A 72,089-nucleotide genomic window follows, 5' to 3' on the forward strand; every position below is an offset into this window, starting at 1 on the left:
GGTGCCCCTTTGTATCTCTTGTCCGTTTATTGGAAATCATTTACTCTTATTGCATGTTTCATCGCATTTACATATAGCTTGAGTATAGAACTCTCTACTGAGCTAGTTTAGCTCAACCCATCATCAATTTCAGGTACACCCCAAGGATCTTGACGCGGAGTGCATGGTGTGCATGCTTGACTTCATATCTTTCGAAAGCAGTCATTGAGAAGTGGTTCTATCATCTTTTGTATGATCTCTGAAGAGATGTAATTATAAATTCATTTGAATTCTTTTAACTTTAGATATCATGCAACCTCTAAATTTACTGTCTTTGTCTAACTATGGAATTTGGGCCGTAGTGCCAATGTTGTAAATCTCTAAACTTGGGGACTTGGTTTGTAAGTGATCATTTTCGGACTCTTTTTTGGGTATTATCTATATTATGCAATGATCGTTTATTGAAATGAATTATTTATTTATGTTGAAAATCGAGGGCATGACAGCTCGCGGTGGTCCTCGCTGCTACGATTTTGAAACCATGCTAGCGTTAAGGCCAGGACTGGTATTGATTACCAGCCTTAACTCTGCTAGCCCCCCTTAGGGATCAAAACAGAAAGTAGTACAAATGTGTTATACCTTTGATTTTTGGGTTTGAGAGAGTGATTGAGCTTGAGGTTTGAGGCTTGAATGGAGGAGTTTTGAAAGGTAGTTGGTATGTTGGTAGATGAAGAACAAATGGTGTAGTGCTTGAACTAGGAGTTGCTTCAGCCTTTGGGTGGCAAAATGATCAACTTAGTTTTGCAACAAAGTGATCCAAAGGTTGTAACCCTTTGGTTGTATGAGAGAAAAGGTATATATAGAGGGAGAGAGTGAGAGAAAGGATTTCAATCAGCCATAAATGGCTGGTTAGCTTTGCGCCAAAGCTTTCCCTCTCAATGAGAGGGAAAAGGTGATTGGATGGGTATAAGGGATGTCCCCTGGCGATGACTGCTTTTTCAACAGATTGGAAGGTTCTAAAGTGCTGTAGACCCATATTCATAGTGACTGCATGCTGAATAAAGCAAGTTTGACCAAAGCTCTGATCAACGCGCGCGAGTTTTAAACTAGCGCGCACAGGTCAACGAGAAGGGTTGACTAGCATGTGCCAGTCAAAGCTACCTTGCCCTGGTCAATGGTCAAACCTAACATTTTGACCAACACCTGGCACTTTGACTAGCGCACGCTAGGTCTGAACCAACGTTTGACAGTAGGGTAAAGGTTAGGTTTGGTTAGGGTTAAAAGGGTATCAAATATTCAAAACTCAACCACTCGACATTCTTGGAGTGTTCTTGATCCATTTATTCATCGGAGAATCAAAAAATCGAAAGTAAGTTAATCTGGAAACCCAGATTGGGGTGTCTACATTATTGAAATTCTAAGAGTAATCGTATATAAGCTTGCTTTTGATTAAATTTAAGCGTGCTTGTATTCAATTATCTTTTTTGGTTTCTCTGTTTGAAGTGTGTCGATTCAGTTTGATTGATACCTTTTAGAAAAATCCTCTTCGTTGAGGTAATTGAACGGATAATCACAATTGCCTGATTAAGTTAGCTATTTCTGAGTTAATCTAAAAAGGATAGATTTATATTATTTTCTAGCATGCCCGCACATAATTATTTATCAAAGATTGAGTTGATTTAGCCCAAACAGTTGTAGAGTACAAGTGATTTGGTATGGAGGGAGTATATTTATGTATATGTGCATTTGTCTATTCCATCTGTTGCCCAATATTTTTTTATTTCCAATTCACCAAAAATATTGGTAAATATGCAAAGATATGGTTATTCACTCTTTTCTTATACACTCCTGGGCATGTTGAATGTAGGAGTATTTATCTTCTCCATAGTAGCTAAGGGCATTGTTGGCATTTTAGGTAGTCAGATTATGATCTCAGCCACTTTCCTTGGGTACTTTGATGACAATACGTTAATGGAGGGGGTTTAGTGCATACTGCCAGGGAAAAAAGTGAGAGAGGTCAATGTTATTTCAGAAATTTCATGGCAGATTTTTGTATATATAGAAACATTAGGGGATGTCGATGAAATTTACCATTTTTTATGCAGTTCGGTCCAAGTTACCCTCAAATTTAGGCTATGTTTGGAATCTACAGAAAATGAAAGAAAAAAAAAGAAAAAGAAAATTCTTTAGGGGGTGTTTGGTTCCTATGTCAGGGAAATGAAATGAAAATATAGAAAGGAAAAGAAAGGGTAAAGCTCTGGAATGTTGGGAAAAATGAAAAAAAAGGAGAAAGCTCTTAGGCGTGATTAAAGGTAGTTAAAAAAAATTTCATTTCCTTTCTATTTTCCTCTTGAAACTAAACAAGAGAAATTTATTTTTCTCATAGTTTCTTTTCAATTTCTTTCTACAACTAAATAAGAGAAAAGAATCCATTTTCTTTACATTTTCTCGCTTTTCTTTTCTTATCCTTTCCTTTTCTTTCTTTTCCTTTCCACAAGTAACAAACAGATTAAGGCTTTGTTTGGAACTTGCGGAAGGAAATGAAAGAGGAAAAAAAATAACTAAAAGAGAAACTGTAAAGAAAGTGGGCTTCTTTCCTTTATTTGATTCTCGAAATAAAATGAGAGAAAATAAGGGAGAAAAAAATTCCCCCTTCTTTGGTTTCAAAAGGAAAATGGATACCAATTGAGGAAAGAAAGAGTATTGCTTCACAGATTTTTCTCTCTAACTTACTTCCTCGCTTTCTCCCTTTCTAGAATTTTCTTTTTAGGATTCCTTAATAATTTTTTCCTTCTCTCCCCAAATCAAGAATCAAACAACAAAGAGGGAGAAATTCTTATTTTCCTTTCCTTTCTCCCACTTTCTATTCAGTAAAGATTGGGGTACAGCAGCGGCTGTACAGTAGCCCAATATAGATGGTTTTTGCGCCCGTCTTGGATCCCGCAAAGATGATCGGAGCCACTCATTTTGTTCAAAACATATTGTTTACGGTCCTTGTAAAAAATCATCTCAATCCGATATCGGTAAAGGCGTTTACGAATCATCCAACTTTGCTTTAGAATTTAGCCGGTCCGATCATTTTTGCGGGACCCGAGACGGGCGTAAAAACCATCTGTACTAGGTTGCTGTACATCCACTGCTAGGGATGGCAATCTTACCCGCCCCGCCCCGAACCCGCCCCGCTCTGAATGGGGCGGGTTTTCTACCCCATTTTCGGGTATCGGGTCGGGGTAAAATTTCCCAAACCCGCCCGGGTTCAGGGCAGTTCGGGGCAAAAGTGCCCCGTCCCTAAACCCGTCCCGAACCGGACCCGAAATTACCCGCGCCCGACCCCGACCCGGCGTATTTATATATATTTTTATTTATATATGTATATATACTTATATACACGTTCTTTCATTTTTTTAGCATTAATTCAAAAAAACAATGTCTCTTCACTGTCAAGTAGGCTAATTAAATTTAAAAAAGAAATAAAAATTGATATTTATTGGTATTTAGTGGATTTTTTTAATAAGTTTTCTTAAAATATTTATAATAAATTTTACACATAAAGAAATGGATTGAAGTATCTAAAATGTTGATTGCAATTAAAAGTTAAGATAAAACCACGATACCAAAAGACACAAAAATAATTTCAAAAGTTTTATTTTTTGGATAATTTTTATTCTTATTTAGCATTTTTTTTTTTACTTTTTTACTTATACTTTACTTTTTTTAATTTTTATGGGGCGGGGTGGGTAAACCCGTTCCCCGATCGGGGCAGGAACGGGATACCCAAAAAAACCCGGTCGGGGTGGGACCGGGATCGGGAAATGATTTTCGGGTTTGGGTATGCAAAAACCCGCCCCGCTCCGTTGCCATTCCCAGCCGCTCCTGTACCATTAGCGGCTCTCCTTTCTACAAGTTCCAAACAGAGCCTAAGTTCTAATCGGAATCAGAACCAGCCCAAAATCTGAAATCGAAACAAAGCTCCGCCGGCAACGAGGACAGGTACCACTCTCTCTCTCTCTCTCTCTCTCTCTCTCTCTCTCTCAGTTCGTCTCTTTTGTTCTCTGCGCGCTCTCTCTCTCTCTGGTCGTCTCTGTTGTGTGTGTGTGTCGGTAATTTAGATGCTTTAACATAAAATGTCTGGGGTCTAGTAAATGAACACACCTTCTGTAGTAAGGGATTGCGTAATCCACGCACCACCAGTGAATCCATTCGGAGTATCGTACATTTCGCCGGCCATTCTGTTTATTTTCTTTTTTCTTTTTGAGGTCTGAAGCGGTGGCTTTCTAGGTTAGGTTTCTGCCCAAGGGTTTTTGTTAATATATCTGCGAAAAAAAGAACTAAATTTTTAGCCATGGTTTGATTGTAGCTTCTATCCACACCACCAACAACGATATGAGTGCTACTCCCAATAAGAGGTTGCATGAGGAGGCCGCAGCCAGCGGCAGCAGCAGCGGTACCTCTGGTGGAGTTGGTGCTGAAAACTCAAAATACCCAAATGACGATTCTGCAGTTGTGCACCCATTAGTTGGCCCTAAACTGGGACCATCTGTGGCACTGAGTGACTACCACCACCACCACCACCCCCAACCGTTTGATCACGCGGGACAACAGGATTCCCAGATTCCCGTTAAGATTCGGTCCCCGTTGCTTCCAATGTATCATAATCGGGTGTCCCCGTCTTCCAATGTTTCACATTTTGATCACCCTGTAGCTGCTTCAGAAAACAGGTCAGAGTCGAGGGACAATGCCAGGGATCTCAAGGCTGAGAACCGTGATGCTAGGGATTCGTATCAGAGTGGGAAAGAGAAAGAGAGCAAAGAAGCCAAACATGACAGGGATAGGGATGATAATCATCCGGAGTATAAAGATGACAGTGTGAAGACAGAAAAGGAAGGATATGGACCGGGGAACAGTCACTTGAGTTGGAAAGAATCGAAAGAACACCACAGGGGGGGGAAGAGGTATCCTGATATCCTGGGTGGAATTGTGGATCCATTGCATGCTTCACGGGCTAATTTGCAGGGCCCAGTTGAGAGGGAGGCCGGGAAGGAATTCTCAACTACTGAAGAGAGGGATTACTGTGAAGCACATGAGGCTGTTGGGGAGAATAAATTCGATTTAAAAGGTGAAGATAAATTCAAAGAGAGAGACAGGAAACGAAAAGACTTGAAGCACAGGGATTGGTTGGACAAAGACAAGAATGAGCGTCGGAACAACTTGCATCTAGGAAGTAGCAGTGGTGATGGAAAAGAGCCAGTGACGGAAGAAAGAGAAGCTGAGAAGTGGGAGCGAGAGAGAAAGGATCTTTCCAGAGATAAGGAAAAACCAAAGGAGAGGGAAAAGGATCATGTTAAGAGAGAAGCATGGAATGGAGCTGAGAAGGATGGTTTGCAGAATGATAAAGAACCAGTGGATGCATATGCCAGAACGTCTGAGCTGGAAAATTCAACATTAGAGCAGAAGAAGCTGAGAGACCACGATGGCTGGAAAAACAATGATGGGGAAGCTAGAGAGAGGAGAAAGGGAAGAGATGCTGACGTAGATGAAGAGAGACCCGAAAAGCGCAGTAGGTGGTATGACAAAGACTCAGATGATGGATGTGCAGACACTGACTTGGGTGCAGAAAAAGAAAGGGAAGTTTTCAGTTATGGTGTTCAGCAACGTAAGCGGATGCTTCGGCCAAGGGGCAGTCCTCAAGTAGCAAACCGGGAGCCTCGTTTTCGTTCTCGTACACAAGACAATGAAGGGTAAAGTTTTCAATATTTCTTATATCTAATTCAATTCTAAGAACAGCTAGGGAAAGAGTAATAACTCATCATTATTTCACCCTTCTTCCTTCTAGACTTGGTGTATTTAATTTTGCATGCCACAGTCAATACTATTGCAGAAAAATATGGTTGACTGTGTTTTAACGTGTCAAGTTCTGAATTTTTTTTTTGTGGCGTTTGCTACAAATAAAGTTTTGTGGGTAAGGGACTAAGACTTCATCTACTATTTTGATAAGTAGAGATATCATTGACTACCCTTCTTAGACTAGCAGTTTTGTGGGTAAGATTTTTGAACACTATGGTTTTTGGGTCCTTTGGGCTGTTTAAGATATAGAACACTTGGCGCTATATGATGAATAATGTATTGTAGCTTTTTTGGGATCTGAGGATTAAGTGGTGCTTTTGATGAGGCATCTCATCTAGCTAGAGCCGTTGTTGTGCAGTTAACTTGCCCTATATATATGTATACACTTATTCATTGCCTTACTAATTAGATTTTTTCTTGGATTAGAAAGTCGATAGGTTAAAATGGCGAATACAAAATTGTTCGAATTGTGTAAGAAGTTGAGTAGATTCTGAGCGAGCGCCTTCTTTAAATATTGGTTTGGAAAATTTATGATGTTCGGAGAGATTGTAAACTAATTATGTTACTTATTTGGCATATCATTGTTAAATATCTAGTTTGGTGTCTGTCAAACATGTATTATTGGAGGAAGCAGTTAAATCTTTTTAGAGAAATCTTCTATGACCACACCATTTATGCTAAGTATGTAGGGAAATCTCTGAGGACTAAATGAATGGACCACTTAATATAGATCTGTTTAGAAATTAATTAATGGTAGCTAGGATTACTACATTGCTCATAATAACTAGAAAAATCATGAAGCAGAAAAAAAAAGATTAGAAAAGCTATGAAGCACGGACACACCTACGCGGCCATTGTACTCGTGTTGGACATGCTGGGGACACTCCAAAATACACAATGTTGACTCTTAAGGTAGGACATGGTGGGGACATGTTTGAAAGCAGGGAGACATAGGCGAGACACTGGGGGGTGGGTGGGTGGGCACTGATGGGACACGACGGAGTTATACATGTAAATTCTCAACTTTTGATGGGTAAATATGTAATACTCCCTTCGTCCCATTTCATTGGCCCTAATTTGGAAACCAACTATTTAGGTGAACATAATTTTTATTTATTTTTGATAATGTAATTATATATTGTACTTTTGTTGACTTCCCATTGTTGCCCCTTCATGGAATGTTTCTTGAAATCCTTCATTATTTAAAGTAAAAGAAAAGGAAGGGCAAAATGGGAGCATTGCTGGAAACTTTTCAAAATGGACAATCTTTCTAGGACATCCTCAAATGGAAGGCCACGTTTGTGGGACGGAGGGAGTACTTCAATTGTTTTGGGTTAATATATATATATAGTCTTCTTCAGGTCAGGGATCCCGCATTTTTCTTACGGTCTAGACCTCGTGCGGAAGTCCACTTTTTCGTTCAAATTTCGATGATCCGAACCGTTCAATGTGTTTAAAACGTGTTTTTAAGGGTACCCGCGTGAAATCGGCAAAAATATGATTGGAAAGGGCTTTGATCTGTGTAGTTTTTCATAAAAACGCATAAAAATGCATTTTATGAAAACTGTTCAGATCAAGCCCTTCCCGGTCATATTTTTTGCTTATCTCTTGCGGGTGATCTTAAAAACACATTTTAAACACATTGAATGGTTCGGATCATCGAAATTCGATCGGGAACAATGAGGTCCGGACCGTAAGAAAATCCAGGATCATTGACTTGAAAATTTCTGTAATATTACTATAATACAGTTTTACGCAAACATAAGAAGTGGAGTTATGCTCATTCGTGTTCTTAACAATGTTTTCGTTTGTTTTTGTTCTTTGGTTGTGTTTGTAGTTAACATGGTAATAATATTTTTGCTGTTTCCGTGCTGTGTCAGTGCTCCCATTTTTATAGAATTGCTCAGTCCCATGTGCATATCCCAGAGCCCATTTTTTTAGATGTGTCCCGTGCCGTGTCCGTATCTGTTCTAACAGCCAAAAATTCAATTTATCAAATCTACATCTTTTGCAATATGAGCAAGGGTATTCCCTATTAGACCATGTGAAGCTTCTTATTGATTTAAGCCTAAATCTGATACTTTGACAATATATATTTCTTATCCAAAGATATGTATATATTTCAAAGTATTCTATAAATCATTTCCGAATCATAGTGATACACAATTTTCGATTCTTTATTGGATCACGGTTTGACAACTATGGGATTGAGTTCAGACAAATTATTTTTCAACTAGTTTGGAGTCAATTTGATCAAACAAACCAATAATATGCAAGTTAGGAATTAGTCCCTCCATCCCAAAGTTCATTACGAAATGTCGTTCGTATTTTAGATTAGACAATGAAGTACTTCTACGTATAACTTTTCAACTTTTTGCACCAATTTAAAGGACTGATTTAGATCTTGAATTTGATGCGAAAAGTTCAAAAAATTATGCTCAAAAGTACTTAATTATTTTATCTGAAAAATGATAAGACTTTTCATACTGGACTAATTATGAGACAAGGGAGATTATTATTATTATTTTTGAATTGAAGGTGCCATAAAAATTAAATATTGATAATTTCACTGTACGGTTTTGTTCATTGGCGGTGGGATTGATTTTGTAGGTCTAGGGGAGAAATTGGATTTTGAACGTAGCGGAGCTATTACCTTTTCCATAATTCTCTTTTGATTTTACTTTGTTCCTTTTAATTTAATCGGTTAGATTACAGTGGTATCCTTTGAGGTTTCTATAAACATCAGGAAACCATCTATCTAGTTGCCTAAAAAGCTCGAGCAGTGCTAGTGTAATTTACCCTTGTTATTATGGTTATGTTCATGAATTGTCCATGTCTGTGTAATTCGTATGTGAGATTTGTGTTTGTTTTGATAGTTAATCAATTCTTGAAAAGTCATCAAAAGGATGCCACCCATGAATAAAAGAAAGCAAGGTATGTAAAAGAAGGCCAAACAAGAAAATGACATATACACCACTCTGAACTCCAAAAATTTTAACTTGTCAAAGAATTGGTCTACAGTGTAGGGTTGCACTCCCTCGACCCCCCACTCAACAAAGTAGAAGGAAATAGACTCTTAGTTTTGAAGAAAGGTCTATCCTCCCCGTCCAAATATCTTCGATTCCTCTCTCTAAATTAAGCATATCAAGCACAGCGAGATCAAAATCCATAGCTTCCATCTTGTTCTACACACTCTAACCCCATACCATTGTTGAATAAGCTCCACCACCATTCAAGAGAAAAACCTACCATATGTCTCGAACAATGATTAAACAAAGCGCCACTAACTCTCCATTTGTCCTGCACATGCAACAATGATTCCCAATGACTATCCTTCGTGTATAAGATTATCTATAGTGAGAATCTTATCCTTAGCTGCACACCAAGGAAAAAAAGAAACCTCGTTTGGGACACAAGTGCCCCGAATGGCTCTCCAGGGAAAGGTAAAGTTTGCTTCTCCACCAAAAATTTGGTACTATCTTCCACCTGGAAAAGACCCATTAGTTGCCGGGATCCACCTCAAATAACCTCTCCTCTCCCCACGTCCCTCATCACATACAGTTTTCCCCTGAGTTTTCCAACAATTCCTTGAGCTCCCAATCTTGTACCTCCCTGTGAAGCAAAAATATCCCACTGCACCGTCTCCTCTTCCACCCTGGGAGTCCACCACCAGTGCATCGCCTACTGCCGGCAATTGATTAAAAGGGTAAACATCGCTCAACCTAACATCCCCACCCCAAACATGCTCTCATCCCCGCCCTCACCTTCATATTAGTATGGCTGGAAACTCACCCATCATATCCTTATTCCATTGCAAAGACTCACCCCATATCTCAATCGTGTTTTCAGCGAGGACCGCTCACCCCAACCTGACTCATGCCTAGCGCACACTTCCCCAATAAACTTTGATTGAAAATAGCAAGCCTCCTCACTCCTAAACCCCCTTCTTGAACTGGTGTACTACTTTTATCCCAATCCATAAAATCGTATTTAAACTCCTCCCCAAAACCACCCCAAAGTAAATCTCTTTGCAGCTTTTCTAACCTGCTGGCCACCATTGAAATGAGGATAGTGAATGCTGACATGAAGTATATACCCAAGCTCGACAAAGTGCTTTTTGATAAGGGTCATTCTTCCTGCTACCTCTTCTAGCCCGCAAGCCTTTTCTGAAATCCCTTGGGCAAAGGAAAGCCGAAATAAGATGAGGGAAAAGAACTAACCTTGCAGCCCAAGACTTCTGCCAACGAGTGAGCTTCATCAAGCTCGCTGGCAGGAACGATTCAGTTTCCCCACATTCACCTTGGGACCAGACATGCATCAAAACATATCAAAATCCTTCTAATGCAAAATGAGATTGCCCTTTTATGAGGGACTGGGAGGGGTAGTTTGGCTTTCGGCAAAGCAAAACAACCAAGATGCTTGGACTCTCCTATACCAAAATGGTAAAATGTGAAATATGTGGTAATCATAAACCGAACTGAACCAAACCAAACCATGTCTTGTGTCCCAATCAATTGGGGTTGGCTACATTAAATCTGTTTTCTCCATTGAGTTCTGTCAAGGGCATTTTGTTCCGGAATATCTGACAAGTCTAGATCATTTCTATTGGCATATCATGAATCCGATTTGGAATATGTGGTACTCATTATGTTGCCTAAATTTAGTTAACTGTGCTTTCCTTGTTGATGTGGCATAAATTGTTTCATTGTCATTACGGTATTTTGATATGATTTTTAGAAGGATATGACTTAAAATTAATCTTAATTGTTCATCCACGTGAGACACATGAAACTTGTTGCAAAAGGAAATAAAATGCTAATCGGACTCATTTTTGTAACTTTGCTTAGAATACATAATTCATCCCACTAATCTTTTCCTATTATGGGTATTTTGTTTAGACAACAATATTATGTGCGTAATGTATTTATCTTTTTTGATTATCATAATGCTGACATTAACATCTTTCAAGAAGTTTTTTAACGCTCCGTAACTTGTAAAATAAGGGGTGTCCTGGCAGTATAGTCATCTTAAAGAAACTGCTGGTTGTGATTTTTTTTTTTACTTTTTGTTGATAATAGGAGAGGTTGTCCTTGCATTTTTTCAGAACCCACGGGGGGTGTCTCCATCTAGCTAATTCCTCTAAAGAAAGTTAAAGAAAAACCTGCTTGCCAACTAGCCTTATATAAAAACCTGCTTTCTCCACATGCTCTATTAATCTTCTCTTTCACTATGGAACTTGGTTGGTAAAGGGTGATTGACGGATCCCTAATGTTGAGCCGCCGCCTGACGTTGCTGGAAGCAACTGATAAAGAAGAGGAACATAAATGCCGGTGCAATCCCATAGAGGGAGATAATTACTTTATTTACACTAATGAACATGATGAAAGGTTTGATGCTTTATATTTGTGATCCTCCTCTCTTCCTCTCATTCTTGTAGTTATTCTTGTGAACTAGAAATCTAGGGCTTGAGTATCTTTTAGAAGGTGCGATGTCTGTTACAAGTTTCTGTAGCTGAACCCTGGGAGATCAATAATTTTTGATTTTGAGAAAAAAAGTTTGATCCTTGCAAAGTCATTATGCCCAGTTCACTTTAGAGTGGAGCTAACAATTTATGTTAGTTTGGGAAATTCTGGCCTCCATTAAACATTTAAGTTGCATTGATTCTATTGTTTCCTTTTATAGTCATGGCCCCAATTTATACAATGACATTGTTTGGATTCTTTAGAACCCTTATTTAGTGTGAGAAGCTTCTTATAGTTATATATTGGGTTTGTGGAAGTGTTGGCGATCCTCTTAGCTCATCACTTGTTAGACATGGTTCTTATCTCCTCTTGTTGCCTGGTGAAGGTTTTGTTGAAAGTAGTAACCAGCAAAAGTTGGTGTCTCAAATAGGAATAGTGCAAGGTTTAATGATGATGGCATATGAGGATGAACTCGATCACCTTTTTGACAGACTGTAGAAGATGATGGAGATATAATTGTAAGATATTAGGTGAATTTTTTTTGATGGATTGTTGATTGGGGTTTTTTATACCTCACTTTTAATTTAATTAATTGTTTCTAGCTATATAGGGTAATTTTTGTAAATAAATTGATTTAATGGTTGTGGTGTTTCATGTAAAAGTTGTGTATTTGGTCATCATGTGATAATGTCGCGACCTGACGCAACTCGCCTTGTGAGCATGCTAGGCTAGGAGAACATGTAGATAGGAAGTTCTTTTCTACACAATACTTGAAGTCTCGTCTACGATAGTCTCAGTTTGTGAAATTAATGAAATTATAGAAGACATCGCATGTAGGTGAAGGGAGGGAAGGTAGGCTCCCCAACACCCAACCTGGAAAGGAAAAATAAAAACTCAGCCTTATTTCAAAGTTTCCAGTAAGAAGTTTAGAAACTACACTCTCTTTTTGTCTTTAGTAGCTAACCGTACGGAATGGGAGGGTTCATCTGATGTGTACACCTTTATAATGTTTTAAAAACAGCTCTTGATCCACCCAGAGGGGGGAAGGTCAAGCTATGAAGCATGATTGTTTGGATCTGCTACCACTGCTAAAGCGACTGGCAAGTTGTAGGATAGTCCCCTTGCGGACTTATGCCTCTCTCCACCATATTTAGCTGCGAGCAATCTACGTTTTTGATCTTTTATGTAACATGTACTGCATTTATGTACATGTAGAAATTCTATTCGATGATCATTCTGTTACAGAATTGACCAACCTGTGCCCGTTCAATTAATTGCCACGTTTACCTTTTATCTGTCTGCATTAATGATTCATGGATATGGATAAATATACATATGTTTATGAATGGGTGTATACCTATGCACAATTTACCTTTTATGAATGTATAGAAGCAAACCTACCCATGATGCCCCTCAATGGAGAAATCCAAGCTCTGCCACTGATTGCACACTTCAATTATAAGATGAAGTATTGGCAGCACATAGGATTCCTACACATAGTTACTAATGTTCTTGTTCTGGTACTTTTGTTTGTTTGTTTTGGATAAGTTCCTGTTCCTTTGGTTTCACTGAACATTTTTTTATTGATATCACAACATAGCCAGTTCAGGAAAGTAGGTTAAAAATCAATTTACAGTCAATTTTATTACTTTCCTAACTGTTTGACAGTCAATTTCAATCTCAAAAGGAATACTTTTTCGTATATTTGTGTCTACATATTTTGTGATACTCAGATTCCTGAGAAATTGACATTGTCAAGATGGTTTGTTGAGCCTCAAGGACAATTTATTTGGTAGTGTCATGATTAACATAACTGCAGGTACTGCATTACTATGCCGTAATATAATATAATATAATAATATAGTATAATATAATATAATATACTTACTCCTGTCCAAATAGAAGAATTGCATTTCATATTTCTGATCTTGTAGAGTTCTAGCATCAGGAGCCGCGTTGTGGTTAAAGAGATTCTTACTATCTCTCTCTCTTTTTTGTTTTTTTTTAATTTTCTTTGCAGATCTCAAGGTAAGCTGCAGTAAAGCTGTTAAGCAGGAGTGTTATGCTTGCCGTAATAAGGAGCCTGTTCCTTGGTGTAAATCTGTCTTTATTAGGGCATTGCTATTTACACAACAAAGGGAAACTTTTACCAAAGGAACAAGTGCTTTGAGCGGTTGTACTTTTCAACTTAATAAAGCATGAGTGCTTTGGCAAGTGCATCCCTTGCTTTGACAATCGTTGCTCCCCTTTTGTTATTGTTTCCTAAGGGAAGTTGCTTTAGTTCATAATCATATAGCTTCATTTTGTAGTAGATGTCAGTAGAAGTTGTTAGAGCTTGTCCCCCATTGGTTAATTATAACCTCCAAAGCTAGTATATGAGCCTGGCGGTCTCTCCACTCATTGCCAACTGATTTTGAGTTGGATGTTTTAACATGGTATCAAAGCTTGACTTTTGGAGGCTTTTTGACAAGACTCTCTTTATTGATTGGCCCGTTGTTTGTACCTTAAGTGCACCTTGTTTTGTTGATCCCTATGATATGGATCCTTTGTTTAACTCTCCACATGTGGGTCAGAGGTCTCATGTGCAAGGGAGTGTTAGAGCTTGTCCCACATTGGTTTATTATAACCTTCAAAACTAGTACATGAACCTGTGCGGCCTCTCCACTCATTGCCAATTGGTTTTGAGTTGGATGCTTTAACATAAGTTAATATGGCTTACAGTCATGTGCTTGTTTTTGTTCTTCGACCTCTATTCTCCCTAACAAAGACAAATTGGAACTCATTGCTGTTGGTTAAGTCGTTAATTGTGCCAAATTAGGTCGTCATGTCATAGCTTTCATTGAAAGGGGCGTTCAGTTCTGTTGAAATTGATAGGGACACTGGGATACTTTTTGAAGAAATTTTAGCTATGCCCTCCTTCAAATTCAAATGTGAAGTCGTAAAACATCTATTAGGAATCCTTCTGGAAAAAAGAATGACGTTTTGTTGTGTGTTTATATAAGTTGATTATCCGCCAGCGTTGTTTGCCTTTGTGCATTTCTAATAGTCTCATGTATTTCTGTTCGGAGAAGCCCACACAGTGATTTTGGATACTTTTTAAGCATTTGGCACCAAATAATCTTTTACATTTTGGGGAGAAGCAACACGAGTAATTCTAGGATATGAAACCTTTCTTTGGTCTTGAATGAAAGATAGCATTGTAGGCTAAACCAAAGCAAACCAAGCCTTGTGTCTCATCTGCTAGGGCCTAGGGGCGGTCAGATGAGTTTTGATATTTGAGTGGGAGTTGATGATCTAGCAGTTGAGTTCTTAATTTGAGACTTAACTAAGAGAGAGATGGGAACCTTATCGGCATTCCTGGCTTTTGTCAGTTTAGATTGCTGTGAGATAAATGTACTGTTGAATGTAAGAGGATAGTTTCACGAATACATTGTAAAATGGTATTTTGCTTCTCAAAATTGGTTGCTACAATAGTTCACTTATCTATATAATGAGTCTACAATGTCATTACAAAATTTAGCTCTTCATCTCGGACATTCAGTTTGTTTGCGGGCATTTAATTTCATTTAACTATTTTAACCTAAAGTCCTTCCTTTCTGGTCGGACCGTCATTTTAGATCTAATTACTCTGTGGTGCGTGGGGGTTAAATTCAAGATTGCTTATCACAGAAGTTTGGTTTGATATGATATTCCCAGTGGTTAGTTTATGGGTTCTTCGCATTGTGCTATGTGAGCCTCTGATGTTTTTGTTGCAGGTAAGCATGAAGCATCTACTGTTGTTTATCGGGTCGGAGAATGCATGGAAGAGCTAATGAAGCTGTGGAAAGAATACGAGGCATCTCAAAGCGATAGAAAATCTGAAAACTCTCAAAATGGTCCTACTCTCGAAATCCGGATATCGGCTGAGCATGTTACTGCTACAAATCGGCAGGTAAGGTCAAATATATAACCTGCTTTTTCAAGCTTCTACAGAAGTGCGAGGTTCTATTCTGGTGCTTTACATGTTTGTTTAGGTGAGTTGTTTCATGGCATGATAATTTATACCGGTTGGCCTCCGAGTGAGTTAGTAACACCTAGCACTTGTATTGTCATGTTTTCAGTCTATACAGTTTAATATGCAAAGTCTTGCAAGTATCCAGTTCATGGTTACTTATGTCCCGTACAGACAACAAGTTCAAACGGGTGACTGGTTTTCTGTCTCCACTTTTGTCCTGCAGGAATGGCTGTACAAAACTGTAGTATGTTGTTCATACGTTTGAATTTGTTGTCTGTTGGGTTGTCCACTAACTATTGTAAATATGAGCACATGGCATAAAAGCTTTTGAAATTGAAGCTGGTATCACATTTATTGCTACAATCCAGTATACTTCTGTTACTCTGGGTTATTTGTTATATCTGCTGCCTCCCTGTCCAGGTTTATCTGTACCTCTGCTACCTGCATTGGTATCACCTCTACATTTTATAAGTTTCTTATTCCCTATCCATTTTCTCTTTCTGTTAGCTTTGGTTCTGTTCAATTTTAGGTGATTGCATTTGTTGGTGAACGGCTTGATGGAAATGTTAAGGGGTTGTTTGCAGAAGCTTTTGTACACTGGGTTCTTTTTGTTTCCAGAATTTTTGGAAACAGTTCTGAAAAACTTGTTTGGCATGTTTTTTTTTTAATATATAATTTTTATGAATATAGAAAACGGTTTCAGAAATTTTGGAAATTCGGGAAACCAAAAAAATCGTGGTTTCGTTTTGGGAAAAGGAACCCGCAGCTCTATAAAGGCTACAGTGAATATAAGACTTAGCACAGCCACGGGCTGAATCTGAATACTTAAGAAGGCAAAAGACTTTGATGCAGCCTATACAGAGTTCATAACAAGTAAATATACTGGGGTGGAAGTTGGTTTATGTATGTTATGAAGTTAAAAGAGTTGGATATTTTGGGTAATTTTTTTTTACTTTTCTGGACATGGGCTGTAGGGGTTGCTCTTGGGTCCTGGTGTGGGTCAAGTTATTTTTCTGCTCTTCAAATCTGTTTTATTTGAGTTTAAGATTGATTTTCAAAGTGAAAGGGTAAGTAGTATCCTTATTAGTTAGGAAACATAGTCCTTGGGTTATAGATAGTCTATTAGGTCTCAATAAAGCAATGTAATGCTTCTTAGTTGATGGAGTTTGATTTTCAGAAAACTTTACCAACTTTTGGACCTCTTTTATGGGTTGTGAGATGCAATCGAACCCCAGGTGTGATGCCTTAGGCTCCTAGCAGTGATTCCTTGACTTTTTTTCCTCTTCTTTCTGTTCCTCTTTCTTATTTTCTGCTTGCAATCAGCTTCGTTACTGTTTCCGGATCACTGTTTTCAGTGCAGGACAGCCCTGCAACAACCCCTAAACTCGTGTATTTTCATCCTCAAACCCTACCCATTCGGTGCAGCATGTGAAAGCCTATAACCCCTCCTTGGTATTTGTCCTTTTCCTTCATGAAAGCCAACCTCTCCACTGCTATCTTCTCTGGACAATTTCAGTACACAACCTTTCGCCTCTCTCCCTAATTGCTCAGCTTAGGGTCTCCTATTGGGTTTTCCCTTATATTGAAGATTTGAAACTCTTGCCTTAGACTGTATTGAATACATTGCTTTCAGAGCCAACTGCCAAGTGGTGTCATGTAGAAAATCCTGGATGATGGCATTAATGCATGTTGTGTTGATTTCGTTTGAATTCATGAAACAGTTTTTATATTTTATGGATGAGGTTTTTGGTACTCTTATTTGCTAAGGTAGCCAAGTTATTTTTTGTTTACATTACTTGCTGTCTGCGTTGTGTGAGTGCTTCATGTGCAGGTTAGAGGTGGCCAGCTATGGGGTACGGATGTATACACCTATGACTCAGATCTTGTTGCCAGTATGTGGTGTTATGGTTAAGAACCTCTAAATTATTCTCGAGTCCATGCATTATGAAACTTTGTGGCATGACATGACCAAGCCTTGCTGTTTTCCAGTTCTCATGCACACGGGTTATTGTCGTCCAACTGCTTCTCCTCCTCCACCGGCTATCCAGGAATTACGAGCAACTGTTAGAGTGCTACCTCCGCAAGATTGTAAGTCTGTTTGAAAATCTTTCTTTCTTGCTGAAGGTAATGCTTCATTACCGTTCATTGAAATATTTGCAACTACTGTGTACTAATTCATACATACATACAAGTAATAGCAAACCTTTGTTTCTGTATGATTTTGAACTGGGAAACAAAGTTTAGACAAGGGACAAGCAGTTAACTGAATGTGCACTTTGTTCTTTCAACTCTTCAGATCTTATTCATGAAAAGAATAACACTCTTTACATGTTAACTCATTGCCCCCACAAAGTATATGATACTTGCATGGGGAATATGGTTCATCAATTTTATGATACAAGACTGCTGCCATGACGGTATAGATGGAGTCTACATTTCATTTTTATTTCTGCGGTTAAATACATTTTACCTCCTTTTGGTTTGGTCAAAGGCACATTTTTTTTCTTCCATTAAATGTATCCTTTTATTGTCTGTCTTCCTCTACTCCACTATGTACTCCACCTCTTCCATATCACCACTACCTTTGTCATCATGGTGCCACCACCACCATCCCCTTCTCTGTCTCATTTTTTCCCCAGTCTCTCTCACTGTCTTAGTTCTACGCTAAACCTTCCGAACCCCTGCATACCGCGACCATTCAAATTTCCAATTATAGTATGCCGTGTATGGTTCATAGGGTTCTTAACTTTAACTTTTTAGCCATTTTAGAAAATGGTTAAAATAAATAAATTGTACCTTCACTATGCTGCTCGTGTCCCTTTGGTCCGTAAACTTCCAATTTGTCCGATTTTGTCCCAAGTCTTTTCGATTTGTCAATGTTGTTCTTACAAATTACAATTCTACATTCTACGCTTGCTTAATTACGGAAAGGTTCCTTAAGCATATGCGTATATAGTTCCTCCTAACCTCTGCTTAAGATTTCTAATGTTGTTTAAAATTTTTTAATTTGAGTTTCTAATTTGCTTGTTCTCTATTAAATTGCGCTACTTTTTCGAAAGTAAATGGAATATTATCTACTTGTTCTTTTTCTTGCTCTCGCTTTTCAATTTTATTTATTACCAGCTATGTGGTATTGAGACTTATATAGTACCGGTCGAGGGGCTGACTCGATGGCATTCTTTAGATCTTGTTAGTTATAAATGTTTAATTGTTCTAGGTGTGCATTTTTACAGTTTATGGTTCTTTTAGTTTATAAATTTCAATCAATATTTGAACATTTACTATTATTTAAATTATTTGATTCTGGTTCTGTAAATGCTTAATACTCATATCATCGGTTTACTTAGTATGAGGCAAAGAACGGGCTCTAATACTGTAAAGCACAGACCTAGTTTCTTAGTTCAAAAGGTGGTGGAGTTATCAAGAACTTTAGTGGGTATTGATACTATTCACTAAACTTTTGCTCTAATAATTGTATTTTACAATCACACAGAGGACCTTTACGTTAAATTTCAATGCTTTAAGGACTAAATTGGCCGAATTGAAACTTTGAGGATTAAAGTGACACTTGGACTATACACTTGAAGATTAAGATGAAGTACACTTGAATGCTTTAAGGGCTAAATTGGCCGAATTGAAACTTTAAGGATTAAATTGACACTTGGACTATACTCTTGAAGATTAAATGCAATTGTATTTTTTGCTTGGAATGGTTGGGATAGCCCTCACATTTTTTCTGTTTTAACCGGCTGGTCTTGTCATGCTGTCTTCTTGCTTGTTTGTGGGTTGTCAGGGGTGGTACAGCGAGGGTGCGATAAACAAAGCCATTAGAGGGAGGGAAATTGAGACTTTTTATTGAACTTTAGTCTATACTTTTTATTACACTTTAGTATATGTGTTTTGATCCTAACTTGGCACACTTTGGGAACCTTGGATGGTTATACTAACAAGAATTGAAAGAGTGTGTTTTGGCCTTATATTACAGTGGACCAGGACCACTCATCTGCGTATTGCTTTCATTATTTCCCCTTATTGCATCTATATTATTTTTGTCTTACTCGACGTACATTGTTTGTATACGATTCTGCCATTTTCTCTAGGTTACATATCTACGCTGAGAAATAATGTCAGGTCCCGTGCCTGGGGCGCTGCCATTGGCTGCAGTTATCGTGTTGAGCGCTGTTGCATTGTGAAGGTGAGAGCATTTCTTTATATTCCTTCTTTTCTCAGAATTAGACGGATTCTAATTTTTTTAATGTACAGCACTGATCCAAGGATTCTTTTCCTTATTATCAATAAGATCACTGTTCATGATCTGTTGTTATTTCACAGAGAGTACCAGAGATATCTTGATTTTAATCACTTTGAGCTTTTTTATTTTTATTTTTGGTGTGTGTACCTATAACGCTTGGAAATGGTTGATTGCATACCGTTAATCTCCCAAAAGTTCCATAACTTCCATTCGCTTTTGATCCATTTTGCGGTCTTGGACGGTCAAAGTCGATTCATGAAATTCACTTCTAGTTTGCCCATTTTTTTTGATTGGTTGTATATTGATGGTTCTGCTCTCTTTGTCATTGTCACTTCTCTTGCAGAAAGGAGGTGGGACAATTGCTCTTGAACCGTGTCTAACACATACATCAACCTTGGAGCCAACTCTTGCTCCAGTGGTGGTGGAGCGCACTATGACTACAAGGGCTGCAGCTTCAGTAAACACCTTACAAATTTTTATCTTTCTTGTGCATGCATATGCATGTTTGATTTAATTTAATTTAAATTTTTTTTATCTTTCTTGTGCATGCATATGCATGTTTGATTTACATTAGCTGTCTAACTTCTCTGTTTTGGGCTCATTATAGTACTTTCGTGAAGTCCGTCAATCTCTAAAATTGATGGATCCATTTTGCTTTATAATTTCCAACTTTTTGTCAAGGGTTCTCAAAGAGAATATTTCTGTGTATAGTTGCATGTGATCAAAACTATCGCAGTTCCTTGGTTCTCGTGTGTGATAAATCCTTTCTCTTGAGATTGGTGATGTATTACAATAAAAAAGTTATAGGTCTTGTTAATTCAATCTTAATTTGATCCTTCAACATAAATACATGTTAATCTGTTGCTGATTAATGAAGAAGTAAGAACCATGTTTTCATTTTGTTTGTGTATCCGGACAATAATGTGCCTTTCTCCTATTGCCAATGCATTATGATATGGATGGCATTAGTAGTTTTGATGCAGGATGATAAAGAAATAGATTAAATAAGAATGGTGGTTGGAGAGGTGGTAGGATAGGGAGGCGTAGGAGGAAGCCATCAGTGGTTGCTCCGTTAAGTCTTATGCGACTAATTTGGAGGGAGTGTAATAGAAGATCTTATCAAGGGTTGAGGAATCCATTGTGGATCAAGAGCGCCATTTTTGGAGCATATTATACAACTAGTTGTTGGGATTGGTGCCGATATTCTTTTATGGATTTTGTAGAATTGCTTTGCTTGTAGTATTGAGGGTTTTTGAGTAGTGTTTTTTTTACGTACTATCGTTTGTCGTATGGATCCCATTGATGTGCTTTTTGTGCACTTCTTACTGTAAAGATATGTAGGTCAAACATCATATTGACTATCAATTTATTAAGTAATTCAACAAATAAAAAAATGGCCTATCCACATTCTTATTTCACAATGTGGCCCTGTTAATCGAAGTGATGGGAGAGGTAAGATTGGAGATATTTTGATTTTTGGCACCTAAAGATAACTTGATCAGATCGGTCAGCACTAAGCTGGGGAGGAAGCTAAAAAGGAATACTCATACTAGGCTGCATTATGGCACTACGAAGGAGAGTTTGCACAAAGATCGGAGAGAGTTCTAAATACTCGTTAATGGCTGCACCTTTGTCCCTTCTTTTAGTCTAGGAGTTCCATCTATTTAAGGGACATCCATTTGATGCACTTAAAATCAAGTAAATGTATTGATTTCCAGCATCTCTACTTGATCCCCGCTTTTAGGAGTATTAATAACAACGGAAATGATACTCACACAACCGTTGTGTGTGTTGTGTAATCAATTCTGACCGTTCAGATGTGTTTGGATGCTCTAGATTTTAAAAAAACTCTTCCAATGAAAAGTTGAACTCTTCCAAGCAAAAGTTTGAACGAATCTTGACCATTTATTACAATAATGGACGGATGAAGATTGGTTGTGCTTGATGTTTTACACAACCGTTGTGCATGTAGCATCTTTGTAATAACAATTTAGAATGATTAGTTTTGGTAAAATCATAGTTTTAGGCTTTGACTTATCTAAGTGGACATGCATTTTGGGAATCCCATATTGTATACATGGACTAATAAATTGGAATAGAGGGAGTTTTTATGTTCTTAGGCTTGGAGCCTGAGAACCTTTGCACCTAGTAATATCCTTAACAGAGTTGAATAGGTCAGAACGTAAAAGGCAAGTCTTGTATAGATGTTGAGTGTCGAGAAAGGTAAGCTTCTTTGGAAAGGCAGACGATTAGTGATTAAACTTATTTAAAATTGAGAGGATTTGGAAGACATAGAAATGGCTGTGAAATGGTTATCACAGACTTGAATTTGACGTTTTAGTTTGGAATCTGTCTCATATGTTGAGCTATTAATTTGCACATTGCGTTATTTGTAGCACTGTCATGCGCCCTTACCTGAAATTCAACAGGGCATGGGATCAATTCATGGATTTTTTTTTGTGCCCCTTGTACTAGTCATGAAAATGCCTTGTTTGTTGGTGAAGTAGGTATATTCTTTTGGCTTATGTGGCATTCAGTAGACTATGCTTTCTAGTCATATGGACGTGGATTAGAAAGGGGTTGATCTGAGTACTGGGCAACAATACACTCCCAACTTCTAAAGTACTATTGCTGGATTTGAACAAGATGAGGGTGGGAGCTTAGTTCCCCAGCTATATTACTTGGACTCTTCTAACCTAAGAGAGCTCAGAGATGGACTTGGATGTGTGGACGCATTATTTCGCCAAAATTTTGGACACAGACAGGATATGTGGAACATATTACTTGTTAGAAGACAAATGTAGGTAAAGTATTAGTGAATGAGGGTAGTTTAGTCATTTGTTTCTTGTACTCACCCTATATGGAGTAATATGGAGTGTTTGTAGGGTTATATGAGCTGGAGTGAAACTGGGCCCATGAACGATTTTTATGTCATAAATTTGGCCTAAAGCATGAATAAATTTAAGTTGTGGTCTACGTATATATTTATAAATATGCAAAAAAGCTGCCGTACCCATAAGCCCACCTAGTAAACAAATCCTGCTAAATATTGGGTCTTTTATTGTCTCTTTTCCAGACCAAAAGAAGCAGTGCTGTCTCTCTCAGTTTGTTCACGTTTGACAGTCAAACACGTGTTGGACATGTCTTCTTATTCTGCTGATGTGTTTCCTCGCACGTCCGGAAAAAGCTATAAATTATGAAATATGGTCAACAATGTGTCAGACATGTCTTTGTGCAAGACGTTCAGCACAAGGATACGTCTGCCCTGTGGGTGTGTCAGTGCTTCTTAGCTTCTAAAAGTGTGAAGGCCCGTGTCGGACATTTGGACAAGGGTATGCAGTATAGGTTAACCCAGCAATTGGATGCTTCCCCATCAAGCATATTGAACCACTTGAGTTCGTTGTACACCTACGCATTATACTCCCATTTGAACCAGAATGGTTGCATCTGGATGTTGTAAATATTAGATCTTCTGTTGCCGAAAAATCTCAGGGATGAAAGGAAAGCTTTAATCAACTCTGACCAACTTTAACCATTGCAACCAACACAACTGAAAAAACATGTACGTTTTGCTGAAAAGACATTCTGTAGCCTTCTTTTGAGCTTGCTGCAAGTATTTACCTTCTCATAATCTGATCTCCATGCCCAAGGTATTTCCATTTGGGGGAAATTCGATCACAAATTAGTCCAGAAAGGGATTACGGAAAAATGAGCGTGTAATCATGCCTTGAAGAAGGATTTACATAGACCCGTATCAGGACCTTCAATCTTAGTTACACGAAGCGGGAGCGGGGGTGGGGACAGGGGAGCGGATGATCATAGAAGTGTGGGAGCGCCATTGGGAGCGGTTAGGAAAAATTGTTAAAATTATAAATATATTTTGGAATTTTATATTGTTAAATGTCAATATAAAAATATTATTCTACCACCTAAAATATTACTATTAAAATTATAAGTTTTTAGTTATATTTCAACATTTTTATTGTAGCACATGATTACACAATAGACCTCTTGTGCATATTAAGTAGGCATAAAAGCTAAAGGCATTAGTATGACTCTTGAAGGTTAAGATCAGATGTGCACACCAACAAGAACAAAACAACTTTAAAGGTACCAATTGCAGCTTGAATTGTAAGTCTCTCAACCGTTTTTTGGGTGTAAGTTCCCGTATAGGTAAGGAACGAGTTCCCGTCGTCAATGGGACGAGTTTCTTGGAGTTTCCTTCGACGGGAATGTGTTTCTTCGACGGGAACGCGTTTCCGTCGAAGAAATGTGGGTATAGTTGAAGGTTCCTGCAACTAACCCTTCAATGGCCAAAAAGGCCTCCCTATTGTGTGAGGGAAAAGGACGTGATTTCAGCTGAAATTGGGGTGAATCTCTTTCTTTCTTGTTATGTTAAAAGCTGAATGATGAATTTGATACTGAAGAATGTGAGACAACCGATTAATCTGAGTCAGAGTGCTGTCTGTTTCTTGTAATATTCTAACGCGTGGCAAAGTTACTGCCTTTCAGATTTTTCAAGAAAAGATCTCACTTATCTGATGTCGTTTTAAAGTTTTATATTATTGCCAAGGTTGTTGCAATTTCTTGTCTAGCTTTATTCCATTTTCTTACCAAGGACTAAATGCTACTGCAAAGAACCACTAATAGGTTTGTTTGTTTACATGGACATTAGATATAATTGGTAGTTCTTCTGATACTGGTGGGATGTTTCATAGTTTGTGGTGATCTAAAGCTCCCAATTGGGTGATATGTGAAACATATTGTTGTCTTATAAATTGAGCTTACCTGCTGCCTTTTGTTGTTCAGAATGCCCTGCGTCAACAAAGATTTGTACGAGAAGTCACCATACAATACAACCTGTGCAATGAGCCATGGTATACTTCAAAACATTTTTTTCTTCTCTAAGTTTTTCCTTTTTTGGTGTTATGTTCTCTGTTTGGTACTGGATATTTGCTTGTAAATTTCACTGTACTAGAGTTCGGAATCAGTCTTTGTTTTTCAAAATTGGTGGAAAGTGTGGCTGTAGTCTATCTAAGAGAGTATATCTCCTCTTAAAACTGTATTTGTAAGGTGATGCAGTACTTATGCCTGAAGTTCCCTTGGATTTTGATGAGACACGAAATATGGATTATGGGACATAGATGGAGATCATTATCTGATACCATTCAAGGCTGGTAAGTCTAGTGGGTTGGAGAGACCTTTCGTTGAGGAAATTAGAGTGGCAGTTTTGGGTGTGACAGGCAAGGGACGAGGCTCCGAGATGTGATGGCCTTATGATGGCCCTCTCTCTGGATTGATGGTATCTTTGTTGCCAATCTTTTTGCTGAATTCTTTGGCATCTTTTCTTTTTTGATGCCTTAGAAGTAAACTCTTTTCGCATGGGGGATTCTAGGCCTATTAGCCTAGTCAAAAATTTGGTTAGACTATCTAGGTTATGAGTAGTTTTCAAGATGCTACCTCTTATTCAAATGGAGGCTTTTTTGAAGGGTTCCAGATTTTGGATGTGGTTTTCATGGCAAATGAGGCCTCTAAAGAATATATAGGATCAGAAAGGAGGTAACATTTTGACTGCAGGTTTTGAGAAAGCTTATGATCATAGGGAGTGGGTTTCCTTGGATTGCCATATTAGAGAGAGGCCTTGGTGTGGGGTGGATATAATGGATGCAGGGATGCTTGTCCTCTTGTGACTTATGTGTTCTAGTAACTTGAAAGGTGGGTGCATGTTTTAAGTTTTCCAAGGGTCACAGGCAGGGTAATTCTTCTTCTCCAACCTTGGTAACTTTAGTGGTGGATATGTTTGCCAGGATGGTTGACAGGATTAAGAATTATGGGATTACAGGATGTCTTCTTAATCTGGACAGATAATGTTTGTTTGCCATTCACAGCACATGGCACCAATACTTTCTCTTCTGATGAAGAGAATAATAGAGTGGTTAATTTGATGTTGATTTTGAGATTTTTGTTTTGATTTGAGATGGATTTATGGGTTGAGGGTGCGCACATGAACAAGAGCACTGTTATGATTGGTAGAGATTGGAGGCTGATGTGATATTTACTTCTTTTGCTTTTTACCTTTGTTCTTGGCGGATTTCCTTATGGGATTTATCTTTGTATCCTATTGATTAGTTATTTTACTTATCGGAAGGGAAGTGATCAGTACGTAATTTCAAATTCGTGAGATGATATTCCCTTTCCTTATGGGCGCATAGCCTAGAGGATGTTCAATGTCACATGGATGCTATAATGCAGTTGTTAAAGTACAAGAGATTTGCATATGCTTATTAATGGACCTTCACTGTGCTCCCAAGTTGGAAATTCCATTTGCCTTGAAAACAGATTCTGCTCGACAGGAATGGCTCCTTTTTTACTTGTCAATATGAGGATCTAAAAGCATTTAGTCTTGCGGCATGACTCTTGCTTCATATGAGGTTCTAAAAGCATCAGACAAGACTCTTGCTTCATTTTCAACGAATCTAGGACCTGAAACTTCTGAAAAATGATTATCATTGAGTAGGACACGATTTAGATTTATCTTGGTCAAAGGATTCTGTTTTGCATAGGAGGGATCTCATAAGTTATGTGAAACGACGAGTGTTTTTGTTAAGAGTTTAGTGGACCATATTGCTTTTCGCACAGATTGGCCTGTAAATGACTTCAAATCAACGCGCAAATAGGCTAGAGTCTATTTTGGTTTGCAGTCTGTCTTGTTTGCTCCTGTACAAAATAGAACAATACAGACAAAAGTACCAAATATAAAGTTGTCAGTAAATACATGATATTTCTCCAAGGCCATTATTTGTATAGTATGCTATTTGTCTGGGCATTATCATACTATATAGGGCTTTGACTATAGCTGTAGATAAAAGGTTGTTTATGATCTTCTTCCAAGGCCAGTTTTTGTATAATTCGCTAGTTGTCAAACGCATTATCCTATGATACAAGGCTTAGACAATGCATACTAAATGTTGATTATATGATATTCTTCCAACTTCCAAGGCCATTTTTTAGTTGTCCAACATATTATCCTAGCATATAAGGCTTTGACAATATCCAAGGGCGGCTCCACCTTATACCGAGGGGGTTCAAGCGAATCCCCAAGGTTCAAAAAATCCGCTAAAGTTTATACATGTTTACACCGAGGGGGTTCAAGCGAATCCCCAAGGTTCAAAAAATTCGCTAAAGTTTATACATGTTTACATATAATTTGTTTTTTCTTTAATATTTTGGGCACTGTAGTACTCTAATGGAGCCAAAATAAATAAATTTTTTGAACAAGTAGATGATATAGCTCAACAATACAAAATAAACTAGGCCCAAAAAAATTTCAACCAAAATAAATGTTTATTTTATATAGAGCTTTGTATTCTCTTTACGTTTTTGTCACCGCTGAACAAAAATTCTGGAGCCACCTCAGACAATATCTAAAGATTAAAGGATGTTGGAAACTGGAGTGGACTCAGGATCTATGAAGCACCGACACCTCTAGAGGTTGAAGTATCGCAGTGTCGGGAGACGGGGACACGTATGGGACACATCACGTGGCGTGTCCCATAATTTAATTTAAATTTTTTACGGGGACACGGCTGGGGACACGGGGGACACTTATGGGGACACAACAGGGGCCAAACTGTAATTTTTTTTAAAATTGGGGGTCAAATTGTAAATTTTTATAAAAAATTTGGGGCCAAATTGTAATTTTTTAAAAATTTCTGGGTGTCAACTTAAAATTATTATTTATTTAAATAAATAAATAAACATACGCGTGGCGTGTCCCCGCCGTGTCCGTGTCCATTTTTTTAGAATTCCCGTGTCGGTGTCCGTGTCCGTGCATCATAGCTCAGGATATTGTCATTGCCTTGTGAAGCTCATTTAGTTCCTTCTTTTCATTTTTGCTATCGTTTCATGGAAGAAGTAGAAATCCGTTTGTTTCATTTTTTGTGGAGAGAAGACTTGATGAAAACAGGTATTGGACATAAGCTTAACACACTATTGATAACATTTGCTTCCACTCCAATTGGTCTATGGAATTAAAGGCTTCAGTACTGAAGCTTTTACTTGTGGAGGAAGATTAGAATACACCTGGTTAGTACCCATTAGTGAATGTTGTAGAGCGATAGACTGTGCACAGATTGACCTTTTACATTAACTGCACCATGTGGCTGTTCTCAGGCTCAAATCCACAACGTAGAGGTTAGTAGGCTGAGTTTTTGACAACTCACTTGAACCAATAGTCACCTTTGTGTTAGGAAAAGTATTGTTGGAAATGGCAGGACGTTTCCTTGTATAGGGTAATGGCAGATAACACAATGAAATTTATGTGTCTTTGAGTATAGCTTATAGCTGTTTACACTTCTGTAACTTGTATACATAAATGTGTTAGGTATTGCAATTGCCTAATCTTCGATTAATCACATACAACGTGTATGACATAATGTAGTATAGAAGCCTTCCGTTGTCAGATTAGATGCAGTTGGTTGAATTGGATCTGGTATTTAGTTGGAATGTTCAATAAGGCGGGTAGACTTGACATGGAACCAAATTGGATCTGACTACTGCTCCTGCCCATGTAAGATCGTATTGGGTACGTAAAAAGATTTCTTGATAAGATTCTAGGTATAGTTCCAACTTTGATCCGGCTGAACTGAAATAGGTAGTCATTAGTCTTTAGATTGGTATCTGTGCGACTTGTAGATAGCAAGTCTTTTGGATCAGTTTTTATGAAAACTTGTTTTGTGTCTACGGCATAGTTGTCAAAATTGCACAATTCACGATTACAAAAATGATACAAATCTATCGGTGACTTATGATTTGGACAAAATCGGTGATCAACCTACTTTTCATGGTTCAATTCATGATTCGATTCATGCTAATAAAAAAATTGTTGAATTCGGCAATATGTAACCACTTTTACCTTCATTTGTTTTCGGAAACAACAAGAATATAACTTCATAGAGTGTTGAGTCCCAAAAAACTGTATTCACGTAAAAAATTTGTTCATGATTTGTTGATTAGAACAACAATAATATAACTTCATAGAGTGTTAAGTCCGAAAAAACTGTATTCACATAAAAAATTTGTTGATTAGAATATTTATTCTAGGAGCATTTGTTGACCGTTTCTTAAATTTATCTCAAACACTAAAATACTCATTCCGTATATATTTGTTAGTCTAAGATACCTTGTTCTCATATAATATATGTTATCAGTTTTGAAATTTCCATAGTTTATTATTGGTGTAATTACACGGAGACCCCCTCATTTATACGTTTTGGACACAAACACACCCTAACTTAAAAAAATACAATATAAGATCTTCAAACCTATTTAGCACGTTTACGGACACGGGACACTGCAAATTCCAAACAAACCTGGACACAAACACGACAGGGATGTGGCAATTGTCTTTTAAAATATTTTTTTACTTATGAAACATACATTGTAAATTTGTAAGCACCAAATATTTAGGTCAGGGCTCCTCTCGAATGCGTTATCGAATATCGGCCAATGGTGTATGGCTATACACATACACTTGTTTTGTATTCCACTTTTAGTGAATACTCTTGAAGTTATAAATATTTTACTTCAAAAAAGCTTTTTAAAAATATAAAAAATCACCCCGTTGTGTCCCCAAGCGTGTCCTGCACATAAAAGTATTATTTTTTAATGGACATGCCATGTGGTGTGTCTCATACATGTCTCCATTGTGTTGCATGTCCCCAGTGTATCCGACACATATACGACGATCTCTAGGAGCGGTGGTGCTTCAAGTTTCCAACTAAATGGAACACAATTATACTAGAAAATTCGGTCCATTAGCAGTTGTTTGGTTGTATTGAGTCTTCTTAGCCAGTTGCCTATTGATTTAGAGTGTTTTGGAATTTTTCCCTCCCTTGACATTGCTCCATCCCGATTTCACTAATCTGGTGTTGAGATGAGCATGTTTTGGAAAGTGCTAAGGGTTGTGGTGGTTGTTTGGTGTATTACATTATTGTCCATGGTTAAAGGTACCCTGCAACAGATTTTGAATGGGATATAAATAATAAAGTTGCCCCTCGTTCTAACAACTTAAGCTTTTAGATGAGTTGGTGGTTAACAATCTAATAAGGTGGAATGAGGTAGTGGAGTTGATATGGGCTATGAAGCACCGACACTTCAAAAGGTCTCCGTATCTACGTGTCGAACATGGGGACACGGTGGGGTCATGCCCAAATACGTATTGGTGTGTCCATTAATTTTGGCGTGTCCATTAATTTTTATTAGTTTTTGATAGGGGACGTGCCGGGGACACGGCGAGGGTCAGACTGTATTGTTTTTATTTTTTGGTCGTTAATTTGCTATGACTCAACATTTGGGTCATAACGTAATTAAACCCTTATAACTTAAAAATCTACTGCAACTGATTGCTCCCAAATCCAAATTCCAGCTCTCGTTTGAAGCCCTAGATGGCTATATCGACACCAGCTTTCTTGTCTCCCACTCTTTGGCATCTCTCTCTCTCTCGTACGTCTCTTTCTCTCGCGTATGTCTCTCTCTGTCGCTGTATATATCTTCTTTTTTTTTAATGTATTACAAGAAAAAACAGAAATATATATATAGGGGCTGGTTCCACCCACACAATTTTTGACACAAAATTTGACACTCGATATCAACCATTGAAATCAATGGCTGAGATGAAATCGTACTCCCTTGCCACTATCTCACTTACACCTAATCTCTCCCTCCCTCCCTCCCTACCTCACACCGCTCTGTATCTCCTACTCCACCAACAACCTCTCCCCACTCCGACACTTCCATGTCCGGCCGACCCAAACTCCGGCAATCCATAATTACGGTGAACTTTAACTTCTCTCGACCCCCTCCACTCCCCATCGTTCCCACCAAAACAACATCCCACCTGCCACTGCCGCCGATTTGCAGATTTGGGTTTAATTGATTTTGGGTCTTGGACAAGTTCTTACGTCAAAAATTTGACAGATTAGAATTTAATGGCATCCAAAGCAAATTCTATATGGATAAACAAGCACAAATTCCTGCAACACAATTCGTCAATGAGATTCGACCGTGATTTTCAGAAAAATCAAAGTGTGTAACTTTGAATCAATCACTTTAAAGAGAACCTTTTGTGTATAACCCTAAAATTGCAGCTTCATAAAAAAATCAGATTCCAACAAGAACAGCGTGAAAGCCGTGGGGTGATGGCGGCAGGTGCCGCGATGGTAATCTTGCCGAGAAGAAAGGAGAAGGGAAGAAGAGGAGGGAAAGGAGAGAGTTGAGGGAGAAGGGAAGGGAAGGAGAATGGTGGTGGCAGCCGGCGGCTGCCACGTTGTTCTCATTTCCTCTTTTGTTACTCTCATTTCCTCTTTTGTTACTTGTTTTGGTTCTTTAAAAACAGAGAGAGAGAGAGAGAGAGAGAGAGAGAGAGAGAGAGAGAGAGCATGGGTTTGCCAGACTGGGAGGAATTTCAGCTATTGATTTAGTCGGCGAGGGTATAGAGAGGAATAGCTTAGATGGAGAGGGAGAGATTACTTGTGATTGGGATGGGGGAGTGAGAGTACATGTCTTTTAAGTTTTCATCTCAGCCATTGATTTCAATGGTTGGGATCGAGTGTCATATTTTGTGTCAAAAATTGTGTGGGTAGAATCGGCCCCATATATAGTCCTCTTATACTAAGGGGACCTTATTATTGTAAAATGCGGACCTCATGACTTTGACATTGTTCCCAATCAAATTTTGATGATCCGAACCGTTCAAAGTGTTTAAAACGTGATTTTATGGGTACTCGCAAGAAATCAGCCAAAAATATGACGGGAAAGGGCTTGATCCGAGCAGCTTTTCATAAAAACGTTATAAATGCATTTTTATGAAAAACAGTTCGGATCAAGCCCTTCTTGGTCATATTTTTTGCCGATTTCTCGTGGGTACTCTTAAAATCACGTTCTGCACACATTGAATAGTTCGGATCATCAAAATTTGATCGGAAAAGGGGAAGTCCTTAACTTAGCAAGTTAAGGGTGCTCTTAGTAGAAGCTTGGTGTGTGTGTGTGTGTGTGTATAGGGCGCTTCTAATAAGGGCGCCCTTTTTTTCGTTATTTGCGGACTTCTATTGTCAGCCGTTGGATCGTATTTTCAATGTCTGGATCTGTGGAAGGTTTATTACCGGTCACAGTTAACTTTTCCCTGGAAAGTTTTATTAAAATCTGGACCATTGAAAACACGATCTAACGGCTGAGATCAATGTCTGCATTTTACTCCTCTAAGGGCGACCTTAGAGGAAGCCCACTGTGTGTGTGTGTGTGTGTGTGTGTGTGTGTGTGTGTGTGTATATATATATATATATATATATATATATATATATATACAGTCAGTCTCAAATGAGGGAGTCCTTATTTTAGTTAAAATGCGGACCTCCTCATTTCTCTCATTTTCCGATCAAATTTCGATGATCTGAGCCGCTCAATGTGTTCAGAACGTGATTTTAAGGGTACCCGCGAGAAATCGGCAAAAAAAATGACCGGGAAGGGCTTCATCCGAGTAGTTTTTGTTTTAACCGTTCGATAAAAAACAAACAAAAACTGCCCGGATGAAGCCCTTCCCGGTCATTTTTTTTGCTGATTTCTCGCGGATACCCTTAAAATCACGTTCTGAATACATTGAGCGGCTCGGATCATCGAAATTCAATTGGGAAAGGGAGGTCCGCATTTTATTAAAATGAGGTGGTCCTTACGGGAGACGAACTGTATATATATATATATATATATATACACACACACATATGTGTGTGTGTGTGTGTGCACGTGGCGTTTCCCCCGCCGTGTCCGTATCTTCCTTTTTTTAGAATTGCTGTGTCCCATGTCCGTATCCGTATTCGTGTCCATGCTACATAGGATATGGGTAGGAATGGTGCTAAGTTTGATATCTTTGTGGAAGTGGATAGTGATGGTTCAGGTTAACTTGGGCAAGTTGATTTATGTTCTAACAGATGTGACTTGTTTACACGGACGTGTAAACCAAAATCCGATCGAACACATGGTCAAGAAAGTGAAGGTCTTGAAAGATAGGTATAACTGTTTGGAGGTGTTGAGGGATGAAGGGAAAAGATCTAAATCGCCTAGAAAAGAGGAGTTAAAGCGTCATCGATGCTCGATAAATTATGATGTGCGCAGGAAAGTGAGGGGGTGGAGGAAGCTTCCTTATTTACATTTTAATGAAGTAGTTCAGAAGAGAGTTCAAGAAGCAACACATCCTAACATTAAATTGGTTGGAAAAGCAGGAGGTGATAAATGGAAATCTTTGAGCTGAAATTGCATTTTATGGGACTTAGGTCCAATATTAATTTGCAAGGGTTCAGCACTTTGTTCCGTTTTTTTGTTTGGTTGTTTTAATGTTGTTGTTCTTTGTATTGTTCTTTATTTCTCTTTACTCTGAAATTAAATGATTTGGGAATTTACACATCAAATCAAGTTACAAATTGATGAATCCCTATTTCCATCTCTTAAGTTTGTGTGCTCCTATATTTTTACAGGATCAAGTACAGTTTAAGCATTGTTGCTGACAAGGGATTGAAGAAACCCCTTTACACTTCTGCACGCTTGAAAAAAGGAGAAGTTTTGTATTTGGAAACACATTCACGCAGGTATTAACTTAGTACTGGTTTTTTTGTTTTTGTGTGTGTGTGTGATCTGATAGCACCAGTGTGTTTGCTTGCAGTTTAATAGGATATATATTGAATGCACTATTTTGAAAGTTGAATGCTCAAGAAAGTTCGTTATATTTTATTAATCTGTGAAACATGCATAAGTATGTATTGCTAAAACTATAATGATTGTTGAAGTAAATAAATTCTTATAGTACCTCGCTCTAAGCTCATGTTTTCAATCCTTGCACTTACGAATTCTAGTTGTTTGGTGGAGTTTTGAAGGACGCTTTCATAAATGCGCTTCCGTACCCACACGCTCACACGCATTATGTGACTTTATTTTGATTTGGTCTGATAAAAAGAAGAAGCTATTTTTCATTGTTATATGAAAAATCTTCAATTTCTTTCCTAGAGAAGTAAGCACGCATTGGCGTTGCAATTATCCAAAAAAAAAATATAAGATCATGTACAATATAATATATTATTGTACGACAAAAGCTGCACGGTATATTGACTACATTTTTGAATGAAAATACTTCTATTAAGTCGGCCCACCTCTGGTTAAAATTTTGGCTCTGTTGCTGGTTGACAATTATTCTTCTATCTTCCATATTACCCCCAATTCTGAACTTTGTTTAGGAAAAATTTAGAGAAATAATGCCAACAGAACTAAAGCGAGTTGCATTTATTGTCGCATTCTTGAACTGTTTTACCTTTCCAACTGTGACATCTATTTTGGAAATGCACAATAGTTGATGTAGGAAGTTATCTAACCATGAAGCCATGAACAGTATTCACCTCTATAATTAAGGAATGTATTGGATATTACACAGCCAGCCATATCAACAAAAACACTTTTTGTATCACTGTAAATATCAATCTATACTTGATAAATATTGGTTACATATTGTAAGCACAAACATAACACTAAATGCCTTGATGGTGCATTCTTTGAGTTACGGCCTTTTGCCGTAAAGCTCTTTGGAAATGAGTTGATATTATTGGATTAAGATGGAACATGACATCTTCTCATGTATCAATATTTCGGCGAAAAAATAGAGTAAATGTTAAATAATTAAAGTAAACTTGTGCTAGTAGTACCTATGGACACAATTTACTTAGCGCATAAAACTGTTACTATCAGTTTTCCTCTTTAATTAGCTCACTGTCCCTTGGAATCTGTGTTGTCCTATACTCAAACTTATCCTTTCTCTGATTAGTAAGGATGACTTTCCTTTTCATGTTTCTTTCTACGTCTAATGATGGCACATTACCTCGATAAGCCCTCTCTCCTGTTTTTTCTTTTGTCTATGGAATTTTGCATGAAATTTAATTGGGAGATTGAATTGGAATGCCCTAGCTTAATCCACTTTTTTGCTACTGTTTCCTTGCCAGAAGGGTGTGCGTATCTAAAATGTACACTTTTAGATGTCTGGATAAAAAACATGGTCAAACTAAAAATGTAGCTTCAGAAATAAAATCTGGTATTGAAACCCACTTTTGTTGTAGTGAGAAGCTTTTTTCTGATATTTTGGTCATCTTGGATTGTGATCCTTCAATGGACTAGATCTACTGTTTATTTGATGGGTTTTTTTTTTTGAACTGGTAAGATTAAAATAGTACTATGTGTCTACTTTTGTGGATGTTCATGCATCTTCTTGAGTTTTTTATGTTATCTGAAGGTATGAGCTCTGCTTCACTGGAGAGAGGATGGTCAAGGCTACATCTTCTCAGATGCATGATATGGAGATCGAGAGATCTCAGAGTCACAACTTGCACTCTGCAAAGGTTGAAAGAGGTGGTGCAATAGACGGTGATAGTGTTTTTATCAATGTCTTCCGGTGGTCTCATTGTAAGAAGCCTATTCCCCAGAAACTCATGCTGTCAATTGGAATCCCACTGCCCCTTGAGCATTTGGAGGTAAAATATTTCTATCCTTTATCGTCAGTGCTACCTGGATGCTGTCAACTAAGGAGAATTTATTTGTTTTCCCACGAAGCCCAAAAAATTGAAAGGGGAACTCAGCTACGTTATGCTTTGTTTGGAAGTTGAGGAAAGTGAGAGAAAAGAAGAGTGAGGAAAATGGAAGAAAATTGAAAGGAAAATGAGAGGGAAATTACACTATTCACACTTCTAGATAATTCTATTTCCTCTCATCTTTCTCCCCAAACCAAACAATGGGAGAGAAAAGTTTTTAATTTTCCATTTTACAAAGCATTAGTATAATCTTTAACTACCTGACTTAACTCAATATGAAAACTGCCTTCCCGTTCTGGTTCCCTTAACCAAGTTTTACTAGTTGGCATTAGTGTTATTTTCTCAAACGGCTGCCCATCAGCCTCGAAACCACTTTCAAACTTTCGTAACAATGGTTGACATATTTACAATGAGGAATATTGAATTTAATATTTAACGTTTGTATTGTCTCTCTGCTCATGATTATGGAGCTGCACCCTTGTATCTGCTGATCTATTATTTATTGTAATGAGGCTTTTTGCAAACTGTCTCTCACACCTGGTTCATACGGCTCAGTACAACATTAGCTTCAGATCTGGTGATATTTAGGACAACTGGTAATATTGGAAGGCTCAATAATACAAAATATCCCCAGACTCCAGGGAATGGAAGATGTTTTTTACTTTTGTACCTAGCTGAACAGAAATTGTTTAGAGACTTGTCTCACATTGCTTTTGTCTGACTCATCCAGTCTTGGTTCTAGAGTCCTCTTTGCCCAGTGTCAGTTAACTTTGGGTTGGATGCCTGTGCATTCAGTTTGTTCATATTTCACACCCAATGTACAATTGCGCCACATGTCTAGGTTAGTGTAAGAGCATAGTCGGCACCTATGAAGCACCGTCACTCCTAGAGGCTGGGGTGTCCCCGTGTCCGACATGGTGACAAGGCGGTGACACAGCAAAGTACATATGGTGTTGTGTCCATTAAATTTGATTAATCTTTTCAAGGGGACACAGGATCTACATGTATGGGGATACGGTAGTGGGTTACATATGCCAATTTTTAATGTTGTTTTGGGGTAAATGTGTATTACATCAAATATTTTAGATTAGAGGTATAATATGATGTATCATGTATATATGATGCTTGTTTATACAAATTGATGTTCATGCTTCTACATGTAAGTGTAATTTATTTAATTCTGCCGTCTCCCAGTCCCCATTTGCTTAGAATTCCCGTGTCCTTGTCCATATATCCGTGTATGTGTTTGTATCCGTGCTAAATAGATTTTCGCGCATTGCTTCTCTAAGCCGCCTAGGCTTGGTTCCTATAATCTAGATGTCCCTTCACCCATTTTCAGTTACTTTTGGGTTGGCTGCCCAATTCTATAAGAAAGAAAAGTTTTTTTTTTTGAAAGGCATCAGCTATGAAGCGTGGATACTTTTTTTTAGCCTATGTATCATGTAACTTATGTGTATCGGATACGGATACGCTCGGATACGTTCCGGATATGTATCCAATACATTTTTTAGAGTATCTTGTTTTTAGATTTAATTTTTTGGTACCCCGATTGGTTTCGGATACGTTTTGGATACACGCGGAGGTAAAAATGTTATTACTGAAAATATATGGGTCAAAACTGCAATTAGGACTTTATATTTATTTCCCCTACCTGGACAAGTCGAAAACAGAGAAGAACGAAAGGCAAAAAAAAGACGATGATCACTGTGTTCGGTTGCTAGTTTAGGTTTAGTTTTAGTTTTGTTTCCAATCATTATCCTATATCTTTCTCCAATCATTACCCTATTTCTCCAATTTTTAATTTCATTTCTCTCTCTATCTCTCTCCAATCATTACCCTTCTCTTCAGTCATTACCCTATTTCTCTCTCAAGTCATTACCCTATTTCTCTCTCCACCCACTACCAAAACTAAACTAAACCAAACTACCAACCAAACAAAGCTGATGTCTCTCACTCGTCTCTCAATAACAATGACGACTGTAAGTGTTTCTGTCTCGTCTCTCTCGTCTCGTCTCTCTGTTCTCTCTTGTCTCTCTCTCTCTCGTCTTCTCTCTCGTCTCTCATCTCTCTCATCGTGTAACAGTGTGTGTGTGTATCTCTCTCTCTCTCTCTCTCTCTCTCTCTCTCTCTCTATATATATATATATATATATATATATACCTATACAAAAATGTACATCTCTCTCGTCTCTCGTCTCTCTCTCTTGTCTGATTTAGGGTTTTATTTTATTTTATAGTATAATATGATTTTAGGTGTTTTTTTTTCTGTAACAGTATGATTGGATTCTGCTAGTACTGGTCGTTCTGTTTCCTCATCCTCACAACCTAATGAAGGGGATACAAATAATTTTTGGAAATATTAATTTTATATTCAACGTATCCCCAACGTATCGTATCCTACTTTTTGGAAAAATCACGTATCTGTGTATCCGCATCCCATATCCGTATCCGTGCTTCTTAGGGCATCAGAAAGAAAAGTTACTTTATGACATTAAAATTTGGAAGGGAAGGATGCTTCGTGTTGTCACTTGGAACTTGGACTTCTGCTTGTAGTTGCAATACAATAATGTGATTGAACACGGCTGAATGGACTTGATTTGCTGAATAAGATCTCTAAATCATAAGTTCATAACCCTTTTCAGCCTGAAGGAAAATAGAACCGCTGTTCAATCTTCTGGTTTTCCTTTTTATGGATGTAATCTTGCTCTTTGTGATTGAACAGGTATTGGAGGAGAATCTTGATTGGGAGGATATACAGTGGTCGCAAACCGGGGTTTTTATCGCAGGAAAGGAGTTTCCTCTTGCTCGGGTCCATTTCCTAGCACCAAACTAGTGGTGCTCCTCTCCATTTAATTTCCGGTCTGGTTTATGTATAAATATTACTTACTGATTTTGTCTATAGGAGGCACTCTGTTGTTAAATGAGGTGAATCGAAAGTATTACAAGCCAACTTATGTAACCTTCCAGGCATTTTATTTTCTAAATAATGACGTATTGATTCTATATGATGTCTTTTAATCTGATGGATTCCCAGGCATTTTGATTAGTAACTGTAGAGGATCTTCTTAGAACTTGAATAAGTGGGAGAGTGGTGGAGTTACTACTGGCTTGTGATTGCTCCGGGCACATAAGATGAAGACCTATCCAGCATAAACCATGTCTCTGAGTTTCGGAATTTGGTTTATTGGGAGTATTGCTTTTACTTCATCCTTCTGAGCTAAGGGCGCAAAGAAGGTAAGAAGCTTTGGAATGTAAACAAGGGCATCTCTTTAGTAAAGTCAAGCTCTGGCTCCCTAAAGATTGAAGAAATGGATTACAAAAACGGAACTTCTGCAATGAGCGCATTTGGTGTGGGACTGGTATAGCCGCCTTCTTATATTGGTATTAGAAAAAATCACTTAAATAAGGTCAATTTAATTGTATTTTTAAAATCGGATTATCAAGAATCTGTGGGAGGGTTGTTTTGTTTTCCATTTATGTTTACTGGCTGCGTACTCTGACACAAATAATCAAAACAAGCATACTTGCGTACTAGATGACCACACTAGTTAAACATTGTACGATGCAACTTTCAAAATTTTTTAATTTTTTTTTTATCATACGATGCAACTTTCATTGGCGGTTTGGTGACAAATAGAAACTGGATAAAGACACCAAAGAAAAACCAATTGCGATTAACACATCAGGCAGCAAACAGCTCAGATAAACACACCGAGAATGAATACGAACTAGATAATCACATTAATCAGTCGGTTTTGGATAAATGCATTAGAAAAATGTTGATCTAGATAAACACACGGAGTGCGACTGAGTAGAACTCTTAAGTTTCTCCCTTTTGAATACATTTTACAGGGCGGTTCTGGGGGACACTTAAAAAAATACCCCAAAATTCTCAATCAAATTTTGATGATCCGGACAGTTCAATGTGTTTAAAACGTGTTTTTAAGAGTATCCGCGAGAAATCAGTTCAAAATATGACTGAGAAGTGCTCGATCCAAACAGTTTTTCATAAAATAATATATATAGGCATTTACGAAAAATAGTTTGGATCAAGCACTTTCTGGTCATATTTTGAGCTGATTTCTTGTAAATACCCTTAAAAACATGTTTTAAACACATTGAACGATTCGAATCATGAAAATTTAATCGGAAACTATGAGATTAAGATTTTAGGTGTTTTTTTAAGTATTCCTGGAACCGTCCTGTACGTTTTGTCACCCGCATCAAATTTTCTCTAAACATAGCAGACTTGCACTAAAATTATGTTTGACTCTCACTTTGAAAGTAATCCCGTTGCACCAAGAAGGCGATTGGCTATAGCACATTTTTATGCTAACAAAATTGTTTTGACGTACACTTAAAACATAAATGATTGACACCTTCATCTTAAATGACTTACATCTAAACGATACAAGGAAAAGCTTAGGGTATTATGATAGTCTACAAAAGCGATTATGCCCTCCTCTTTTGGTGGGTGAGACATGTGGGATGCTTTCTGTCTATTTTGTGGGCCCCCGAGCTTCCAATATAAAAGGTGGCCCTATCACTTATGGCCTGTAGTGAGGCCAGTAATTCAAATAACCAGGCCTCCTCCAACCCTTATTTTCGCATTTCTCTTTGACTCTCAGAAACAGAGTAGTAATTAACAAAGAAGCAAGAATAAAAAATTGTAACACTACCAAACACCACATATATAATGAACAGAAAATTACCAGCCGATCCTGTTTTGGGCAATCCTAATTCCTGTTAAGGATGGATAATAAGTTTAATTACGTGGAAGGATGAACTGGTGTTGAAGTTACAATTCTACCCTTATTCCCTTTATTTTCGTGCGTTTGATCTCATTCATTCTCTTCAAAAAGATAAACAACTTCCATTGCGATTCGCTGCGGATTTCCATTCGTGAAGAGATTTGATTAGGTTGATTCTTGAGATTGACTGGACTTTGCGTGGATTAATTCGATTTTGTTCATTCATTCGATTCGTTCATTCATTCTTCAGATCGACTCAATTCAGTAGGTTTGTGATTTATTCGATTCACTGATTTTGTTTATTTTTGTAGATTTTGTTTTGTAGATCGATTTACTCAATCAGCAGGTTTGTTGATTCATTCGATTCACTCAATTTCGTTTATTTTTGTAGATTTTATTTTGTAGATCGATTTATTGGATTCTTTTTGCTAAGATAACGTCTCTCTCTCTCTCTCTCTCTCTCTCTCTCTCTCTCTCTCTCTCTCTCGTTTCACTCGATTTACTTGATTTAGGTTGTATTTTTTGTTCAGATTGTCTGTGATCTAGTGCAATATTGAACAGCGATCAAGTGAAATTTATTTTCTACGAACTTCACTAGATTACTAGCATAGTGAAATTTATTTGTTTAGACTAGGGAAAGTAATGAAGTTTGATAAATTAGATAAACTCATTGGTTCTTGATCTAGTGAAATTAGAGAGACCAGTGAATATCATTTTTGTTTTGACTATATGTTTTATATCCCTTTTTTTGGTGGCCGTTTTCTAAGTGTTTTTGTTTTGTTTTAGGTCTATGGAGAATATGGAGAATTGTAGAGACCAGTAAATTATTTTATTTTTTTCTTTAATCGTAATATGTGGAAGATTGTATTTTGATGTTGTGATGATGTTTGGAGGTGTTGGTAGCAAGCGGGGTTCGATTCAATGTCCGTAGGTAAAAATTTCAAATTTTTCTTCAGCCAGTACCGGTATTGCATTTTGCCCAGTACCGGTACCCGTTGTCCAGAAGTTGAGTTGTTTCGGCATTTGGGGGTTCCAGTACCGGTACTAGGAATTGCCCAGTACCGATACCCGCTGTCAATTTTCTGAAATTTCAGCACGCATTTCAGACTGCTATAAATACCTCACTTTTCCATTTTTCACACCCAAACCCACGAAATAACCCTAGAAACACCCCCTCTCACCTACCCCACTCCAATCTCACTTAAATCTCTCGATTTCTACCTCAAATCTTCAAGATCTAAGTGGTTTCTACCTCAAACTCTCTTGAATCTCGCATTTGGTGAACAAGGGGTAAGTTTGTGTTCTTGCTCTCACTCTTTGGCTCTCAATCACGTTTTTCTCTCTTTCCTCTCAATCACTTGTTGATCTATGCTTGTTTATCTTATTTTGGGTTATATCTACTCTAGATCTTGTAGCAAAGCTTGGGTGGAGCTTGTTCTTGGGGGATTCAAGCTTGTAGCACTTGATAGACTTAGGGTTTTGCTCAAAATCCACTTTGGTAGGGATTTTTCTCTTTCTCTACATGTTATGAGATGATTTTGTGTGATGCCAGTGTTCGATTGCTATACATGGTTTGGGTGGAATACGTTAGGGTTTCAGGATTGCATTTTCTTATGAATGATGTATTTTTGTCTTGATAGTTGAGACCCATGAGCCATTTGTGAGGTGCTAGTTAATGTTGGAATATATGAAACGAATGAATGGTTTCGATGTTGAATGTGATGATATTACGAGTGTCTTGTGAAGTTGAGTATGGAGTTTACTATAACGCAAGAAGTGGAAATACAGAATCGCAAAGGGTGGAGTTTACTGTAATGCAATGGGTGGAAATACAGACTCGCAAGGGGTTGAATTTCGGTGGAAGGAGTATGTGTATGTATGTGTATAAGGGTGTTTTGATATTAGTAAATGGTGTTGGAATATGTTGTTATTGAATTTGCCATTTAGCTTAATTCACTGCATTCATGCTTATCTTCTCATTTACATATAGATTCTGTAGAGACTTTCCTACTGGGCTAGTGTAGCTCAATCCAATCCTTCTTTTTAGGTTCAAATGCTGGACAATAGCTTACTTGCATCGTGTGCTTGGAAGAGAAAGACTTTTTGGAAGCTAACTACATTTAGTTACTTAATCATCTTTGTAATTGACTTTCTTTTGATAAAGATGGGTTTGTAACTATTCATTTGTGAATTTCCTTTTGACAAAACCGTTGTAAATTACTTGTTCGTTTTCGTACTTAAGTCTATTTTGGAGCCGGTGTGCCAATGTTGTAAAATTCTTAACTTTGGGACTTGTATGTAAGTTAAATAGGTGGGAACTCTTTTTGGGGATTATTTATGATATGTGAGGATCTTTTGTTGAAATGAAATATTTATTTATGTTAAAAATAGAAGGCGTGACAAATTGGTATCAGAGCATCTAGGTTTGAATACTTTGAGACCGTGGGGAGACTTTTAGTCTCGTGGGTTGAAAACATCTTCTTGCATGTCATATGTGTAACGCCCCGAATTTTGGATACGTTAAAAAGACAATTTCATTGAAAATCTCAAAATAGAGTCTGACTCTTATTACAACAAAACTCCCACAAGAGTTCAATAATTACACAAATGAAAAGGGTTCTAGGGTTCCTAACTACAGCTCCACCTGCTCCTCCATCCTAGCCAGCTCCAAAAGCCTCCAAGGTGTACTGTTCATCTTGATCATCTACAAGGTCTGACACATTATACCGGCATCGCCACCAATATAATATGTCAGGGTCACCAAAAAGGTAACACCGTGAGCTACAAAAGCTCAATAGAGTAACCCATACCCACTAACCCTTAATTTACATAATAAAGTCAACAAATTCCATATAACACATACTAAACTAACCAAAAAGAATTAACAATGACACATCCACATTCGTTAATCAACTATCGTTGGTGTCCCAGAGTTTCGTGTTTCTCCTACGCGACTCATCGTAGACCATGTCAACATTTTCACATACCAATCCATCTAAAAAAAAAATCATTTGTTTAACACCCAACCTCGGTTCTGCCGTTCCGGGTTCCCGAGTATCCTCACAATGGTTCCGCCGTCCCGGGTTCCCATTGGCACACATTGCATTGGCTCCGTAACGTGGATAACCAAGCCATACCTCACCATGGTTCCGCTGCTCCGGTTTCCCATGGGAACGCACACAACCTCACAATGGTTCCGTTTTTCCCGGATTCTCATTGGAACACACACACACATTCCCACAATGGGCAAGTCCGGCCACATTGGGGTTTCCAAAACATTTCAAAAATCATTCGTTTAACTCACCCAACCTCGGTTCCGCCGTTCCGGGTTCCCGAGTATATCCTCACAATGGTTCCGCCGTCCCGGGTTCCCATTGGCACACAAAACACACACCACACAATGGGCAAGTCCGGCCACATTGCGGTTTCCAAAACATTTCAAAAATCATTCGTTTAACTCACCCAACCTCGGTTCCGCCGTTCCGGGTTTCCGAGTATCCTCACAATGGTTCCGCCGTCCCGGGTTCCCATTGGCACACAATGCATTGGCTCCGTACCGCAGATAACCAAGCACACACCCAACCTCGGTTCCGCCGTTCCGGTCTCCCGAGTATCCTCACAATGGTTCCGCCGTCCCGGGTTCCCATTGGCACACAAAACACACACATAATGCCACCCAAAACTGGTCATTATGTAGTTTCAAAATATTTTCTTCCTCGAAAAATATTTCCTTTCATTAACCACACCCTAGGTGTCATGTTTCTATTTTTTCGGTTCCCGTGTCTCGTTTTCATGCAAAGACTCCGCGGTAGAACAAAAGTAAGCATGAAACATTCTAGCAAGATCATCCAATTCTATATTACTTATCACGCTCAATCACCACTTATAGCATAACGCCACATGTACGGACGCCCTTGGAGTGTATCACTTATGCTTTATTCAAAGTACAACGCCACATGTACGGACGCCCTTGGAGTGAAATCACTTATGCTTTATCACACCACAAGTAATACAAGCAATTCATATATGCATACTCATAATCATCTTAAAGATCAAAATACGAATACTTGGATTCACATGGTAAATAACCTACGTATTCATCGAGTAAATATGGTACCTACATTATACTTAGGAATAGGGATAAGGAATTCCTACTTATACATTGAGTTAGTAGACAAGGGACTCTACCTTACTTCTTGGCGGTAGTGACGACTACGAAAAGCAAGTCGGCTATCGGACGGAGTAACCTCCTACGGAATGCTTATGGTAGCTTCGAAAGAGAAAGGTTTCTCTCGAAACTTGTCCTTGACTATTACTACTACTACTTTTGGATCGAGAGAGTGGTCGAGTGGCGGTTTAGTGGCGGTCTTGGATGAATTTCTTGAAGAACTCAAGGGCAACTCAAGATCATGAAGAACAAAGAAAGAACAAAGGAATTCTAGAGAGAAGTTGGAGCAATGGTTGAAGGTGTGAGTTGAAATGCTTGGAATGGCTTGCTATTTATAGGCAAAACTTTGGCTCCCTCTCCTCTCACAAGGCCGCCCCCCCCCCCCCCCCCCCCCTCTCTCTCCATACTTTAAATTTTGACACTTGTCATGTAATCATGGAAGATCAAAGGCTAAATGGTAGGCTTGCATGGCTAAGATTTGTACTTAGGATGATTATGGAAGATTTGTTTGGAAAGAAGGAGACAATGGTACAAGATTTGGTTATAAACAAATCATAGAAGTACAATGGAGAGTTAAGTTTGGCTAGGAAGAAGATTTACCCAAGGATTTGAAGTACAAAGAAGATCAAAGATCAAGGTACACATCAAATCTCCTCTCTCTCTCTCCCTCTCTCGGCTCACTCTCTCCTCTCCCTCTCTCTCCTATCTCTCTCTCTCTCGGCCTCTCTCTTGCAAAAGTACACACACACACACACACATATATATATATTACAAAAAAAGAATAAGAAAGTACCATGGTACAAGATTTTCCAAATCCAAACAACCATTAAAGAAATCCAATTTGGCACATGTCCCTTTAAATAAATAAACTAGTGTACTAATGTACCCCAGGAAGATCAACTCCCCAATAAATTAATCCAATTTGGTACAAAACCCAATATAAAATAATAAAAGAGTACTTAGGAGAATCTTAGGCTTTAAAGGCTACTAGTACTTTAATAATAAAATATATGTACTTCATCACATGGGGTTTTAAGAAAAGACTAATTTATTCAATCCTTTGTACTAGATGGAAGACTAACCTTTTACCCAATGGATAATAAATCTCCTAACTTTTATTGTCCAATGGACGATAGTAACTAGGAAATTTTTATATTAAAATAATCCAAAATGTCCTTTAAAGCATGAGACAAAAGCCCTATATTTAAATATAGGTGTGGTACCAAGTATCCCAGTTAAATAAAAGGCTAGGATTCTCCCCATTAATTTATAATAGAGTACAAGTACTACTTATTCAATAAAGTACTTTCGAAATCTAGGGTTTAGATATATCCCAATATTTTAATGCATAAAATCACATGGGAAATCAACCCTTGAATATAAAATAGGATCCTTGTACTTAGTAGGAAGATTTGGGCTCTTACCCAATGGATAATAATTTCCCTAGCGGTTAAAGACCAATGGATAAAAGAAGTACAAGTACTTTTATACTTAAAATAAGATTTGAAAAGACTACATGTACTTTTAGTCAAATATTATAATGAATAGCTTATTGTCCAATGGACAAAATTTACCCTAACAATATGGACCAATGGGTAAAGGCAAAAGGTCCAAAAGGTTCATCTAGTAACTAGGTGAGTTGGTTGCTCGGTTCTTCCAACTAGTTGGTTAGAAACTAACTAAATTGGTCAAGTAGGGTTTCTAGTCGAGAGTTTAACAATTGACCAAAATCTAACTACGACGAAAATTAACAAGAAAACATATAGCCACTCAAGAGAAAATAAGTAATTTAAATAAAATTCAAATATTGAACGAAATTTTTGTTGACCAAAATTCAGGGGCGTCACAATATGTGTGCTTGTGTGAACTAACATTACTTGGCTTATGTGACATTGCATTTTAATATAGTAGAGTTGCTTTGACACGTGCTGAGATAGTTGGGGGCTTAGTCCTCATGAAATAATGTTGTTATTGATGAACCTTTCTTTCTTATGACTTATAGTAAGAAGCCTCTGAGAACACGTGCGAGGCCGAGAGTTAGGGCGGTCGTGACCGAAGGGGGCCGGTTGAGGATGAGGTTAGCCATCATGGGGAGAATCCGAATGGAAATCCGGGGGAAGGAACAGACACAGTCAAGGAAAGGGAGTACCGATCATTCAAAATCCTTTTGCTAGGGATTTGGTTGCGGCTCTCGCGGCTGCAAATCTCTTAAATCCAGCTCCTAGGGGCAGTGCAGACAATCGTGCCATGTCGGCAATGAGGGAGTTCAATCATAGGAATCCACCGTCGTTCGATGGGTCAAGCAGTGACTCTCTTGTGGTCGATCATTGGCTAGCCCAAATTCGAAAACTTTTCAGGGCCCTTAAGATTATGGAGGATGACTTGCGAGTCAACATTGTGGCCGTTCAACTTACTGGGGAAGCTAATGAGTGGTGGGAGTCGGTCTTAGAATCGAGAAAAGATGCGAGGAGAGCGGCAAGGACTGCGGCTCAAGCAAATGAACCGGATGTAGAGAACTTAACTTGGGCCGAATTTGAGGTGCTCTTCGAGGGCAATACTTTCCGAAAATTGTGATCTGTTGAGAGAAGAGTTTGAGAAGCTAGAGCAAGAGAACATGACTGTATCGGAGTATGCTTTGAAGTTCCAATCTTTGTCTTGTTTTGCGGCAGAGTTGGTGGCTACCGAGGAAAGAAAGTGCTGGCGGTTTGAAAGGGGGTTACATGACACCGTGAAGAGAATGGTGATAGCACAATGCAAGGGGAGGTTTGCCGATGTCATCGAGTATGCAAGGAGCATCGAGATACCTAAGGAGGCACCAAGAAATCCTAAGGCTTGGGAAGCGAGGCAACCAATAGGTAGTATGAGCTCTTCGTTTGGGAGATTTGGGAGTTAGGGAAGGAAAAGACAGCGAGATCAATTTTTAGCTTCGTAAGATCCGTCGAACTTTAGGCCTCCATCATCTTCTTCTTTTGGGACTCAGGGAAATTCGAATAGGCCTCCGATCGTGTGTCACGAGTGTGGTCAAGCGGGGCACATTCATGCTCAGTGTCCACGGCTTTTGGGTACGTGTTTTACTTGTGGGAAGGCCGATCATTTTGCAAGAAATTGTCCGCATGGGGAAGGGACACGAAGCGAGTCTAGTTCAGTGCAGTAGTCGAGGGGTGGTCAGAGTTCTAGTCAACAATCATTTTGGGGCACTTAACGGTAGCAGCAATCTCAATTCTGTCAGACCACGTCAGCATAGGGATCTCAAGTTGAGAGAGGAGCGAGTTCTTCAACACCAACTTAGGGCTCCAGTTAGAGGGGCGGACATGTTTAGAGTCAGATGACTCAGGGAAGGGCTTTTTCTATCACTTCTACTATTTTGCCTCCACCATCTCCTGTTACTTCTCAGACCCCGGAGACTTTGGTTGTGAGGGGTACATTCCTATTGTTTAACTCCTTTGCTAGAGTATTATTTGATTCTGGAGCATCGTATTCATTCATTGCTGCATCTTTTGCTTGTGCATTGGGATTGGAAATCAAAAATATTAGTCCTCCATTGTTTATTGAGACACCTATAAGAGGTAAGTCGCCACTAGATTGTATTTGCCGGGATTGTGAGCTTATCATTCAAGATCGTTGTTTTACCTTTGACTTCATCGTGTTGAATATGTCGAGGTTCGACCTTATTTTGGGAATGGATTGGTTATCTACGTTTCATGCCACCATAGATTGCTTCAAGCGTCGAGTCCGTATTTGTCCGCCTGGGGGTGATTGTTTTGAGTTCTTTGGGGAGCGTCGAAAACCGTTAGAGCCGTGTTTGTGTGGATCTCGGGAGCAAGGATCGGTGTATGCGTTGTTAGCAAGTTTGACCTTAGATGAGGACGTATCCACACATGGGGAGTTACCTTTTGTTGTTTGCAACTTTTCAGACATGTTTCCGAAGGAGTTACCCGGTCTACCACCCGAGAGAGAAATTGAATTCACTATCGATTTGCTTCCTGGCACCGCTCCTATTTCCATACCTCCTTATCGTTTCGCGCCTGCCGAGTTGAGGGAATTGAAGACTCAATTGCAAGAATTGGAGAGTTTAGGGTTTATCCGTCCGAGTACATCACCATGGGGAGCACCAGCCTTGTTTACTCAAAAGAAAGATGGGTCGCTTCGTCTGTGTATCGATTATCGTAAGTTGAACCGTGTCACCGTTAAGAATAATTACCCAATGCCTAGAATCGACGATTTGTTCAACCAACTTCGAGGCACAACTTGTTTTTCTAAGATTGACTTGAGGTCTCGTTACCATCAGTTGAGGGTTCGGAGGGAAGACATTCCTAAAATTGCTTTTCGTACTCGGTATGGTCACTATGAATTCGTTGTTATGTCCTTTGGATTGACGACCGCACCGGCAACATTCATGGACTTGATAAATCGTATCTTTCGTGTCTATCTTGATCGTTTTGTAGTCGTGTTTGTGGACGATATCCTTATTTATTCGCCTTCGGAGGAGGAGCACCAATCTCACCTTTCTATCATTCTTGAACTCTTGAGAGAACACCACTTGTATGCCAAACTTAGTAAATGTGAATTTTGGTTGTTCGAAGTCAAGTTTTTGGATCACATTGTATCGAAGGATGGGGTGTCCGTTGATCCGGGGAAGATAGAGTCCGTGATGAATTGGCAGCGACCGAAGAGTGTATTCAAGATTCGTAGTTTCTTGGGCTTGGCCAGGTGCTATCATCATTTTGCCCTTGATTTCTCTCGTCTAGCGGCTTCGATGACCAGGTTGACTCATAAGGGGACTCATTTTGTTTGGAGTGACACGTGTGAGATGGCCTTTGAAGAATTGAAGAAAAGGTTGACTACCGCGCCGGTTTTCATTGTGCCTGAACGAGGAGTTGGTTACTCCGTGTATTGTGACGCTTTGAAATAGGGGTTTGGGTGCGTTTTGATGCAATTGGGGAGAATGGTAGCATATGGATCGCAGCAATTGAAAACTCATGAGCGAAATTACCCTACCCATGACTTAGAACTTGCGGCTGCGTCTTTGCTTTGAAGAGTTGGTGTCATTATCTTTACGGAGAGAGGTTCGAAGTCTTTTCCGATCACAAGAGTCTAAAATATTTGTTCTCTCAAAAGGAGCTTAATTTCCAATAACGCCGTTGGATGGAACATCTAGAAGACTACGATTTTGGGTTACAATATCATCCGGGCAAGGCAAACGTGGTAGCGGACGCGTTAAGTAGAAAATCGACACACCTTGCGAGTTTAGCCATCCATGAGTGGAAAAATGATGAACAATTTAGGCTCCTATGCATTGCATTTCGAGGAAGTTTGGGATGGAGTCACCTTGTGTAATTTAACCGTGCAATCGACTTTGTCGACTCAAGTAGTTGAGGCTCAACAACAAGATGAAGAAGCAGGAGAGTTTCGCAACAAATTCCTTTGTGAAAATGCTCGAGAAGGGTGGATGATTCATGCCGATCAAAGCTTGCGATACCAAGGAAAATTGTTCGTACCCATTTCGTGTCGGGAGGAAATTTTGAGAGAATTTCACCATTCACCTTTAGCTATCCATCGGGGGGGGGGGAACGAAGATGTATCATGACTTGCGTAGACAGTTTTGGTGGCCAGGAATGAAAAGAGATGTCGTTATTTTCGTGTCCAAGAATCTTACGTACCAACAAGTGAAAGCCGAGCATCAACGACCTGCGGGGGAGTTACAACCATTACCATTGGCCGAATGGAAATGGGAGAACGTGACTATGGATTTCATTACCGGTTTACTGAGATCGCAGAGGGGGGCACGATGCCATTTGGGTGATAGTTGATCGATTGACCAAGTCAGCGCATTTCTTACTATTCAAGTTTTGGATTCGATTGATACTCTTAGTCGATTATATATTCATGAGATTATCCGTCTTCATGGGATTCCTGTTTCTATCATGTCGAATTGAGATCCGAGTTTTACCGCACATTTTTGGCAAAGTTTGCAGGCCGCTCTTGGCACCAATTTATTGTTCAACACCGCGTATCATCCTCAAACAGACGGGCAATCCCAAAGGATGATTCAAATTTTGGAAGACATGCTTCAGGCTTATGTTATGGACTTCCGGGAAAATTGGGAAGATCACCTACCGCTAGTCGAGTTCACGTACAACAATAGTTACCAGTCTAGTATCGAGATGGCGTCATATGAAGCTTTGTATGGGAGACTGTGTCGATCACCCGTTTGTTGGACCGAGTTGGGTGAGGCTACACTGGTTGGGCTGGATCTGATCAAAGAAACCTCTGAGAGCATGAGATCGATTTGCCAACGTCTTCTTAAAGCACAAAAGAGAACCACCGAGCAAGTCAAAGTAATTCGTCAACGATTGTTAACCGTGCAAAGTAGGCAAAAGAATTATGCCGATCGTCGTTGCCAGCCGTTATCGTTTGAAATGAGGGAACATGTGTTCCTTAAAGTGTCACCACTTCGGGGATTATCTCGTTTTGGTTAAAAGGGCAAGCTTTCACCGCATTTTATCGGACTGTTTGACATTATCGAAAAGATTGGGGAAGTCGCGTATCGATTGGCCTTACCACCGAGGTTATCGGGCGTTCATGATGTATTCCACGTATCGATGTTGCGAAAGTACGAGCCGGATCCGTCACATGTTCTAGAGTGGTCTGAACTAGAGTTGGAAGCCGATGCATCTTATGAGGAGGAGCCGATACGTATCCTAGATTCGCATGACCAAGTTTTGACGGGTAAAACCATTCCGTTGGTGCGAGTTCTTTGGAGTAATCTCGAAAAGGAAGAGTCAACGTGGGAAAGGGAAGATGAAGTTAGAGAGAAGTACCCGCATTTGTTTTCAAATTAACCAATGTGAGTTCTGAGTTCTGACTTTATGGTCATTAGCTTGTTGTTTGATTATACATGTTGTGACATGAGTATGTTTACTTGATGCATGAGTTTAGTTGACTAGAATTGTAAATTTTGGGATAAAATTTATTTTAGGAAGATAGAATGTAGAGACCTGTAAATTTTTTTTTCTTTAATCGTAATATGTGGAAGATCGTATTTTTGGTGTTGCGATGATGTTTGGAGGTGTTGGTAGCAAGTAGGGTTCGATTCAATGTCCATCGGTAAAAATTTCAAAATTTTCTTCAGCAAGTACCTGTACTGCATTTTGCCCAGTACCGGTACCCGTTGTCCAGAAGTTGAGTTGTTTCGGCATTTGGGGGTTCCACTATCGATACTAGGAATTGCCCAGTATCGGTACCCGTTGTCAATTTTCTAAAATTTTAGCACGCATTTCAGACCTCTATAAATACCCCCCTTTACCATTTTTCACACACAAACCCACGAAATAACCCTAGAAACACCCTCTCTCACCTACCCCACTCCAATCTCACTCAAATCTATTGATTTCTACCTCAAATCTTCAAGATCTCAGTGGTTTCTACCTCAAACTCTCTTGAATCTCGCATTTGGTAAACAATGGGTAAGTTTTGTGTTCTTACTCTCACTCTTTGGCTCTCAATCACGTTTTTCTCTCTCTCCTCTTAATCACTTGTTGATCTATGCTTGTTTATCTTATTTTTGGGTTATATCTACTCTAGATCTTGTAGTAAAGCTTGGGTGGAGCTTGTTCTTGGTGGATTCAAGCTTGTAGCACTTGATAGACTTAGGGTTTTGCTCAAAATCCACTTTGATAGGGATTTCTCTCTTTCTCTACTTGTTATGAGATGATTTTGTGTGATGCCAGTGTTCGATTGCTATACATGGTTCGAGAGGAATATGTTATGGTTTGAGGATTGCATTTTCTTATGAATGATGTATTTTTGTCTTGATAGTTGAGACCCATGAGCCATTTGTGACGAGCTAGTTAATGTTGGAATATATGGAACAAATGAATGGTTTCGATGTTGAATGTGATGATATTACGAGTGTCGTGTGAAGTTGAGTATGGAGTTTACTGTAACGCAAGAGGTGGAAATACAGAATCGCAAAGGGTGGAGTTTACTGTAACGCAAGGGGTGGAAATACAGACTCGCAAGGGGTGGAATTTTGGTGGAAGGAGTATGTGTATGTATGTGTATAATGGTGTTTGATATTAGTAATGGTGTTGGAATATGTTGTTATTGAATTTGCCATTTAGCTTAATTCACTGCATTCATGCTTATCTTCTCATTTACATATAGATTCTGTAGAGACTTTCCTTGTAAATTACCAACTTGTTCGTATTTGTACTTAAGTCTATTTTGGGGCCAGTGTGCCAATGTCGTAAAATTCTTAACTTTGGGACTTGTATATAAGTTAAACATGTGGGAATTCTTTTTGGGTATTATTTATGATATGTGAGGATCTTTTGTTGAAATGGAATATTTATTTATGTTAAAAATCGAGGGCGTGACTAGAATGTTGTGGTATTGTTATGCAAATGGGGCGACGTTAGTTGTGGCATTTTGTTAGGATTGACTTTATGTTTTCAATCTTTGATGATGAAGTTAGGTGCAAAGTGGAAAGATTTAACCAAAGGCTCATTTTCCCTTTCTTACTCACTTGCTGGCCATCTAAATTGTTTGTTGGAGTATGATGACGACTTGTGTGTCTTACATGATTTAACCTTGTCGTCTAGGACTGAGCGTGTTGACGTTGTTGTTAAAGATTTGGTCTGTACAAATACAATCTTTACTGTTGGTGATGGTTGTAGCAGTAGTGGGGATGTAGGTTGTGATCACGTTGTGTTGGTGATCAAGTGGATTTGCTACCATCGTTTTGTGGTAATAATAAGAGTAAGGTTTTGAAGTCAGCTTGTTGGCGTAATGCAATTATCGGAGTTGGTCAGGTCTTTCTTGAGTGGACTGTTGGTTTTCGCGATGCGTTGTCTATCAATTCGTTGTTCCATGTTTTCAAATATGTTTATGCGAAAAACGATGCCCAATAGTGAAGGCTGTTTGTTCGAAAAGGCATACATCAAAGGAATATAAGTAGATTGTGAAGGGCAAGTTAGAAATGCCTAATGGTTTCTTTATTATAAAACAATTTGTTGGTGAGCACACTTGTGGGGATGCTTCATTGTCATATAGTAGTTCTCATAGTACTTCTAATTTTGTTGGTAGATTGGTTTCTGAAGACATGCGATCCGATGAATCAAAACGTCCAATTGAGATTGTGAAGGATATGAAGAAAGACTATGGAGTCGAGATCACTTATCATCGAGTTTAGATGGCGGTTAAAAAAGCCAGAGCACATGTATATGGGGATTATATAGAGTCATTTAAGGAATTGTCGTGGTTTGTTGGTGCTTTCAGAGCTTCGAATCCAGATAGTATGTGTGTGTTAGAGCGTGATGATTCTTAGCATTTCAAGAGGATGTTTCTTGGGTTTGCCGCTTGCAATTATGGCTTTACCTTTTGCTGGCCTATTTTGTTTGTCGATGGCATTTTTCTGAAGAGTACACACAATGGATGCTTGCTCTCGGCTTGTGCAAAAGACGGTAACCAACGTACCATTTCACTATCATTTTTATACAAAGACTACTTTTTTCCTTGCTGAATTATTGGGGACAAGTTTTGGTTTTTGTGTTAAATAGGTTCTGCATTTTTTCTTTTTTCCCATGTTGAATTTTTTTGGTGTTAAACTGGTTCTGTTAAGTAGTAGGATATGCATTTTTCTATTGAGTTCTGTTGGGAATTTTTCTGTTGAACATGCTATCTAACAAAGTAGTGAAATTTATTAGCCCTTTCGGCTTGATTGTAGGTTTGTATCCGCTTTGTCTTGCTGTTGTTAATTCGGAGGATAATGAAAACTGGTATTGGTTTATGAAACAGTTGAGGGATTTGCTTGAAGATGGAAGGGTTTTGGTTTTTGTTTTTTATCGGCATGATGGTTTGTTGCAAGCTGTCAAAAAAGCTTTCCCTTTTTCCCCACATTCACATTGTCTGGTTCATTTAAAAGAAAATTTGAAGAAACGTATGGGAAGGTTGGACAACAGCAGGAAGAAGTATCTAGTGAATTTATTCAATTTGTGTACTTATACACCAACTGTTCGAGAATTTGAAAAGCTGATGAACAAACTCAAGAACGAAGGTGGGGTAAAAGTTGCTGACTTTTTGGATACATTAGATAATGAGCTTGGTGCCATGCTTATTTTCCAGGAAAGAGATACAATGAATTGAGTTCAAATTTAGTGGAGTGCTTTAATAATTGGATAAAAAAAGAACAAAGTTTGCCTATTACTTTTCTTTTTGATAAGATTAGGCTAAAAATAATGAAATAGATGTCTGCAAGAAAATCAACATCAATGAAATGGAAAGGTGTGATATGTCCTATCATGGAAAAGAAATTCAAGGGATTGTTCAAAATGTCAAAGATGTGGGCTATTATTTCTAGGTCAAGTGATGATTTGTATGAGGTGCGATGCGATCCTTCTGTGAGTGTAAATATAGCTTTCCGGAGTTGTTCTTGTGGAGAATGGCAGATTAATAGTTTCTCATGTGCTCATGCATTTTGTGGGGGGAATTTGAATGACTATGTGGATCATTATTACCTCGTTGTTACTTTCCATAACGCATACTCAAATACATCAATCTTGTACCTACCATATGGAAGGATGTTACTATTGGTGCAGATGACAATGTTCTTCTTCCTCTACTATGTAATAAGAGACCACTAGGAAGACCACAAACTAAACGTATCGCTTCGACTGGTGTGAAGTCAAGGAAGGTCACGTGTGGGAGGTGCGGCCAAGTTGGGAGACATAATAGGGCAAGGTGCAAACAGCCGTTGCAACACTGAAAGCATTTGTGCTACACTAATACAATTTTTTACTTGTTTTAGTCTGTGTCGATGCTTTTATAGGATTTCTTGGCACTTGTTTGTCCTTTTTGTTGTTGATGGCTATGCTACACTGATACTGCTTTTTGCTTGTGTTTGGTCGATGCTTTTCTTTGTGTATTGTAGAAAATGATGTTTGACATATTTGGAAATTGGATTATTATAGCATAATGCAAATGAGGCATCTCTGCGAATTTGTTTCATGTAGAAGAAAATATAATGCAGATATAAGATCCACATTTAAAAATGCGGGTATATCAACTCACCTACGGTTTTTACGCTTTCCAATAGAGGCGTCGACTTCTTTTTGTTTAAAAATTTCAAACAAATGTTTTGTAAAAGAGAATTTGTCTGATTAGTCTTTGTTTTTATTTTGAGTAAATAACCTTCCAAATGAGTTTTTTTTAAATTAAAAGAAATGTTACTAAATAATCTATGATTTTTTTCCCTTCGAAACGTTAGTCTATTCATTTTTTAAAGAGAAAATTAAATAGAAAATGGGACTGTGATTTTTTATCAATCATGTTGTATAAATAGGACCTTTTTATATTTCCTGTGCAGGACGACTTACTCATTTTTTATATTCTTGCTTATAAAATAAATTACAAAAAAGAAACATAAAATTGATTTTGTTTCTTGTGAGCATGGAAACCAAAATCCAAATCGGGAGACTCTTTTCTTTTATTAATAATTTGGCATTCTATTGCCATAAGTCTTTATGAAATCTGCGAAACTGTACGATGTAGAAGGCAATGGTACAAAGGTCTACGAGATTGTCCAATGAAATGTTATTTTCATTGGCTATTGTATAAATGTATGGGTATTGAGGAGGTACGAGCCAAATCCATTGCATGTGTTAGAGAGGTCCGAACTTGAGTTAGAAACTGACGTGTCCTATGGTGAGAATCTGATACATATCCTAGACTTGTGTAGTCAAATGTTGAGAAGTAAGCCGATGTCATTAGTACGAGGTTACGTGGAAATGGGAGGACGAGATTAGAAAGATATACTCGCATTTGTTGTAGTTTGATTGATATGAATTTTTTGACATAGACTTTGTTGGTGATTGAATTGTTGTGTGATGAGTAGCATTACTGATGGAGTATGTTGATATGTTGCGTGGCATGGTTGGACTTAGTTTAGCAAATTTTGAGGATGAAATTTCTTGGAGGAGGGAAGGGTGTAAGGACCCGTAATTTCAGAAATTATTCAAAAGTTTATTCGATATTATAATTAAGCAAAATGTGAAATATGTGTTTATATGATTTGGGGTTTGAATGAAGGAATTGAAAGTTGTGGGAGTGCAAGTGTGATTTGTGTATGTTCAAGTATATATAGGGTGTGTGGGTGTGTAGAGGATAGAAAACCCTCTCCCCCTCTCTCTCCTCCTGTCCGACTCTCTCTCCCTCTCTCTCAGCTTCTCACTCTCTCTCACTTATTCGACCACCAAAGCTCGAAATCCAAAGAACTCAACCCTCTCTCCATCTTCCTCACATGCCATTGAGTTCATAGCTCGTCCGGTTTGGCTCGGAAAGGAGTTTTTGGGCGTATTTCAAAGTTCGAGTTCAAGGGTTCGCGTGGCTCGTTCTCTTTGCGTGTTTGCTCTCCGACTTCGAGGTAGGGATTTCTTGCACTTGTTATATGTTTATGTGTTGATTTTGCACCTTGATCGTGCTTTAGATTGTTGGTTGTTGTTGTAGTTGAAATACAGAAAATCTACAGAAAATCTGCTTGAAACCTTGTTGTATCGATACGGGCTTTCTGCCATATCGATACCATAAGAAAACAAAAACTTCAGAATTTTGATTTGCTTGCTATATCGATACGGTGTTTTTGCCGTATCAATACCAGGAGCTTATGGACAGTTTTTGCTGCTTTGTTCCAAACTTCATCGTTTTGACCCCCAATCATTTCTAGCACTTCTTAAATGTCTTTAGACCTCCTCGAAACTCGATTGTTCGATCTCTATCGACTCATTGATGTTTTCATTCCCGAGACACTCGTAAAATGTTACTTTAGTAGCATTGTAAGCGTAGGATGTATCGTAAGGTGGTTTAAGGGTGTCGTAGGTTATGCGAGGCATTGTAGTGAGTGTGATTGGGTAGGTGGGTGTCCATCTAGTGATCCAAAAGGTAAGACCGAAATCCATGTTTTCATGATCCATCTTGTAGTTTTCTTTAATTTTCTTTTGGTGCTTTCCTCGAAGTCTAGATGTAAATCTTAGCGAGAAGTATGCCGTAGGGTGGTGATGGGTAGGTACCTTACATGCGGTGTTGTGGTATATTTAAAGGGAATTACGTGTATTAATTTATTAGTCGGAGTCATGATATGGTTGATGGTTTGGAACGCTTTGAAATGTAATCAATGTGAGGGATTGGTAGATCGTTTAGGATAATTGAAGTGTAATCGATGTTGTGATAGAATCATTTGGGATTATTAGATTGTGATTGATTGATCGACACATTTGGATATATCGGGATATGACATAATGGGCATCACTTATATGTGATGTGTCTCGGGGTATATAAATGGGCATCACTTATATGTGATGTGTCCCAGAGTATATAAATGGGCATCACTTATATATGATGTGTCCCGGAGTACGTGCGATACATGCGAAAGCCTTGATTGATGAGATATGAGATCTTGAGAAAAAGAAAAAAAGATTAATTTTTTACTAAATTGGATTGTTTAAGAGGGAAAAGGATTTTTAATTTAAAAATCCTCCGGCATTCTTGAGCGAATCAACGGTTTCCGGTATTCGTGCATAAAATCAACGGACTCCGGCTATTCAAACTCGAATCAACGGAGCTTGACTATTATAGGTCATGTATTTCTCTACATTACACCTATTTAAAACAAAAGAGATTTGATTCATGGGAAAGAGGAAGTTGATGACTATCGATGAGAAAAGGAGAATGATTATGAGAATGTGAACGATTGTGAAATCTTATGTGATGTGATGAATCGGTTGGGAACCAAATATTGCTTGATAGTGATGGATGTGGGAATGGTAGTGTTACTGGTATGGCGTGTGAGATGATAGGTATCGTTTATAGGATTGTCTAGAATCCTTTGGCCATTGTGAGTTGCTTGTTGATAGCCATATGAACCTTGGGCATATATGTCTTTTCTCTTTCACTCTAGATGCATAACTCGACATATTTTTCTATAACTTGTGTATAGATTTCTCTACTGGGCTAGTGTAGCTCAACCTATCATTTTCAGGTACATTGCAGGTCACTGTCGTGGATTGCTTGGAGTGCATGATGTTGTTGTTTAAAACTATTTTTGGAAGCGCTTGTTTATCTTTGTAAACTAAACTGCATTGTATCGTATTTTCTATTGTGGAATTTTGTATGTATTGGGCAGAATTGTGAATTTGGGGACTGAACTATCTTTTGGGTTATTAATCGTAATTCCTATAAGGATTTTAATTATCAAATGTTATTGTTATCTATGTTGAAAATCGAGGGCATGACAACTTGGTATCAGAGCATAGGTCTAGAACACCTCGAGACTGTGGGGAAGCTTTTACATGGGTTTAAAAATCACTGCGTTTTTTTACAAAACATATGTGTGCTTGCATGAATGACATTAGTCCTTCAATGTAACGTTGTGTGTATATACATATTATGGTAGAATGGCGTAGGGTTGTTGTCATGTCAGAAAGGTTGTAGACCTGCATTGTATAGCAATGTGATTAATGCTAATGACTTTCTTTCTTATTCCTTCATAGTAAGAGGTTTTCGAGGCATGGAGTTAGGTGTGGAGAAATCAGGGATCGTGAGCACCAAGGCTGTAGTGCATACGGGGAGAATGAAGCGAGTCAGTGTACTAGGGATGAAGTGATGTTTCTTGAGATCGTTGAGTGTGCAAAGGTGTTGAGATTCTGGAGAGTGCACAGATTGGTGTGAATGTGGGGGAAGCTACGCACCGAGTCGTTAGCACGGGGTCACCCTCAGAGAGTGTTGAGAGTTCAGGAAGGAAGAAACCTAGTGTATCAAATCCCTCTATTCAAGGTCAGTGGGGCTTTAAGCTACCTTCTCATACCGGGACTCCGAGAGTTCTCCTCAAGTGTCAGATTGTGTGTTATCGATGTCGTCAGTCTGGTCATATTCGTTCTCAATGTCCATGGCGTGGGGGATCTTGTTATGCTTATGACGAACTTGGCCACATGGCAAGGAATTGTCCTTGGGGATTAGGAGTACATGGTGAGTCGAGCTCCGTGCAGCAGCATAAATGTTCACCTAAAAAGCAACAGATGCAGTTTCGCCGCTAAACTACCACCTCCTACTATTCTCTAGCACTTAGAAGCGTCGCTTGTTTGAGGTATCGTCTTTTTCTAGATGTTTTACTCATTCGTTACAATACTTTTGATTCGGAAACATTTCACTCACTGAGAATCCCATTCTTGTTCATGTTTGGAATCGAAAATAAGAAATCTTAGTCCTCGCTTGTTGAGAAGCATCAATAAATCATAAAATGCGGAGACAAGAGGTTAATCGTTCCAAATTGAAGTGTTGCCTTTGACTTCTTTAATTCGCTTATAGCGAGATTTGATCTAATTTGGGCAGGGATTGGTTGTAACCATGGTGGTTGGTGATATTCCGAACGTGAATTTGTAAGAGTTGTTTCTTGTATTATTCTCTTTCATTGGCCTAGCTGAATATTGTTAGAATTGTATCGTAAACTACTTTTTCGTGAAATCCATTGTGTGGGCAGCGTGCCCTTGGAATTTTCGGATTCCAAAATGCAAGGGCCCAGATCGAGGGAGCGCGAGCGGGGAAGCAAGCGCTCGCAAAATACAGAGTCGCCACTTGGGTTTTGAAGGTCCGACACCCAAGGAACCGTATTTCGAAGCACTTGTCGCGCTGTTTGATTTGAAAAAGTTAAGGAACCAGTCCGTCATAACCATATCTTGGTTTGGGAGCCAGGTTACGAGAGGGGAAGGGTTTTATGGCACCCCTCTCGCCCAATCCGGAGATCGGTCTCTACTTAGGCATTTGCGAAAAATGTTTTGTTTGCAATTCTGTTTCATTAATCAATTTTTAGCCAATTAGGGCGAGGAACAGTTAATCGGAGATTAAAACTGTAACATGTTTGCAGGATGTGATGGATATATCATGGATGGATAGAACGTTTAAATAAACATATAAAAGCGGGATAAAAACCAACGCTTATGATTGAAATACCAAAACAGGGCTTTGTATGAGACGGATAGATCGCGCGATGGTTTGCTGTTAGGGCTTGGGTCTGAAACCAGCCCAGACCCGGCCCATGGCTGCCTTCTTCCTTTTAACCGACGGGGACATTCTGAAACCGCTCACAACAGTTTCGAACTCCCCCTAACACTATTCTCTCTCAAATCCCCCCTCTCCAAACCCTTGATTTCGTCCCAAAACCAAGTAAACCCACACACGTACCATCATCCATGGCGGACCACGGCGTTAATCGGGGTAGCGGGGAAGTAGTTGATCGTCCGGAGGATGAGGGAAGACCAATGGTGATCGAAACAGAGGATTGGCCGCTAGCGGGGGCTGTCGCGGATACCAGTGCAGGGGTAAAGGGCAGCGACGATGGCGAACAGGGCCACATGCATGAGGCTGGTGGAGGCGTCGAGCATCGCGCGACGGAGTTAGATCATCGCGCGACAGAGGGGGTCGGGACTGTGACACCTAGAGTTGAGCAATTAGACCCGAGCGAGACCGTGAGTGGCTCGGTGGTAGTTGGGGGTAGTTCCGAGGGTGTAGGCAGTGGAGGCGCCGAGGATGGCAGTGCCGGGCCAAGCGAGACTCCGTTGAGGGATTCGGCGAAAGGCAAGGGCGTGGCGAGCGAGGAAGAGGACGCTGCATAGGTTCCGGAGGACGAGGTACTGTTTCGGCCAGGAGCAACGTCATCGGGCCACAGACCCATCACGAGACAAGATCTCGCAGAGTTTCTGAGCGAGGAGAGACTAGCCCGGCTCTTCGAGGAGGATCCCATGATTGGGGATGCTGTTTTGGAGGCTCGAGAGGAGCAAGAGAAGGTGATAGCAGCCTCAGAGGTCGCAGCGAAGGCCGAGAGGGCAAGAGCCGCTGAGGAGGAGGCACTGAGGGACACAGAGATCGAGGAGAGGATTGGAGCCAGGGTACATGGGCCCAGGGTGACAGCGGTGTCTGAGGCGGAGGGTTTGACTCGCAGTCTGTAACGTAGCTGTAAAGTAGTAAAGTAATAAATGTAAAAGTAGTCAGGAGTAAAAGTAGTCAGGTGTATTAAGTAGTAGGTAGAAAAAGTCCTACGTAGATAAAGCTTGTAACAGTAACTTGTAATAATGGTTGTACTATTTATGATGTAAGCGGAAGACTCTATGATGTAATCGGAGGACCCTTTTATGCCTATAAAAGGGGGACTCTCCCCGTTGTAAAAAAGGAGTTCAAGTTAATGAAAGCCAGTGTCTTCCTAATATATCATGTGTCTTGTATTCTCTTTGATCCTAACCTACTTAGTGTTTGTACCCACTTGGTGTCTGTAAACTTGGTATCAAAGTCTGTAAAGTAGCTGTAAAGTAGTAAAGTAATAAATGTAAAAGTAGTCAGGAGTAAAAGTAGTCAGGTGTATTAAGTAATAGGTAGAAAAAGTCCTACGTAGATAAAGCTTGTAATAGTAACTTGTAATAATGGTAGTACTATTTATGATGTAAGCGGAAGACTCTATGATGTAATCGGAGGACCCTTTTATGCCTATAAAAGGGGGACTCTCCCCGTTGTAAAAAGGGAGTTCAAGTTAAGCCATGTTTTCCATTCTAGCTTAAACCCTCTTCTGGGAACTTCTTTTCCAAAACTACTTCAAATCTTTTCTAAAAGAAAAACTTGAAGCGTATGCTCTGTGGTTGCCTTCACAGGATCCTCCACATCAGAAACTTCATCAATTATTTTGGTTAAAAGAATTTTGTATCAGTGGGTTAAAGTACCTTGAGACTTTTGGCTATTGAGCAGTGTGTCTCGGTTTATCTACCCTAGTATACAGAATTTTATTAATCAGAATTGGTTGAAGATCTATACGTTGAAAAAGGAAAAAGGTTTGTTGTACTGAGGAAAAAAAGAACCCAGAATTCTACTCTTAAAAATGAATCACCTGTTTACCACCCACTCCTCTGCTTTGTCATCTTTAGTCCCTTCATGTTCCTCCACCAGTAGAAATTCCTCATCTTCTTCTTCTAATCTAGAATATTTGTATGAGTTTGAATACCTTCCTGATGATAGTAAGGTTCCTCTTACTAATCTCCCGTTCCTAAACCCCTATAATGCTTTTGTTAGACCACAAACTTCTGTAAAAAAGACCATCACCCAACTTTTCTCCACAAAACGCCCAACCTCCGTAAAAGAGTATGTTCAAGCCTCTAAATTTGATCAGTGCTTCATAGCAGCAACTGAAGCTGAACAACTTTTACCTTTGGAAATCTCGGTTGATTTGCCTCGTCTTTGGCAACAACAAGGATTTACCCATCTTCACTTTGGAGCAATCCGACTTGCTGTCACTTTCCATGGTAGAAAAGGTTTGCCTGTTACGTCCAGACTTGCTCTGGTCGATACCAGGTTTTTACAGTATCAGCACGCATGCATCGCTACAGTTCAAACCACTCTAAATGCTGGAACTGTGATTTTTACCTTCTACCCCAATTTCAACATGCCATTAGCAGATCCTCATCTGCTATCCGCCTTGAAGGTCCAAGTTCAAATTGGTGGTGCCTCCCAAATCTCCTCCACATATGCAGCCACCCTTCACTACTAAATGGCCTACCGTCTCCAAAACCATGCCTTTGACATGTCCTTACCATCCTCCACAGATGAAGCCCTTTTCCTCACCATAAACGCACCTCACCAAGCTTCTTGTGTCCATGTACCCCAACAAATTTCCCGTCCTGAGCTTCTCAAGCTTCTCCCAGAATCTTGGGTTACAGCTTATGAGAAAAACCAAAACAAGCCCATACCTGTCCAAACATCCAACCCAACTTTCATCACCAAACCCGATGGTACCGTGGAAATTACTTTTCCAAAAGAAACCTCTGCCTCATCTTCAACCCATCCTGTTATTTTTCCCTCTAGAATTAACATGTTTGTGGATGGTTCTAGACCTGGCCCTCCAATTAAATATTTTGAACCCAGTGGCCTTCCAGTCTTCTATTTCAAAAATCCAGAAACAGGTCATTGTTATTTTGATACCTGTGACTGTGATGATTGTCTAGAAGACAGCCTCCTAAAAGATGACGAGGATTTTGAAGAACCATGCCCCATATGTCCTTCTTCACCTCCCACTCCTTGTAAATCTCCACCTCCTCCTCAACCTCCATCTGATGATGGTTCGTCGAGTCAACCGAGTGGATGTTTCATGTTCACCTCATCCCCTTCCTGGACGGAAGTAGATTTTCCTCCTTTGGAATTTCATAATTCCCAAGAGAGGACGACCCATCGGCATAAAATTCCAGACTCTACTACCATTCTCCTTGATGGTAGTACCAAAGCAGTGTCAGCAGCAGAAGCAGCAATAAATTGGCAGTCAGCAAATTCTCTGGCTCAGAACAAAATTCTTCAGAGAATTGCTAACTCCCAGCAAAATTTGGAGAATGCAGTTCATAAGAAGTTATCAACCTTGGAACTTCTTATCAGAGATTTGCAGCAAAAAATTCAGAATGTTCATCAGGAACTTCTCCAAATGGCCTATGCCAACCAAGCATTTTCAGCAGCCTTTTACCACAAGGATACTGAAATGAAGCATCTCAAGAACCAGCTTCATTCTCTCCAAGCTCAGCAGAATTTTCAACAAAAAAGCCCGTTTGATATGTTCACATCTTCTTCTCAACAAAGTTTGTTTAGGTATCCTCAAATGTCTCAACCCTTACCTATAAATCCTACTTCAGGATTTGGTGAGTCCAATATCTTTGGGAGCTCATCAGCTTTTCTTCCTCCACCAAAAAGACCATCTCCACCAAAACTTCCTTTCCTAAAGCCCCAGATAAAACCTGTCCAGCCTCCACAAAGTCCGTCTCCACCATCTATATCTACATCTACTCCAACTACCTCTACTCCCTCCAAACCATCAGACCCAAATTCCAAGTCACCTCAGTTAATGGTTCAACTACCATCTGGCCCTGCTAAAAATCCAATCTCCACTCTCCTACATACCTTAGCCACTATACCAGAAACCCCATCTCCTGAACAAACCATTGAGTTTGATTCAGATACTGAATCCACAAACTCTATGCCAATTCCTACTATTTTCATGATGAACCCTGAAAACCCAGAAGAACATGTTGAAGATCCCATCATTGAAGAAGGTCCTGAGTTTGATACACCCCCTGAGATTCCTACCTTTGATTCCTTCTCACATTCCAATATGCATACCCAAGGTTTCTCTTTTGACACCATTCCCCCATCAAAATGGTTGGATAAACTTTATGAGATTCATGCTTGGTGCACAGCTACTATGCTTTCCCCAAACGCTACACTCAGTGATGTCATTACTAAGTGTACAGCAAAATTTCTTGGCCGCCTACGTCAATGGTACTTAGCTCTTGGTGAATACCGACAGCTACAGCTCAAACAATTGCCAACCCTTGATCAATTCATCTCAGTCCTGCATACTGAGTTTCTTGGTGACCACAACAACACAAAAGAGTTTGTTCGAGAAGAATATCTTAGCATGAAGTGTTGTTCATTCAAAAGGAAAGATCTCGAGATTCATTATGACCGCATGTCTTAGAGATTTTATCTTCTCAACGGCATGGATGATGTCAATCTCAAGCAAGCCTTTCTCAATTCCCTTCCAGAACCATTGGGAAATGAGACAACAAGATTACTTCAGACAAAAGGATTGACACTGAATGCAACATCTCTTGGTGGTATTTACCAGCACTCTTTGATTGCCTTGGAAAAATTATGCAATCACCAGAAATTCCTCAGAACTCTTGAAGAACAGGGAAAACTTCTTGGTAAAGCATGTGATCGCCCTGACCTATCTATAAAGTGCAAAGACAAGAAGTGCACTTGCCGTCCTTCACACCGAAAGTCTAAACACTTTCAGAAATGGAAGTTTCAATCTCCTGGCAAGTTTTCAAAGTTTCCAAAATCTGGCAAGTTCCCACGCCGGAGAAAATGGAAATTTTTCAAGAAGAAAAAGTTCAGAGGCCAGCGAAAGTTTGATCGCTGCTACATATGCGGAAAGAAGGGGCACTATGCAAAACAGTGTCCAAATAAAGCAGCAAGAGACAAAATGGTGAACTCTTTGGCTCTCATTGATGATGACTTTGAAGATGCTGATATCGAATCTCTGTTTTCCATTGATGATGAAGCAACAGATGAAGTAGTCCTTGCATTCACTTTTGGTGATTCAGACGATTCCTCAGAATCTGGTGACTCTTCTGATGATCCTGACTCATTCCCTTATGAAGTCCAAACAATTGGGTTCTCCAACATCATGCTGGCTCAGCCTTTAGCCAAGGTCAAAATTTTGCTTGGCAAATATGAGAAACCCATACCAGTCATCGCTTTCTTTGATACTGGTGCAGCAGCCTCCATTCTCAACCCAGCAATCCTTCCCAGGTCTTACTGGCAGTCTTGTTTCAGGCCCTTTACAGCAGCCAATGGAGAAACATTTGTTATCACTTTGATAAGTAAACCTGTTTCCATTCAACTTTTTCCTGGATACACCATAAAACATCAAGTCTATGGTTCTGATCTCCCAGGGAAAGATTTATTGTTAGGCTTTGATATTCTTCAAAATCTCAGCAAAGTTTCCTGGCTCAAAAAAGGTTTGAAATACGAAAATTACTTGTTACCCTGGACCACCCAACCAAATCTCTTTTCCATAGAAACTTTTTCCTCCATCAAAGAAGCCATAATCCAAACTTCCTGTGCTGAATCTCATTCCCAGTTCCTTACCAAATGCTCCAACCCACTTTGGAAAAACCCAGACTTCTTCATTTCTCTTCCCTTTAAGAAAAATGAAGACATCAACCCTACCAAAGCTACCCATCATGGAATGAACCCAGAACACTACCAGCTTGCTCTTCAAGAACTTCAGCAACTTCAATCACAAGGTTTGATTGAGCCCACAACCTCTCAGTGGGCATGTGAAGCATTTTATGTCAACAAAAGAACAGAGCAAATAAGAGGAAAGCTTCGCCTGGTTATCAACTACCAGCCTCTTAATCATTTTTTGCAGGATAACAAATTCCCTCTTCCTCGAAGAAGTGTTCTTTTTGCAAACTTGCCTAAAGCTCAAATTTTCTCAAAGTTTGACCTAAAAGCAGGTTTTTGGCAGCTGGGCATCCATCCAGATGATCGTCCCAAAACTGGTTTCTGCATTCCAGATCACCACTTCCAGTGGTCAGTCATGCCTTTTGGATTGAAGACAGCTCCATCCTTGTTTCAAAAGGCCATGATTCGGGTATTTGCTCCAATTCTATCCTCAGCCCTTGTCTATATAGATGATATCCTACTTTTTTCTCCAAATATTGAGTCTCATGTTGTCTTACTACAAATTTTTCATTCTCTAGTCCAAACCCATGGTATCATGCTTTCAGAGAAATAGATGTTTCTTGCTCAACCAGAAATTGATTTTTTAGGGATGCATATCTCTAAAGGTCAATATACCCTCCAGCCTCATATAGCCTCCCAACTGGATCATTTTTCAGATGAAAATCTCACAGTCAAACAAGTCCAACAGTTCCTTGGAATTGTTAACTATATGGCTGATTTTATTCCCAACCTGGCCCAATACCGAACTCCTCTTTCAGCTCTACTAAAGAAAACCCCTCCTCCTTGGTCAGCCCTTTGTACCAAAGCTATAAAAGACCTCAAAGCCCTAACCAAAACTCTTCCTCCATTAGCCATACCTTCAGATGGAAAGAGAGTCCTTCAGACAGATGCCTTTGATCTATATTGGGGAGCAATTCTTTTGGAAGAAAATTCAAATCAAAAGCGCAGAATTTGTGGATAAAAGAGTGGTGCATTCTCTCCAGCAGAACTTCATTACCACTCTACTTACAAAGAAATTCTGGCAATCAAAAGGAGCATTGAGAAGTTTGAATTTCATCTAATCGGTCATCATTTCCTAATTGAGACTGATATGATGAGTTTTCCCAGCATGCTCAAGTTCAAACAGAAGCACCTTCCAAAGGCACAGTTACTCAGATGGGCAAATTGGTTTTCCAATTGGAGTTTTGATGCTGTTCACATAAAAGGAAAAACAAATGTCCTCCCTGATTTTTTATCAAGGCTCAAAAAAGAAATCAACCAGTTTTCAAAAACAAAACCACATTTCTTTGTTCCTGGTTGTTTTCCCATGATTTCCTGTTTCCATCCGGTCAATTTTCCTGTCCACCTTCAGTGTTATCTTTTAGAGTTAACCCTTCTTTCTAGATGTGTCCAAATGTGTCAAAACCTTCAACATCTCTGTATTTTCAAGTATGGTCTTGATGAAGGTCCCATAAAAGGTCTACCCTTTCATCCTGTCTATCCTTTTCTCACTCAGTTTGAAGTGTCTTACCATAATGTTTTTTTTTTCAAAAAAGAAGCTTACCTCCTCTTATGGTATTTAGTCGATGTGTATACTATAAGCGTCTGTTTTAATAAATCAGCAGTCTTGGTCTATCTGGCTCATGCGGCGTTCAATCAAGTTCAACCACCAGAAGATTTCTTTCTGAAATTTCTCTTGCTCTTTGGTAACATACCCTACTGGCAACAGAAGATCAGACAAGTCACCACAGGTCCAGACGAAGATCTCCAATTTGCTTTTTGGACAACTCGCAACAACAGATGTGTTCCTAATCCTGATGGTTCTATCACTTGGAGAAAGGAGTATCACACTATATTCCTTTCAGCATATCAAGAGTCCCCAAGCATTGAGATCCACAGTGGAAATTATCTGGTCATGACTTAAACAATGTGTTCACTCAATGGATTGACACCTGCAGAAGTTCCCTCATCTCTCCTCCATTATGAGTCTGCAAACTGGAAATTCAATGATACTTATCCGGAGGAATGGCGCCAAAATATCCGCTATCTTTTGGAACAGTATTACTTGACTGACAGAGATGAAGAAAGTAGTTCAGATGATCCAGAGTGACAATTATTGGTGTTTACTGTTTGTTGTTGTATTATTGGTGTGTACTGTAATATAAGGTGTGGTAGTATTGTCCTCTTTCCGGAGAGGGGTGAAAGTCTGTAAAGTAGCTGTAAAGTAGTAAAGTAATAAATGTAAAAGTAGTCAAGAGTAAAAGTAGTCAGGTGTATTAAGTAATAGGTAGAAAAAGTCCTACGTAGATAAAGCTTGTAATAGTAACTTGTAATAATGGTTGTACTATTTATGATGTAAGCGGAAGACTCTATGATGTAATCGAAGGACCCTTTTATGCCTATAAAAGGGGGACTCTCCCCGTTGTAAAAAAGAAGTTCAAGTTAATGAAAGCCAGTGTCTTCCTAATATATCCTGTGTCTTGTATTCTCTTTGATCCTAACCTACTTAGTGTTTGTACCCACTTGGTGTCTGTAAACTGCGCTCCATTTTCAGTAGAAGGATACAGGCCACCGGTTCCACACTTGTTTGTACCGTCGGGTCTCGTAGCTTATAGGCCACGGCAGGCGGAGTACGACCCCGAGCTCGTTCTGAGAGACCTTGATACCCACATTTCGAGCAGCTGGGCTGAGGTAAATTTCTGAGAATCCCTCATTTCCTTTTGTGATTGCAAATTTAATACAATGTATGTGCTTAAATACCGAGAAGTGTAGGGTAATCCTTTGAAGTAGATTCGAATGGCGACACCATAATTTCACGTTGAATGCCGTGCATGAGACATAATAACTTGAACCAACCATCTACTGGCAGGTCACATTGATTACCTAGAACTTGAGAATGAAAGCTTTACATGCTGATATATCTCTTGTTGCTTATTTCCATGTCTAACGCAGGAGAGAGCAAGACAGAGAGACATTCGAGGTTTTGGGGGCGCCTGCAGCTCCTTGGCGTTGTACTAGGGTTTGCCTGAGAGGGTGAGGCAGTTGGTGGATGAGGCAGGCTTCGGGGAGTTCATACAAACCCTTACTCCGGCCAGAAATGACCATGCGGTCCTGGTTGCACTTGCAGAGAGGTGGAGGGATACCACCAACACCTTCCACCTACAGCTCGGGGAGATGACGGTGATGCCTACTGACTTTGTGGCGATCACCGGTTTGAGGGTTGGAGGTGACCCTATCCCGTTCGATTCGGGCATTCAGGAGGACGAGGCGGCCCTGGAATGGTTCTTGGGAGAGGTGCCCAAGGTCAAGGAGGGGATGGCAAGATACGGACAGTTTACCCGGTACCTCGCGAAGGAGGTAGCGACCGAGCAGGAGGCGGAGCAGATGGCCCGGGCGTACCTGTTGTACCTTTTTGGCGCTACCCTGTACCCGAACAGGCGTAGCAAGGTCCACCTATCGTACTTGCCTGCATTGAGAGATCTGAGGACAGCCTCACGCTTTGACTGGGGAGGAGCTGCTCTCGGCGCAGCTTATGGCTTTATGGGGGACTCGTCGAGGACAGAGATGAGCACTGCTGGGTACTGGCGAATTTGGGAGGTATGATTACAATAGAGTAAAGCACATTTCCAATATACACTTATCTATTTGAATACATAACCTGCTCAACAATATTTCTGCGTTGTACTAACGATTTGAACTTTGATAATTGTGTAGCTCTGGGCCTATGAGGTTTTGAACATGTGCCGTCCAGTGACGAAGAGCCTAGACTTGGGGATCCTCCCGCGTGCTCATATCTGGAGCAAGAAGAACATGGGAGAGAAAAGAGGGAGAGGTGACCTGAATGGCTTGAGGATATACCTAGACGAGCTCCGACCCTCACAGGTATGACATGACTTTATCAAATAGAAATATGCATTCCTTTTTATTGCTTTAATGCTGTTGCTGACCAATACTTGCATTGCTTGCTTGTGCAGGTAGAGTGGGATCCTTGGAGAGTGCCAGAGCCAGAGCCTGAATACCTGGCTAGGAGCAGGGTTGTGATAGCGAGCAGGGTGCTACTGGAGTCGGCCTTTGGTTGGCAGTGGTACCTGGGCGACCGAGTGACACGCCAATCACTTGGCCATGCAGGGTTCCAGGTTCCCGGACCGCTTCCACCACGGGCCTCACACACAGGGGAGTACACGCTAGCTGAGTTAGAGATATTCACGCGGCCTGACACCGACTTGACACGCTACCTGCGTCCCGGCATGGACTATGCAGTTTACCAAAGAGAGCACCTAACGGAGCCGCTAAGAGTGCGAGAATTCAGGGAGGTCCGGAGTTAGGCCCGCGGAGCTGCTGAGGAGAGGAAAGCCATCACTGTGAGGCAGAGTAGTAGCGAGAGCCGTGTGAGACGGGGTCCGAGTGGACCTGTGAGAGGTGGGCCACCAGAGTTGACATGGCATATAGCAGTGGTGGACTCTCAGGGCAATCCAGTTGAGCTACACCTAGTCCCTGCCAGAGTTGAGCCAGCGCCCGTTACCGTGCCGGTAAGACATTGTAGCCTCCATTATTGTACTTCCATAAAATCTTGAAACATTGCCCAATTGCTTATGTTCAAATTATTCTTGCAGGTGCCCAATGAGTGGGTGAACGAGGCTGTTCGGCGTATGCTTGCACTGGAGAACGTGATAAGGCGAGCGGCAAGTGGCTTGCCTTTGGACTTGCGCTACCCATCACCGGCAGCTCAAAGATCTCAGGTGTATACCCCAGAAAAATGATACACTCCTGCATTCGATACTTGACATATGCATGCTTTGCTCGGTACATAGTATACTTTAATTGCCGTGAACTTTGAAATTGATTGTACCTGCTTGCAAACATATAATACATAGGATGTATGCTAAATGCGCAAAAAGTTACAATGCAGACACAGGGACGGGCGGCTCCTAGGAGGAAAAGCGCCAGAGAACCTCCACAAAAGAAGCTAGCAACTAGGACTCCTGCTCCTCCACCCACTACTAGACCACAGACGCGAGGCGTACAGCCACCTGCCGCGAGCGAGGAGGCTGCCCGAGAGGTCGTGGCGCGCGCTGAGGAGAGGTATCAACTGAAAATACGCCAAAGGCCCTCGCAAGACAAGCCGGTTCACAAGAAGCGGCTTATCCTGCCCGAGGACTCCGAGGAGGAAGAGGAAGAGGAGGAAGAGGAAGAAGAAGAAGACGAGGAGGCGCCCGACAGCAGCGACTCAGACGACTCAGCGGACGATCCTGGTTTTAGACAGGATCCTAGAGAGAGGGACGACGATGACGATGACGGAGATGGTGATTGGTTCGGAGAAGATTGAGGGCTACTAAGAAGCCTCATTTCACTTTCCGCACTTTGCTTTTGCTTTCGGGCCTGCGTGCCCGCGTAGATAGATAGAAGGCCAGAGTGCCTTAGCTGATACTTTGACAGATATTTTTGAGGCCTACGTGCCTTTTTTGACTTGATAAGCAAGTGTGCCCGAGCTGACATGATGACTTTTGAATGGCCGAAGCGCCGCACGCACAGTAGTCTTCTTTACTTTGAAATAGATAGATTATGGTTTAGCTATAAAATTTGTATTTTCGGTTTATTTTACTCTTCTAATGAATTAGAGTAAATAAGCGTTTGCCACTAATACCATGCTTGCATTGATAACGTACTGAGACTGCTTACAAACGCACGCATACGCATAGACAGAACTAACTGAGAGAAAAAAAACGAAAATGTACCTTAGGATACGGTCAGGATACGAGGATACGAGGGAATGAAATATTGGACATTTAAGTCAAAACCCAAAATACTCTAACTTGGATAAAAAAGGACACTTCTGTGAGGTCATGTATACACAAAATGACCTACGAGAGCTGACGGGATCGAGGAACACATCCCGAAACGCAAACTTGACCCAAAAACCTTACGAAGGACACAAAACGGACAGAAGATGGAAAAACATGACTCTATTATGTCCCGGACTGAAACCGACACCTCTGTGCAGTCATATTAGGTCACCATGACCTGCACGGCCTGAGGGAAAAGAACCTGAACCTTTGGACCGAGTTTCGAACTCCCGAAATGCTTATTTGGCCTTGAAACGGGCCACCGAGGGTTCAAAAGCCTCGTTAAACGCAATATCTCGAATCTGACGCTTGGGTATAGTTGCATATGCTCATAGTGACTTGCCGGAATCATAAAAGTTGCAAAAGAACCCTTGGAACA

At 39.6% G+C, this 72,089-nt stretch overlaps 2 protein-coding genes across 2 annotated transcripts; both read left to right on the forward strand.

The window, feature by feature from the left end:
• Positions 1 to 3,846: 3,846 nt before the first annotated feature.
• LOC131303396 (uncharacterized) lies at positions 3,847 to 38,218 on the forward strand. Its single transcript, XM_058330247.1, has 12 exons — positions 3,847 to 3,969; positions 4,337 to 5,717; positions 8,750 to 8,757; positions 15,041 to 15,216; positions 17,111 to 17,171; positions 17,269 to 17,367; positions 19,380 to 19,474; positions 19,875 to 19,988; positions 24,341 to 24,408; positions 33,058 to 33,168; positions 34,854 to 35,091; positions 37,870 to 38,218. The coding sequence occupies exons 2-12, from the start codon at positions 4,363 to 4,365 to the stop codon at positions 37,978 to 37,980; spliced, it is 2,436 nt and encodes an 811-aa protein (XP_058186230.1). The 5' UTR covers positions 3,847 to 3,969; positions 4,337 to 4,362; the 3' UTR covers positions 37,981 to 38,218.
• Positions 38,219 to 52,793: 14,575 nt separating this feature from the next.
• On the forward strand, positions 52,794 to 54,542 carry LOC131303397 (uncharacterized). Its single transcript, XM_058330248.1, has 2 exons — positions 52,794 to 53,539; positions 53,794 to 54,542. Exons 1-2 carry the CDS (start codon positions 53,407 to 53,409, stop codon positions 54,210 to 54,212), a joined length of 552 nt encoding a protein of 183 aa, XP_058186231.1. The 5' UTR covers positions 52,794 to 53,406; the 3' UTR covers positions 54,213 to 54,542.
• The last annotated feature ends 17,547 nt before the right edge of the window (positions 54,543 to 72,089 follow it).

The sequence above is a fragment of the Rhododendron vialii genome, chromosome 10a (assembly GCF_030253575.1).
Source record: "Rhododendron vialii isolate Sample 1 chromosome 10a, ASM3025357v1".
Taxonomy (NCBI): Eukaryota; Viridiplantae; Streptophyta; class Magnoliopsida; order Ericales; family Ericaceae; genus Rhododendron; species Rhododendron vialii.

What these genes read in the sequence shown, in the direction of transcription:
- LOC131303396 (XM_058330247.1), top strand. Translation starts at nt 4,363, where the DNA reads ATGAGTGCTACTCCCAATAAGAGGTTGCATGAGGAGGCCGCAGCCAGC. An exon ending in TTACTGCTACAAATCGGCAG is followed by an intron (nt 15,217 to 17,110) that starts GTAAGGTCAAAT and finishes CTTCATGTGCAG; the next exon opens with GTTAGAGGTGGCCAGCTATG. An exon ending in AGCGCTGTTGCATTGTGAAG is followed by an intron (nt 19,475 to 19,874) that starts GTGAGAGCATTT and finishes CTTCTCTTGCAG; the next exon opens with AAAGGAGGTGGGACAATTGC.
- LOC131303397 (XM_058330248.1), top strand. Translation starts at nt 53,407, where the DNA reads ATGTTTCTTGGGTTTGCCGCTTGCAATTATGGCTTTACCTTTTGCTGG. An exon ending in TGCAAAAGACGGTAACCAAC is followed by an intron (nt 53,540 to 53,793) that starts GTACCATTTCAC and finishes GCTTGATTGTAG; the next exon opens with GTTTGTATCCGCTTTGTCTT.